Here is a 60,948-nt window from a genome sequence, read left to right as displayed (position 1 = left end):
AGTGCAGGCTCGTAACACCAAAGTCAAAGGTTCGGTTCCCTGTACTGGCCAGCTGCCAAAACAAAACAAAACAAAAATCCCAAACAAGCAAACAAATAAAAAACAGTGGCGAGGTTGTAAAACCCTGTGCCGACCTCTGACCTAGATCCTCTGGTTGTCTCTGTCTCAGTGAGCACACTGAGGCCCAGAGAGATTAAAGGTCACACAACCCGGAAGTAGTGATGAAATCATCTTTTCCCTGAAGTTTTTCTCAGGAAAATGTTCAGATATATAGGAAGGATGGTTGGGGGAAGGCCCGTATACCTGTCATTCATATTCACTAATTTGTGTGTGTGTGTGTGTGTGTGTGTGTGTGTGTGTGTGTGTGTGTGTGTGTGTGTGTGTGTGTATTTTAATAAAACTTTGCAAAGTGAGCTGCAGATCACACAAGCTGTCACCCCTATATTACCTCAGCAGGGATCACCACATTCTCATGACCCATGGATCCAATTGCCCCCAAGAACATCTCTCTCTGTAAAATACAGTAACATTTCCTTTTGGGGAGAGGTGGACAGTTTAACGAATTTTAACACGTACATATTCATGCACCATCAGAAGACAGAGATGTTCCATCACCCCCAGAACTCCCTGGTGCTGTCCTTGTGTCGTCAGCCCCTCCCTGTAGCCCCAACAAAGCACTGATCTACTCTCCCACTCTGCAGTTTTGTTTTTGTGAGAATGTCATAGAAATGGAATCATACAATATGTAGCCTTTGGAGTCTGGTCTCTTTCATGAAGAATAATGCACTTGAAATTCACCCAAGTTGTTGCCTATATCAATGGTCTGTTCCTTTTTGTTGATGAAGAATATTCCATTGCATGAATAGACCCTGGTTTGTTTTACGTTCACCCACTGAAGAACCATTGGGCTATTTCAAGCCCTTGATGATTATGAATGAAATTGCTATAATCATTCATGTATGGGTTTTTATGTGAACATAAATTTTCATTTCTGTTACAAAAATACGCAGAAGTAGGATTGCTGGGTTGTAGGACAGTTGCATGGTTAGTGTTTTAAGAACCACCAAACTGTTTTTCAGAGAGGCTGTACTATTTTGCACTCCCAGGAGCATAAGAGTGGTTCAGTTTCTCTACAACCTCATCAGCACTTGGCATTGTCATATTTTTTGTTTAGCCACCTCATAGATGTGAAGCAAAAGGCTTTTAAAGCTGGCGTCATGGGGCAAGGTGCAGAATTCAAACCCAGGTGTCTAGATGTCTGTCCTCTACATAGAGCCGCCCTCTCTTCTTTGCAGAGCTGTTTTCTAACAATAAAGGAAGAAGTTGGGCTGAGAAAACTTGGTCCATCTAAAAGAAGGAGTTTTGTCAAAGTCATTACTGCCTGCTCCAAAAGGTTGTGCTAAGAAGGGAACAGGGTTTCAGGACAGGGCTAGCTCTGGGTTCAAATCTTAAGTCCATCATTTGTCAGCTGGGTCACCTGAGCCTTATTTTTCCATTGGGTGAATGCTCCTTGCAAGCCCCATCTCAGGCGAGGTGTGTGGACAATCTGGTGACACTATGCTGGTAAAGGGGCCACCAAAGGGTGGAGGTCATTAAGGAGGGGGCTGGCCGGTTAGCTCAGGTGGTTAGAATGCAGTGCTGTAATACCAAGGTCAAGTGTTTGGATCCCCAAACTAGCCAGCTGCCAAAAAATAAACAAATAAACAAGAGGGTGAGGGACAGCAATGGTGAACAAGGTGCAGCCACCCTCTCTGCCTTGGCCCCTAAGCCCTGGCCAGTCAGTGAGAAAGTTCCCGCAGAACTCAGCTCCCCACAGTCAACTCACACTGGAGCTTCAGTGGAGGAAGAGGTGGCACAGGGAACCTCGAGCAGAGAAGGATTCATGGTGAGTCCAGTCCTGGGGGTGCCAGTCAGTCCTGAGGGCTTGCACAGCCTCAGTTTCCCCAACCACCAAAAGGAAACAAAATGAGCCCATATTGCAGCTGAAGCGATGATTTATACGATGCAAAAGTCTCCCTCCCTGGAATGCAATTTAGCAATAAAAAGAAATAAGTTGTCAAGCCGTGAAAAGACATGGAGGGACCTTAAATGAACATTGCTATGTGAGAGAAGCCAGTCTGAAAAGGCTACATACTGTATGATTCCAACCATATGACATTCTGGAAAAGGCAGAACTATGGAGAAAGTAAAAATTTCAGTGGTTATCAGGGGTTGGGGGAGGGGAGGGATGAATAGGCGGAGCACAGGAGATGTTCGGGGCGGTGAATCTAACCTGTGTGATGCTATAGCAGTGGATACAAAAATATGCATTTGTCAAAACCCGTAGAATGTACAATACAAAGAGTGAACCCCAATGCAAACTATGTTGATAATAATGCATCAGGATCGGCTCATCAATTGTAACAAATGTTCCACACCAAGGCAAGATGTTAATAATAAGGTAAACTGCAGGGCAGGGCAGGGGAGTATATGGGGACTCTCTGTACCATGAGCTCAATTTTCTGTAAAATTATGCTACTCTAAACAATAAAGTCTATTTGTTAAAAAAAAGAAAGAAAGAAAGAAAAGCTCCCCTCTTGCTAGTATCCCCAGCTCCACCAGTTTCTTGGAAGTCTTTGAAAGGAGTACCTGCAAAATTTAGTAAGTATGGGTATATACATTTTTTGCAAATATTTTACACAAAAGGTGGCCTCCAACATACTCTGTTAGTCCATTCCATGCGGTGCATAGATGTAGTTCTCATTGTTTCTTTTGTTGAAATATAATTCTTGTTCTTTTCCACAGCTGCAAAGTATTTTCCTGTGCAGACAGGGATGCCCGCCCCGAGGGATAGTAATTTCTAATCTTGGCTGTTTGTTCAATGCTACTATGAACACCCTCACAGATGTATCATTTTCTACGCAAAGAATAGATTTCTAGAAGTGGACATTCTGAGTCCAGGGGCTCATAGGGTGGTAATCTTGAAACGTCAAGCCGATTTGTCTCCATTTGACAACGTCTTTTTTTTTTTTTTTTTTTTTTTGGTGGCTGGCTGGTATGGAGACCCAGATGCTTGACCTCGGTGTTATAACACCACACTCTAACCAACTGAGCTAACCGGCCAGCCCTGACACTGGCCTTAACGATACCCCGGCTGGTGATGGACATGAGAATCAGATCTTCCAGAAATAAACCAGATGATGTCTCTGCCCTGCTCTGCACCCCTCCATGGCTCCCTACTTCCCAGAGGGCTAAGCCCAGCCTCCCACTGTGAGATTCTGCAGGATCTGGCCCCACTGACCCATTTGTCCTAGAATCTCACCCTCCTTTCCCTGCCATCCATGCCGCAGCCACGCCCCTGACTTCTACTTCTCTTGGTCTTTGCCTGTGCTGTTCCCTCTGCCTGGAACTCCCTCTCTTCCTGATTCTGCCTGGCCAACACCCATTGGAACTTCAGGTCCCAGCACTACTGACGTCACCTCCTTCCAGCAGGCAATGAATGAATGAATGAGGTGGAAAAGGGAGATGGTGGACTTATAGGGGCAGGTGAGGGGGTCTGTAGGCAACTGGGAGGAGTGGGGCTCCCTCCTGGGGTAATGGGGAGCCACAGCAAGCTTTTAAGCAGGAGAAAGGCATGTTGAGAAATTATGCTTTTCTGCAGGGGGACCTCACCTTTTTGTGAAACTGGGCCCTTACCAGTGGAAGTTACAAATGTATAGAATAAAACACGCAGGGTGGCAAAATAAATCGATCACATCGGGATACAGTTGTCAAAATATGCTTTCATTGTGATGGGATTAGTGCTTCTTTATGAACACGTTAGGTAGCCAGGCCCAGTGGCCAGTCTAATGACTGCCATTATTTAGAAGCAGGGGTGAGGGTTTGCAATGTTTCAAGGAATCTGCAACCTCCAGATGCGACATGAAGATGTCTCAGTTTCTGTTGCTGGCAGTCGTGGGATCTGCCCACATTCCTAATGGAAGGAAAAATTCAGTTTCAGAGGTTGGTGAAAATAAAGATGGGAGTTTTCCTCCTCCTAGGTCATAGACTCCCCCTGAGATCTATTTGCAGACTCCTTGGGTGCGGGGGGACCCTGGGCATTGCGAGGTGATAAAAACACCTGGACAAGGAGCGAACTCAATGGCAGTGAGGGCCGGCCAGTTAGCTCAGTAGGTTAGAGCGTGATGTTATAACACCAAGGTCAAGGGTTCGGATGCCTGTACTGGCCAGCAGCCAAAAAAAAAAAATCAATGGAGGTGTCACTGAGAGGAATAAGGAGTAAGTTCCAGAGATGAAACACAAGTATCCAGCCAGAAAAGCATCCAGAACCTGGGCCATCTGTTCAAAGAAAAACAGGAAGCCTGTGGCCTGCCCCTCCAGCCTCTCCAGACCCAGCCTTTGTCTTTGTGGCAAACTCTCAAAGGCAGGCCTGGACACCCTGAGCCGGCTTCCAGCTTCCTTCCTTGGCTCCGGAAGCAGCAGGAAAAACAATCTGACCAGGCAGTATCTCCTTGGGTTTTATGCTCTCCTGATAACACCTCGCTAGCCCCCATCATAGCCCTGTCGGATCAGCACTGAGGCTACTGTGCCCACTTCACAGATGAGAAAACTGACCCTCAGAGAGGCCCCAGGTCACGCACTCTAGCTGTGGCCAAGCTGGGACTCAAATCCAGGTCTCTCTAGGCTCTGATTCCTGCCCATTACTGTTCCTACTCTGAGTTCACCCCCAACTACAAGACACCCATTCATTCATTCATTCATTCGTCCGTTCATCAAGTGATTCACTAAGTTGTCAAAATGCATCTGAAGAACCAGGGAAAGGTTTCCCTGAAGACGACAGAGTTAGGTTCAAGTCCTACGACTCAAACCTTGTGTGATTTGAGGCTGGTGGCTGCGTCTCTCTCAGCCTCAGTTTCCCGCACATTTAGAATGATGGCCTGGGATGATGAAACCACCTCCCGGGATCAGTCAGAGCCTGCAGATGGCAGGTGCAGGAGGCTTGTTGAATGGATGTCCCTGGCATGCTGCTCCCCACTCAGCCTTGCCCGCTCACCTCCCCTTGTGGCAGCAGGACTCCCTGCCTGTGGGCAAGTGTCCTGGGCCCGCCGTCCCCACCATTCTCGCTGCAGGCACCAGGGGGCAGTGGGCACCCACATTCAGCTTCTCTCTACCCACCCCCAGCACCCTCCAGTTTGGGAGGCCTAGGGAACCTCCCTCTCCATGAGCAATTGATCCCCTTCCGTGGGGCTGGTGTCTCCTGCCACACTGATGGCAGTAACAGTAGGCACCAGAGGACAGGAAAGCATCAGGTGTCCTGATCACTTCTGTCATTGGGCCCCTGTACCATTGTGCCTCATTCATTCTCATCTTGAGCACCTACAGTATGCACAGCCCTGTGCTGGGCACTGGGGACATTGCAGTGAAGAAGTCAGAGAAATATCCCTGCCCTCATGAGCCTGACATTAGAGTAGGGGACAGACACCATGGAACCAAGGGATTATTACTGAGAGTGATCAGGGCTGTGACAGGGAAAACCCAGGGGCTGAAGGGGCCCACAGGAGTCCCTGACCCAGCTTCGGCAGGGGAGGGAGATGGCCAAGGAAGGCTTCCAAGAGCAAGAGGCAAGAGACCTGAAGAATGAATAGAAGTTCGTCCAGGTAAAGAGTGGGGGAAGGGCTCCCACTTAGCTCAGTTGGTTAGAGCCTGGTGCTGATACCACCAAGGTCAGTCCCTGTACCAGCCGGCCACCCCTCCCCCACCCCAAAATTGCCACAATGATTCAAATAGCGAGGTCCTGAGCAAGCACTGAGCAGCACTGAGCAGCAGACCAGGAAAACTGAAGAGAGCCCAGAAAACGATACAATGCAGCACAGGGCACCTACTATGTGCCAGGTCCTGGGAGCCCCACGGAAACAGGTAACCCAGCCACTGGGCCACAGCATGACTGGGGCTTTAATAGGGGATGCACAGGTAGCTGTGGGAGGCAGGGATGTCCAAGCTGAGGTTTCGGGGATGAAGAAGGGGTCAGGCAGATGTGGAGTGCGTGGAACAGCGCTCCAGGTGGAACAGCATGAGCGGCGGCATGGAGGAAGGAGCACGGTCTTCAACTCCATTCCATCTTTCACATGGATGTTCACCTTGCCAGAGCCCAACCACCTCCCACCATCCCCTCAGTCCCACCCCTGTCCAGCCCAGTCACTTCCCCCCTGGACCAGTGCGGTCACCTCCTTCCTGATCCAGCAGCTCCTGCCTCAGTGTATTCTCCCCACAGCAAGCAGAGAAGGCCAAAGTCCTCGCCAGGCTTAGCCTCTGTTTGAACAGCTGCCAGAGTCACCCCAGCCCCGCCCGGCTGAGTCAGGCCTGGCTGTGCCCTAGAGAGAAACAGCCTAGCCAGTCAGGTCTGGCAGGCACCGGGGTGGGCACTGGGCTCCAGGCAGCTGGGGTAGGGCCTTGGCTTGGAAGGATCTTTGAAGCAGTGTTTCCACCAAGGCAGGGCTTGAGGTTGCTGGGCTGAAAGGCCCCACTGGCTTCTGCAGGGCATCAGCCCCCACAAGGGACTGGAGCTCAGTGTTCCAGGGCCCCAGCCAGCTCCCGACATCTATGCCTCATGCCGTGACTGATCACAAGCCTTCATGGGGCAGATGAAGAGACTGAGGTTCAGAGAGGTTGAGAAGTTTACCCTAGGTCACACAGCCGGGTCCAGACTGGGATCCAGCTGGTGTTTAGAGACAATCGCTTTAAAGTTAGACTCCCTGGATCCCAAACTTGGATCTGACACTGATTCACCAGGCAGGGCAAGTCCTCTCTCTGGGTTTTCCTCAGTTTCCTCATCTGTAAAAGGGGGATAACGGCAGCACCCACACACAGGAAAGGGAACAGCACATGCGAAGGCCTGGAGGTGGAGCTGTGAGCTGGTATTTAGAGGAATATTGAAGAGACCAGGCAGCTGGAGTGCAGTGATTGAGAGGGAGAGTGGGAGGAGGCAAAGGCAGGGAGGTGACAGGGGCAGGTTGTGCAGGAACTTGGGGGCTGTGGGGAGGACTTTGGCTCTTACCCCGAGGGATGTGGGAGCCATGGAGGGTTCTTGAGCAGAGGAGGGATGTGATGAGACTCAGGTGTTCCTAGGCTCCTTCTGGCAACTGAGGGGGGAACAGCCTATGGCAGAGGGAGGGGGGAGATCAGAATTAGTGGTGGCTGGCCTGGAACTAGGCAGAGGGGAGGTGAGAAAGCCGCAAATCCTTGGTCATCTCCATGTCTCCTGCCCAGCCTGGTTCCCAGCAGCCTGAGAGCAGAGGCAGGGACTCTAGCCTGGGAGACTGTAAGGTGACACGGGGTGGGGCACAGCAGGGAGTGCTAGGCGGAGTTCCACCTGGAATCTCCCAGGCCAAAGTGGCTGGACCACTCACGACAGGCACGTGGGCTGCTGACACACCTGTGCACATGTCGCATGCCAGGCTGAGAGTCCTGCTGTGGCCTCACTAGCCCAGATGCTATCCTGGGCCTAAGTGGCAAGGTTTAGGGGTTCTCCCACAATCCAGGCCTCCTTCCTGTGGGCTCGGGACCTGACACTGATTCACTGGGCAACTGGGGCAAGTCGCTCTGTTTCTGTGGGCCTCAGTTTCCTCATCTTTAAATGGGGGGCAATGCCAGCACCCATACAAGGGAAAGAGAACAGCATGTGCAAAGGCCCTGAGGCAGAGCAATGTCCTAGTATTATTAAGCCTCAGATTCTCCCTAGGACATTTTCTGACCAGGGCTGGAGGGTCCAGGAGGAGGGACCAGCCTGTACAAAGTCATGGAGGAGGGCAAGAGGTTGACACATCCAGAGACGAGTTGGGGCTGAAGAACTCTTCAAAAATGCTGCAGTGGGACTGGGAGAGGAGCACTCGGGAGAGACTGGAGGCCACAAATTAACCAGACATCCCACATCTTCCTTCCTGTGGTCCCGGACTGGCTCACTCAAGTCCCACCTCCAGGTCCTGAGTCACAGCTCCTGACACCCCTGACCCAAGATGGACCCCTCTGCCTCCTCCACCCCAGACTGGGACACACCCCGTGGAGACCGCTGCGAGCACTCTGAGCAAGTGCCCGACCACCTCTGGGCCTCAGTTTACCCACCTGTCAATTGGGGAGAAATAATAGTTCCTTCCGTGTATGTGAACCTCAGGGCCATGCTCAGCACACGTTAGCAGGTATGCCATTATGATTATCACATGTGTGAACGTTGTTATTGTTTTCCAGCCAGGAGTCAGAGGGCGACAAAGAGAGCCCCCCGGGGGGTCCGGGACTCACCCGGCCTCGGTCCCCGCGCCTCTCCTCCCAGCCCTCCCCAAAACACCCCCCCCGCCTCAGTTTCCCCACCTGGGCCTGTAGGCTCAGAGTCGGCCCCTCCGGCCGGCAGGGGCAGCACCGAGCGGCCGGGGACACCCGGAAGGGCCCCGCCCCCGGCGCGGCCCCGCCCAGCCCGGGCTGCCGAGAACCGGGAGGCTGCGGCGGCGGGGACGGCGGGGACGGCGGGGCCCGAGCGCGCGGTGGCAGCGGCAGGACGCGCCATGGCGGCCGCCGAGCGCCGCGCCTTCGCGCACAAGATCAACAGGTAGCGCGACCGGGGTCCCCTCCGCGGCGCCCCCCACGTGGCCCCGCCCCGCCCGGCGCCCGCCCCTCCCCCGCCCGGGCTCCCCCCATTCAGCCCCCTTCGGCCTCTGCCTGGTCCCGCCCGCTTCCCCGCGCCGGGGCTGGGGACTGGGAGGGCGGCGGGGGCAGGGGCGCGATGGCGGCTGAGGTTCTCCCGCGGAGCCGGTCGGGAGGCGTGGGGGCGTGTCCGGAGGGCTTCCCGGAGGCGGCGGCGCGGGGACGGCGGGTGCCGGGCGCCCTCCGTGGTCCCTCCCCGTCTCCGGGCCTCTCGCCGTCCCCGCGCCCGAGGGGACTGAAGTGGGAGGACTTTCCGTTCCCTCCTCTGTGCCTGGAGCTCCGGGCGGCCTTTGAAACCCCTCGGGAAGTGTCCCGTGCCCTTCCCCCCAGCCAGGGTCCAGTGCCCAGCCTTCTGGAGGGGCAAGGGACAGCTGTGCACGCTCCCCCACCTCCCGCTTCGGGCTCTCCCAGCACGGGCTGGACGCGCTGGGGATGGATGCGTGATTGAATGGAGAGAGTGGGGGCTGGGAAGAGAACCAGCTGGTGGGCAGATGGGGGAGGGGACAGGCGCCAGGCGCTGGGGGATCCATTTCCGTGGCCACTGGGGATTGTGAGAGACTCAGCCTGGGAGGGGGGATGTCAGACTCTCTGGGATTGTAAAAGCCTTGCCCTCAATTGGGGTCTTTGCTTGTGACTAAGATGGCTTCAGAATCTGCCCAGGTCACCTCTCCCCAGGGACCTGTCCAGACTACCCTGAGGTGAAAGAGCCGCCCTGTAGGTCTGTCCCTGGTCTGATGGAGGCACAAGAAAAAGATCCCACTCTTGGGGGTAGATATAATGGGGGAGACAGAAGAGGGACAGGAGAAAGCAGATTTTATGTGAGTGGTATGTGCTATGGGGACATGTGAAACAGGAAGGGGGACGGGGATGGTAGGGACTATTTTAGATATGGGAGGTGGGTCAGGAAAGTCTGGATGAGCAAAGACTTGAAGGAGGGGAGGGACGGAGCCATGTCCACTTGTGGAGGAAGAGAGGTCCAAACACAAGGAAGGGCAAAGGCCCTGAGGCTGGAACAGAGTGAGTGAAGGGGACAGAAGCAGTAGATTGACCAGGGCCTTGTGCGCTGTAAAAGGACTTTGACCTTGACCCCAAGTGAGGTGGGAGCCATGGAGACTTCTAAGCAGAGGAGGGACGTGACCTGGTGTTGGGGCACAATGGTCAGGCAATTTTTATGATCTATCTTTATCTCTGTCTCTCTAAATCGTCTCTGTCTTGGACCTTTGGAGTCTCTGAGCCTGGGGACATTATTGCTGTCTGTTTCTTTGTCTCTCAATCCCTATGTCCTTGGGTTCTGGCTTGTAGAAGAACAAGGGGTCTTGGGTCCTACCCTGGGGAAAAGATGCTGCAGAGCCCAGGGTGGGAAGAGATGAAGATCCTGGGGTCCCAGTGAACTGTGAGCAAGTGGTCCAGGGCTTCCAGAACAGCCTATTGGGCACCCAGGTATCAACATGCTCAGACCTGGGCCTATATTCATCTATTCATTCAGTCAGTCGTTCATCCTACAAATGCCAGATTAATCTGAATATTAGATAGTGTCCCAGTTTCCTGATGAACAGATCCTTTTTTTAAAAAAAAAAGAGGTTTTGGGGCCGAGCCCGTGGCGCACTCGGGAGAGTGCGGCACTGGGAGCACAGCGACGCTCCTGCTGCGGGTTCGGATCCTATATAGGAATGGCTGGTGCACTCACTGGCTGAGTACCGGTCACGAAAAAGCCAAAAAAAAAAAAAAAAAAGAGGTTTTGGTGGGGGGATGGCTTAAAAATTCAAAATTTTATGAATGTAGATAACATGCACAAATGTTGCCATATGTCATATAATTTGTTCTTTTTTTTAACTTGTAATATTTTCAGTCAAATACGATATAGAATGATGATAACGATCAGCACTTATTATGCACCTATTGTGTGCTGGTCCCCATCTGGGATGTCACTTGTTTAATCATCTCCACAGCCTGTTGACGCAGGTGTCACTGTTGAGGCTCAAAGTGGTTAGAAGTCACTCCAGTGGAGAAGTGAGCTGAGCCCAGAACAATCTTGGAACCGTGCCTCTTCCCGCCTTCATGTGTCCTAAAGCACATTTATGCGATTTCTTCCTGGGTGTCTCTGACAGTAGCATCTTCATTCTGAGCCTCAGTTGTCCAACGTGGGACCGTTTACGTTTCTCATTTAAAGAAGTGATGATTTGTTGCAGAAGTGGGAGGGAAATGAGTCATACATTGATAAGTTTCAAAATCCCCATGGTACCTTTCATATTTCAGGAAAACAAATCTCTCTAGCCCTTTTCCTGAATATATCTGCACACACAGGCACGCATGTATGTTTTGATTTTTTGCCTTTTTAAAAACTGTGACAATATCCAGACAGAAAAGTACAAAGTTTAAAGAATAATTATAAATGGGATGGCAGGGAAAGGCCACTTGGGTCCAGATGGGGAGCATCTCCAACTTCCCAGGTCCCCATGCCCTTCCCCCACCCCTACTCAGCAGTCCCCTGGTCTGCACCTAGTTCTAGTTCTAGTTCCCCACAGGGAACCGCTATGCCAGTAGCTACCATCACTTACGTGTTCTCCATCCGAGTTGGCTCCCTGTCTGCCCTGGTTTAGTTTTGCCTGTTTTAGAACATCATATAAATGGAATCAAGGGATGTGGAGTCCATGTGTCCAGTTCTGTTCACTCAGCATGATGTCAGGAAGGCTCATCGATGTTGCTGCCTGTAGTCCTTTTTCATTGCTGCATAGTATTCCCCACCTCTGTTTCCTCATCTTTGACCAGTGAACATGAGAATTGTCTTGTTTTGGGGCTTCCACAATCAGGGCTGCTGTGAACATTCTTGGCCATGTGTTTCCTCCTGAGCATCTACACCGTGGAGTGGAATTGCTGGACTGGCCTGTCTACAGCCTTGCTTGATAATTACAGATGGTTTTTAATAATTACAGATGATTATTACAGATGCATTGTTGTAACCAGCGGTATGTTGCAGTGGATGAGAGTTTTAGTTGCTTCGTGTTCTCGCTGGTGCTTGTAGTATTTGTCTTTAAAAATTTCTATCAATTGAATGTTTATATGATTTTATATGGATTTGTTTTCTTTCTTTCTTTCTTTTTTTGGAGGCTGGCTGGTACGGGGATCCAAACCCAAGACCTTAGTGTTATCAGCATCACGCTTTATCACTTTACTGATGGATTCGTTTTCTTCTCTTGCTTTTTGCACAAGTGGGAATACACAATGCCTGAGCCTCTGTCATTCTTATTTCTGGCTTTATCATCCTCCTTCTCTGGGAAGATAGACCTCAGTTAATCTGGCCAGTTCTGGAGTGAGGTCCACAGTCTCATCTGAATTCCTCATGCTGCCACCACTTGAGCTCCTGGTCTCTTTAGCATCCCGTGGGGTTGTTAGATTTTCTTCATAAAAGGATTTATCTCAAACAATAGCTGCAGCCAACCAACTGATCATTATGGTTTCTCCCTTTGCAGTTGTGAGATATCTCCTGGGAGAAATCACTAAATTCAGCTTGTTATTTTGCTTCCATTATTGAAAACTGCTCCATTGGGAGCATCTGAAACAGACGTGATGGTTGGGGGAAGAAAAAGAGAGGCATGGGGACGACTGTCAGGTGTGGATCCTGAGCACCCGAGGGGGCAGAGCTGCCTTTAGTGAGATGGGGAAGACTGTGGGAAGGGCGCATTGTGGTCATGCTGCATGCAAGTCCCCCATGTGGTCACGCAAAGGAGGCCGGTGTCATGTGGGACAGACCCGAGGATTCACCAGTGTTTAGATGGTGTTGAAGTCCCAAGACTTGATGGCATCTTGGTGTGGGGAGAGGAGGAGTGTGGAGAGAGAAGAGGCAGGCTCTGAAGCCCCCTGCCCCCCTGCTCCCCATGTTGTGGGCAACACGAAACATCCCACCCCAAAAAGCACAGACTTTGACCTCAGGCCGACCAGGGTTCAGTTCTGGGCCCTGCTGGATTTAGCTATGTAGCCCTGAATGGGTCAGTAGCCCTTTCAAAACCTCAATCTCCTTTGGGGTAAAAACAGGGCCAGAGGACCAGCCCATGGCTCACTTGGGAGAGTTGGCACTGACAACACCAAGTCAAGGGTTAAGATCCCCTTACCGGTCATTTAAAAAAAAAAAAAAAAAAACAGGGCCAGAAATCCCAGCTTCCGAGGATCGTCTTTGAGGACAATATGGTGACAGTGAGTTGGTTTTTTTTTTTTTTGGCGGCTGGCCGGTATGGGAAACTGAACCCTTGACCTTGGTGTTACAAGGCTGCGCTCTAACAGTGACAGTGAGCCTTAATTGAGCACTTACTGTGTGCCAGGCCCTACGCTCAGAATGGCTCCATAAGGTGGGCTCTGGCCTGAGCCCAGAGGACAGGAGAGCACAACCAGCTCCAAGTGCAGAATGCCACTTAAACACAGTCAGCTGGCTCCCTGCGGACACGGTGGTCCCCACTCCAGAGGCCTTTCTTCTCTAAGGCCAATGGCAAAACGAAGCCCGAAATGAAACTGGAAGCCCAGCCATCCCTCCTCCCTTCCCCCTCCTCTGGGGCAGCAGCTGCAGAACAGCTGGGACTAGGGCACAGCCTCGTCCCCTGTCCCAGCATCTTTTGTAAATCATCCCCAGGCCCTGTGTACCCAGGGTTCCAGAGGAGGCGGCCCCATCTTTGGGAATTTAAGGACAAAGCTCTAGTTTTAACACTTTGCATTTTCTACAAGCTCCTCTCTTACCCGCCAGCCCATAGAAGCAAGACTCTTGGACTATTGATGGAAAGAACTGGGACAGAGAGGGAAGCCGGGGTCTCAAACCGGAGGCCCCATGTCAGATTTGAAATCAGAGGCCCCAGGCAGGACTGGGGCCCCAGTTGGCCCCAATCTCCCCACCTCCACCCTGCCCTTAGTGTCCTGCCTGGAGCTCACTGAACACATTGGCTCATTGATGGCTGCAGGCCATTGAGTTTACAATCGTCGGCATCACACTTTTTGGGGCACAGCTTTTTATTAGGAAAACTTCCAAGCCCACAGAAAAGTAGGAAGCAGAAGTGAGTGAGTCCCAAACACCAGGCAATTGGCGTCTCGATTTTTAAGGGGGACTGAGGCCCAGAGAGGGTGTCCTACCTGTCCAAAGCCACACAGCTGAAAGATCTGGGGCTTTTCCCAACTCAGTGGATTTGGGCAAGTTGGACCAGGAAGGAGACTGGGAAGGATTCACTCATTTCATCCAAAAAACACATTTATTGAGCACCTATTATGTTCAGGGCCTAGTGCTGGGACCTGTGTGGGGATGACACAGCCCTAGCTCCTGCCTTCACAGAGACATGGGGAGCTCCTTGCTCAGAGCACAGAGTCCAGCCTCGGGGCCTGGCACCTGCATGGCCCTTTCTCCCTCCCATGTTTCCAAGTTCAGCTGAAGGAATTAAGGGTACGGGCGATCCCTGCCCCAAATTCCTGCGCTGACCTTCTCCCCTGTGTGTCTTGCCCCTCATCCTCCCTGACTTTGAACCTAGTTCTGATGCAGGCAGCCCAGGAAGGCCATGGCACTGACCTTGGATGATGAGTGTGCTTCAGAGGCCTCCCCGTCTCTGGGCTCTGTGGGCCCTGCTGGCCTCTTACACACAGCAGCCTGGTCCCAGGCTCCCTGAGAACGTGCGTGTATGGAGTGCCCTGGCCCCATGAGGTCAGGGCAGCTGCAGATGGGTAAACTGAGGCTCAGAAGTGGGAGTGACTTGCCCAAGGCCCAGTAGCAAGGGTGGGAAGGGAAGCACGTTCTGGATAGGGTCCAGGGGGCAGGGGTGGGTGTGTTTGGGCAACCCCAGGGTGGGCAGAGACAAGGAAGCAGAGGCAAGAGACCAGTGGGCCTCCCTCCAGGCCTGGAAGGTGGGGCAGGACTCAGACCCCTGACAGAGCCAGTGAGGAGAGGAAGGTGGATTTGTGACTCTCCCCAAACCCTGCCCGGTGCTTGATGGGGGTAGGGTTTGGCCCAACTTTGGGGGGTGCTGAGTTGTGCACCCTGAGGCCTGCAGCCTGAGGTCTGTGGCTCTCAAAGCCTTGGTTCTTTTAGTTCACAGTGTTTTTTTCCCTTTCTGTAGCCTGGATTCTCCTCTCGTAGAATGAATCTTTTGGCCCCAAAGCTTGGGTTTTCCTGCCCCCAATGGTCCCCTTCCTGTCCTCACAGGACTGTGGCTGCCGAGGTGCGGAAACAGGTGTCCCGGGAACGCAGTGGCTCCCCCCACTCCAGCAGGCGCTGCAGCAGCTCCCTGGGGGTAAGTGGGGGCCCCCCCAGGCCCCTGCCCTCTGGTAGGAAGAGGTGGGGCTTCCCCTCGACCTGCTAGGCTAGGTCCCACTCCTTTTTTTTTTTTTTTTTTTTAAAGATGACCGTTAAGGGGATCTTAAGACTTGACTTGGTGTTGTCAGCACCACGCTCTCCAATGTGAGCCAACCGGCCATCCCTATATAGGCATCCAAACCCATGGCCTTGGTGTCTCTAGCACCACACTCTCCCAAGTGAGCCACGGGCTGGCCCTTCGGTCCCACTCCTTTGCATGTGTCCTGTCCTGTGCAGAAACAGAGAAGGACCCAAAAGTGGCAGGGGAGGGGATCACAGCCCTGACCCTAGGGCTGTCCCCCATTCCTGTGAGTAGGGGAGAGTGTCTGCCCTCCCTGCATCTGCTCTGGGTGAGGAGAGCTCTGTGGGTGGTCCTGCTGTCTGGACCACCCACATGGGGATGGGGCGGACTTGGGGGATGGGAGTGACTTCCCCCTGCTGCAAGGAGGGCCATCTTGCTGTCTTGCCTGGAGGCCTTAGCAATTGTCTGTGGCCTTGCTGCAGTCAACATGCCTTTCCTTCCACCATTAGTCCCCATCCCTCCAGGCACCAGGGTGTGATTTCCTTCCTGGAGCCCTGGGAGGGAGGGGTGGAACTCTGCAAAGCTGGAAGAGGGGCAGAGAGTCTGAGGTCACTGTCCTCCATGGCTCCTCTGCCACTCCAACACCCTCCATGTCTCCCACTGCCCTCTTATTTGAGTCCAAAGCCAGCACGAGCCCACCCCCACCTCACATCCCCCACTCCCAGCCTCTGGGGCAGCAGAGTCACAGCCACTTTGCCCCAACCCAGGTCCCGCTGACTGAGGTCATTGAGCCCCTGGACTTCGAGGATGTGCTCCTGAGCCGGCCACCAGACGCCGAGCCTGGGCCCCTCAGGGACCTGGTAGAATTTCCAGCAGATGACTTGGAGCTGCTGCTGCAGCCCCGGGAATGCCGGACCACAGAGCCTGGGATCCCCGAGGATGGGTGGGTGCAGCCCCTTACCCACCCTGCCCATAACTCCACTCTGCCTCTGCGACTCCTGTTGACACCCCCTTTCCCAGCAGGCTCCAGAATCCAACATCCCTGAGTTCAACTCCTGGCTCGGCTGTGTGACCTTGGACAAGGCATCCTCCCTCTCTGAGCCTCCATCTCCCCATCTCTGAAATGGGCAGATGACTGTCCCAACCTCCCTGGCCATTAGAACATGGGGCGCTGCCTCTGTTTACCCTGATTTTATTTTGCTGCAGAAAACTGGATGCCCAGGTGCGGGCTGCAGTGGAGATGTACACTGAGGACTGGGTCATTGTCCACAGAAGGTGGGTCTGACTCTGGGCACAGAGGGTCAAGAGGCTGAGTTTGAGCCCAGAAGAGCTGAGCTGTTGTCTGCGGCCAGTCCTCCTGTTATCTGTCCATTGCCTGTCCCTGCAAGAGCAGCCAGACTTCTCTGGCCTTGCAGGCATGATGTGGGCCTTGGTAGGGGGAGCTCTGGGGAGCCCTCAGCCCCACTCCCTGCCCAGCCCCGCCTCTTGCTAGGTACCAGCATCTGAGTGCAGCGTACAGCCCCATCACCTCAGAAACACAACGAGAGCGACAGAAGGGCCTCACCCACCAGATCTTTGAACAGGACACTTCTGGGGATGAGAGGTCCGGCCCTGAGGACTCGGTGAGAGAACCCCTGGCCAGGGTTACCGCAGGGGTATGTGTGTAGGCTCCAGCCCCAGCTTTCGGTCACATATAACAGGAAATGACCCAAACAGCCTTGAGCCCAAAAGGAAATACATCAGCCCCATGAGTGAAAAGTTAAGATAATTATAAACATTTATTGTGTACTAAATGTTTTATACATGTCCTCTCCTTTCGTCCTATGAATCAGGGCAACCCTTGTACCCATTTTGCAGGTAAAGAAACTGAGGCACAGCAAGGTTATTAGAGGGCCTTGAGCCTATATTTTGTCAGTCAACATTTACTAAGTGCCTAATTTATACCAACAGTAATTAACCCAAGAATTATTATTATTGTTTCCATTGTTATTACTTTAAGGTGCAGATGGGGAAACCAAGGTCCTAAGAGTTAGGGCCAGAGACCTAGGTTCACAGAGCCAAGCCAAGATTTGAACCAGGGCAATCTGGCTCTGACCGCAGCTGAGTCTGGGCAGTCAGGCAGGGTCCTAGGCCAGTGACAGCCCGAGTGGGAAGAACTCTCCACTTCCCTGGCAACAGTGAGCAAAATCCCAGGGAAGGCTCTCATTGGCCCAGCCCAGCCATTTCTTTCCCTTGGATCCAGTCCCTGGGGTTGGCAGATGGGTTCTGATTGGCCAGACAAGGTCAGGTGGAGCCTGGAATGTGAGATAGGAATAGCCTCCCCCAAGAAGGGCAAAAGAAGGAGGGCTTCCCAGAGAGGTTTCTGGACAGCAAAATCCCCCAAGTGACCCTTGTAGTGGTGACTCCACCCTCTGGCCCTCAGCTTCCCCATCCATAGAATAGGTATGAGGACAGTCTCACCAGAGTGGGATGAGGGTGCATCCAGCTGGCACTCAGCACTTGCATATTCTCCACTGGCAGGATGACACCCAGCGCTGCTCAGGCTCCCTGGACGACACCCCTCGAAGCAGCGGCGCCTCTGGTATCTTTGACCTGAGGAACTTGGCTGCAGACACGTTGCTGCCCTCACTGCTGGAGCGGGCAGCCCCCGAGGACGTGGACCGGCGCAATGAAGCCCTTCGGCGGCAGCAGCGGTCCCCTGCCCTGCTCACCCTCTACCCTGCGCCCGACGAGGTGGGTGCCATGGACTCACGCCACCCTGAGGACAGCGCTCATCCACTGCATGCTTACTGGGTGCCTACTGCGTACCCCATGTCTATTCAATAGTTCTTACTGGATGCCTACTATATCCCCCTTATATTTATCCAGCCTGCATTTATTGAGCACCAACTGTATACCCCATATATTTATTCAACCAATACTTATATGCCTACTATATAGTTCTCGATTTAATTAATCAGTATTTCCTCAGCACCTACCATATATGCCTATATTTAGCCAACCAACATTTATTTGGCACCTAGTGTATAATTGTGTTTTTATTTAGCCATTTATTGAGTGCTTACTGTATATTCTATATTTTATTCAATTGGTACTTATTGGGTGCCTAGTATATATCCCTCTATATGTCCTATCAGCATTTATTGAATGTATTTTGGTTTTGGTGGCTGGCCAGTATGGGGATCTGAACCCTTCACCTTGGTGTTATCAGCACTGTGCTCTAACCAAGTGAGCTAATTGGTCAGCCCTTATTGAATGTATTTTGTATACACCTATGTTTATCCAAGCAACTTAGTAGGTACCTACTGTATATGTCTCTTTTTTTGGCAGCTGGCCAGTAGAGGGATCTGAACCCTTGACCTTGGTGTTACCAATACCATCCTCTAACAAAATGAGCTAACTGACCAACCTAGCTACTGTATATGTTTGTATTTATTCAACTAACGTGTTTGGGTGTCCACTGTATGGCAGACACTGGGGATACAGCCATGAATAAGATAGACCCAGTCCCTGCCCTCAGTGTTCACAGTCTAGTGAGGAGAGACACCCCCACTAGGAACTTGCAACTAAGACAGAATATGGGGTGCTGGTTGTCATCTCTCACATGGCCCTCAGAGTGCCAGCCACGTGGCCCATTGCAATAGGGTACTATGAGCACCTGGAAGAGGTGTCTGCCTAGGCCAGAAGAATCAGGGAAGACTTCCTGGAGGAAGTGCCAGCTAAGCTGGGGCCTGAACGATGAGCAGACATTGGCCAGACAGGGAGGACGGGAGAAGAGGGGCGTTCCAGGCAGGGGAAACAGCATGTGCAGAGGCTCAGAGGCAAGTGACTGAAAGTTTAGTCAGGCTGAAGGTAGAGCTGTTCCTGGGCCAGGCATTCTAGACCCTTCCTGGAGGTTATGTCCCAGCTGCCCCCCTGGCTTTTGGCAGGATGAGACTGTGGAGCGCTGCAGCCGCCCAGAGCCACCTCGTGAACACTTTGGACAGAGGATCCTGGTCAAGTGTCTGTCACTCAAGTGAGTATGCCAACTGCCCCTCCTCTCAGACACGTGAGGGGACCACGTGGGTTCCGGTGTGGGTACTCACTACGTGAACAATGCCATTACCATCTGCAGGCCTGCAACCTGAGGCCACCTGTGGGCTTTTATGGGGGAAATAAGACTTCCTTTCTTGTCATTCTAAGCTGCCAGTCCTTAAGCACCAGTTATGTGCCAGGCTCTGTTCTCAGCCCTTCACATATATTAATTCATCCCATCTTCACCACAACCTTGTGAAGTGGGTGCAGGTAGGGAAACTGAGGCACAGAGTGGTGAAGTCATTGTGTCCAAGATCACACCCAACATCAGATGCTGGAGTCTGGCGCTTGCCTGTCCTGCTGCTGGGATCCAGGGAGGTGGGGCCTGGCTCCCAGCCGCCCAAGGCCCCCTCCACGTCGGCCCCCTGGGAGCAGCCAGAAGTGCGTGGGAAAGGAGCTGAACAGGATGTGGACTTGGACGAGAGCCTGGCCCTGCCCCTCCCCTCCCGGAGTTCCTGCCTGGATGGAGGCAGGAAAGGGAGGCCCCGGGTGGGCCTTATTCCCCAAGCACAAGCATTAGGAATCGGCTCTGTGGGCTCATCCAGTCATTCAACAAACACTCATTGAGCGCCCGCTGTATACAGGGCACATAACCATGCGATGACCACACAGAGATGCTCAGGGTGCCTCGGGGCCCAGAGGAGGCTCCTCACCCAGCTGGAGGGGTGGGGGGAGCTCCAGGACAGCTTCCCCAGGGAAGAGATGTCTAAGCTAAGACCCGACAATGAAGAGGAGTTGGCTGAATGGAGAGGAGGGATGTGGGGGGTACAGAACATGCACCGGTGGGAAGACATAATTGTTCAGGCATGGGTGCCTGGAGTCGAGCATTTCAAGATGGGGGGACTGTTGTGCCAAAAGCTGCCTCCTTGCCAGCTGGATACAAGCCATGGTTACAGGGAGTAGGGGCTGTGTGTGATTACTTACTGAGGGAGTTGTGGACAGGGGATACTCAGTGCCTCAGTTTCCCCTTTTGCAAAATGGGACACACCTTTCCTTCAAGCCCTTAAATGGCAGCTCCATGTGGACTGAGGGGAGTCAGATACCCCCCTCCACAACACCCTCCCTCTTGGGCCTCAAGAGGCAGAAGGGTGTGTGGACGGTGGGGGTGTCAGGGAGAAACCCCCCATTTACCCGCAGGTTCGAGATTGAAATTGAACCCATCTTTGGGATCTTGGCTCTGTATGACGTGCGGGAGAAAAAGAAGGTAGGAACTCCCTTTCTTCTTCTTTCTCCACCTCTCCCTTCTCGTTGGGGGGCTGTGGGCTTCCTAGAGGTGGTGGCTCAACTGCCTCTCGTGTCCCCAGATCTCAGAGAACTTCTACTTCGACTTGAACTCAGACACCATGAAGGGGCTGCTTCGGGCCCACGGCACCCACCCGGCCATCTCTACCCTGGCCCGCTCTGCCATCTTCTCCGTGACCTACCCCTCACCCGACATCTTCCTGGTCATCAAGGTACCCACTGGGACTGGGCAAGGGGGTGGTAATAGTGAATGCCACAGGTTTGGTCCCTGCCTTCACAGAATGGGAGAGACATGTCACCAAGAAAGGTGATCAGGGCTGTCATGGGGGAGGTACGGGCAGCTGGAGGAATCTGGAGGAAGCCCCTGATCCAACCTGGGTTGGGAGAAGTCCCCAAGGGCTTCCATGGAGAGGTGACACCTGAGCCAAGACCCGTGGGTGGGCAGCCTGGGGAGAAAGGACATCCTGGTCACATGCCACAGCCCTGGGGTCCTGGGAGGCAAGCAAGATGCTATAGGGAGGTTCGTAGACTGATGTTTAAAATGTTTTTTAATTATAGCGCGGTGTTATAACACCAAGATCAAGGGTTTGGATCCTTGTACTGACTAGATGCCAAAAAAAAAAAAAAAAAAAAAAAGTTTTCTAAGCTGAGAATTGTTCAGTTAATTTAATTAGGGGAGGAAAGACCTAGTTGGTGCACTTATTGGGATTTTGTTTCCGGGAGTGAGGTCAAGTCTCCATTTCTAAAACGTTCAATTAGGCTACAATAAGGAAACAAATTGTGCACCCACAGGCAGTCCCTGCTCACAGTCAGGCTTTACAGGGTTTCCCTTTGTTCCCCACGGCAGTACCTGAGGTGAGGATTGCCATGGCTGCTCCCATTTTATGGATGGGTAAACTGAGGCACGGAGCTGGTAAGGGGCCTGCTTAGCATCCCACAGCCCCTGAATGGTCAAGATTGGAGTTCAGGCCTTGTGGCCCAAAGCAGCCTCTATTTACAGTAACAAAAAGAAATGTCAATGTAGGGAAACTGTCATGAGCTAAAGGTGGGCTTGCGCTTAGGGTTTGGGGTGGGTCTGAAGGGTGGGGAGAGGGTAGCCACTTTGCAGGCCGAGCACTAGCACTTGATCCCAGGGACAGTGGGAGCCATGGGAGGTGTTGGGCCAAGAGTTCCAGGGTCATGGAGTGTCTGGGTGCCCATGACGGGCTCTGGAGGCTGGGGGCGGGGGCAGCACCTCACTGGGCCTGCCTGCCCCGCAGCTGGAGAAGGTGCTGCAGCAAGGGGACATCAGCGAGTGCTGCGAGCCCTATATGGTGATGAAGGAGGTGGACACGGCCAAGGTAAGCGTGTGGAGGCTGGACCGCACCCGACAGGGCAGGTGCTGGACTCTGCAGGCCTGGGTCGCTGAGCTGGGGGTGGTGGGGTGACTCCCTGCAGAACAAAGAGAAGCTGGAGAAGCTGCGCCTGGCGGCCGAGCAGTTCTGCACCCGCCTGGGCCGCTACCGCATGCCCTTCGCCTGGACGGCGGTGCACTTGGCCAACATCGTGAACAGCGCGGGGCAACCGGACCGAGACTCGGACTCCGAGGGCGGTGAGCAGGCGGGGCTGGCGGGAGGGTGGCGGGCGCCCTCTGCTGGCCCAACTCGGTATCACATCCGATCTCCGCGTCTGTCTCTCATCTCTGGCCATCGCTGTCACTCTCATTGTCCCCCTAGAGCGCCGACCCACCTGGACTGACCGCCGCCGTCGGGGGCCCCAGGACCGGGCAAGTAGCGGGGACGACGTGTGCAGCTTCTCTGGCTTCCGCCCAGCCACGTTAACTGTCACCAACTTCTTTAAGCAGGTGTTGTTGCTACAGGGCAAGGGGCTGGGAGAGAGGGTGCCAAGGACTCTCTGCACCTCTTGTGGCCACATCGGCCCTGGGGACGCCCAGCCCTTTGGCCCTGGGTCATAGGGGCTGGTCCCATGCAGGAAGCCGAACGTCTCAGCGACGAGGACCTTTTCAAGTTCCTGGCTGATATGCGGCGCCCGTCATCCCTGTTGCGGCGCCTGCGGCCTGTGACTGGTGCGTGGCACACCCCATCAGCATGACATGCCCTTCTCATGCAGTCACTCAACAAACCTACACTGAGCACCTCCTGTGCTAGGCACTGGGGACCCAGCAATGACCATGATAAACGAACCCCTGACCTCAGGGGCTGGACCTTCTCATTGGGTCCACAGACAAGAAACAGAGTAAATAAGACAGATAGTGGGTCAAATGGGGGACATGGTGGCAGGTGGGGCAGGGGTCCTGAGGGCAGAGCTGATCAAATGTGGGGGCCAGAGATGGGAGTTGAGGGTGACTTCTGAACTTTGCACGTGGAGGATAAAGCCACCAGAGGACATCGTGGGGTGTCAGATCTCAGACCCCACAGCCCAGAGAGGGTGGGCTCAGCCAGGTGGCTCCCTGCAGGTGCAAACCTGCTTCTCCTTCCCCAGCCCAGCTCAAGATTGACATTTCCCCGGCCCCCGAGAATCCCCACTTCTGCCTCTCTCCTGAGCTGCTTCATGTTAAGCCCTACCCAGATCCCCGGGGCCGGCCCACCAAGGAGATCCTGGAGTTCCCTGCCCGCGAAGTCTACGCCCCCCACACCAGCTACAGGTACAACCTCAGGGTGCAGCTGGGCACTTGAAAGGGGAGTGATCAGGCATCATGCAAGCGGAGGTCCCCCTTCCTCACAGACACATACAGACACACAGGGTGAAATGCCACAGCTGTGTTTTAATGGGGGGTAAACAGGCATGAAGGCGCACACGTCCTTCCTCCACCCCTCCCCAATGGGCCATGTCCTCTGCGTTCGTCCCCGCCTGCTTCCGTCTCTGCTCTGTGTCTGGAAACAAGGCCTGGTGCCCTGGCTGACCGCAGAGAGCAGCAGTCTCCTCCCTATGCAGGGGCTGCATGGGGCATGGAAGTGTCCCTCGCTGCGTGACTGGTCCTCAATTCTGCCCAGGCAGGCTCAGGCTGGGAGAGCCGCTGTGTGGAGCCTGGGGAGTGATATGTGGCTCAGCTAAGGTAGCAAGGGGGCCCCTACCCGCTGCCCTGTGAGCCCCCCATCCAGCTGCCCTACACACCAACCCCCACGCCAGGCTCACCTCGCCTGGATCTGTCGTAGCTGGTGCTTCTGTGCTGCTATCAACTGCCTCTGTCGCTGCACGTGGCCTGTGAGGGCCCACACTATGTGGCTCTGTTTGTCAGCGTGAGCCTGTGGGGTCAGATTGCAAACCTCAGCTGGGGGTCACCTCACCTCACATCCTCTGACCGTGCCTAGGCCCCTCTATTGCATCTTTGAGACCCAACAAGTCACCAACACTCTCTGGCCTCAACTTCCCCATCTGTAAAATGGGGATAAAGTAGGACTCACTTGATGGGGTTATGAACATGATATGGATTATTAAAGGCCCTAGAACAGTGCTGGGTACTTAGTGGGTGCTCAGGAAGTGTCACCAGTTACTCTAGTAATAAGCATTTATTGAGCACCTACTGTGTGCCCATGCTGAATACTTTATCTGCATTAAGTGCCTGGCTCTGCTCTGAGATATCAGTTATTGCCCTTATTTGCTGATGGGGAAACTGAGGCACAAAAAGGAATGTGGGGTTTGCCCAGGGTCATACAGGATATATGCTGTACAGCCGGGAGGTCTTTGGGACTCAAGATTCAGAAGCGGGTTCCAACCAGGAATTAGGGTCTCAACTCCCCAGAGCTGGGAGCCTCTTACCTTTAAGGCCTCAAATTTGTGGCGGGCATGGCCCAGCCGGACACCCTTCAGCTGGACTTCTAGCCACCGCACGCTGTCCCACAGCTCCTGCTGTGCCTGGGCCGCCTCCCCCAGCGCCTGGGCTGTGGCCTCTGCCTGTAGCTGCAGAGCATTCTCCTCCGTCTGCTCAATAGGTAGTGGGTCATTACTGGGCTGACCAACTCGTCCCTGTGTTCCCGGGACTTACCTGATTTTATCACTGAAAGTCTTGCATCCCGGGAGCCCCCTCAATCCTGGGCAAACCAGGATGGTTGATCACCCAAGACATTAACTCCTCTTCAGACTCCTACCCACCCCGCAACACTCCAGCTGCAGTGCCCACCTGCATCTCCAACAGTCTTGCTTGAAGTTCCTGGGCTGCATCCCGTCCCTGGCTGACCTCCTGCCCTAGAAGTCCCAGTGCATGGCCATAGAGGCCCAGGCTGTGCCCGGCCTCCATCAGCCGTGCCTCTGTAGTCCTGTACACGCCATTGAGGGCCTGGCCCAGCTGGAGGGTCCCGTGGAAGAGCACGGTCAGCTCTTCATGCTGTGCTGGCTTCGGGCTGCTCACTGGGGCTGCTGAGACAAGCTGGGCCACCATTGCCAGGGCCCACAGCAAACACAGAGTGATCACGGGCATGGCTAAGGGTCTGGGTATGCAGCCACGGTGCCAATGCTGCCGCCTTTTATGCCCTAACACCCCCACGAACCCTCGGTCAATCGTTAACTGGCCAGCTGGGTGCTCCGTGTTGCACAAGGGCCTGGCAGTGGTGCGACAGTTGCATCAGGCAAGTGTCTGGCCGGACCACACCAGGATCACGCTGGCTGTGGCTCAGGGCCAGGAGTGGGCAGGGGCCATTGGGAGAGGATGCACCCAGGCCCCCTCTGGGGGACTCTGAGGCTCACAGTGTTGAGCCTTGGTTTTCCCACCTGTGGACAGGTACAACAACAGTAACAGTAACAATAATGAGGCTTTTATGAGCATCAGTCATTCACTAAAGCTCTTCCAACTGCCATTTTGGTATCTGCTACCCTTATCCCCTTCCCACCAGCCTGCAATGCAGGGGCCTTTGTTGACCTGTTTGGTAGCCTGGGCAGGTGCAGGTAGCAGAGACTCTCCTGAGGTGGCCACAGAGCTTAACTCCAAGACCACACATCCCCTGGATCAACAGTTAAGTGCCAATTTACTCTTTGGATGACTGTGGGCAAGTGCCTCAGTTTCCCTGCCTGTAAATTGGGGGTGATGTAAGTCCTGCCTTACAGGCTGCTTTTTAGAGGTAAATGAGTTGTTTCATGTTGAGTGCTTAGAACAGAGCCCAACACACAGCAGGTGTCACATACAAGGGTACTCCAAAAACTTTGTGGAAAATAGAATTAAAAGATAATACAGGGGGCTGGCTAGCTCAGGTGGTTGGGACAAAGTGTTATAACACCAAAGTCAAGGGTTCTGATCCCTGCACTAGCCAGCTGTCCAAAAAAAAAAAAAAAAGATAATAAACTTTTAATAAAAAAGATATAATAATAAATCTTTAATAAAAAAGATAATAAATCTTCTAATAAAAAATCTTTCCATGAAGTTTCCATGAAGTACCTCATATAAGTGTTTGGTGCAATTATTGTCATTGTTGTTATATATCGTCGTGGTTATGGTTACAGAGGCTCAGCAGGAAGGTCCAATGCCTCCATTTTACAGATAGGGACACTGAGGCCCAGAAGGAGGTTGGGGCTTGCACAGAGGTGCCCCTGTGAGAGGCAGGCAGGATTCTGATCCCAACCCCTACCTCTGAGTCTGGCCTCGGTTTCCCCACCTGAGGTATAGGCTACATAACTGTAGGGACCTCTGCTGAGAGGACAGTCATGCCCTTGGGGCTGGGTGAGAGGCAAGTCAGCCTGGGCAGAGCTTGGGCCTGACCACTGTCCATGGGCCTGACTGCTGGCCACATGGGCCACCTTTTTGGAACTCTGGCCAGAGTGCCCATATGTTCCTTGCCCTCCACCTCAGCATGCTCTATTAGTGCCCCTGAAGTCCTTCTGTGTTCCCTCCCTCTGCCACACTGACCCCCGATCTGTGCTTTGAGGGTGCTCATCTGACCCCCACCCTCTGCCAGTCCTATCTCCTGCCTGGTGCCCGTATTCCCTTTTACCTGGCACTCCATGTCCAGCATCATGACCCAGTTTCCCTCTGACTGTCCGTTGTCCCTGGTCCTTGTTCTGATGGCTGGGCCTCTTATGTGCGCCAGTGAGGCCCCTGTCCCTCTAACCCTCCATCTCGCCCCCCACAGGAACCTGCTGTACGTTTACCCGCACAGCCTCAACTTCAGCAGCCGTCAGGGCTCTGTGCGCAACCTCACCGTGCGCGTGCAGTACATGGCAGGCGAGGACCCCAGCCAGGCCCTTCCGGTCAGTGGCTGTGCCCCAGGGGAGGAAGGTGGGACATCCCCAGCGGGCCCTTCATGTCCCCACACCCTCAGGTCATCTTCGGCAAGTCCAGCTGCAGCGAATTCACCCGCGAGGCCTTCACACCAGTGGTCTATCACAACAAGTAGGTGGGGGCGCTAATGGCGAGAGGGGGACGTTTAAGGGGGGACTTAAGGGTGCGGGGAGATATATGTGCATGTGACAGGAAAAGGGGGTGGAGGTGCCAGGAGCACTAATGGGGAAACTGGAGGCAGACGGCAGGGACAGTGGGGCCCAGCAGCCCTGGGGGACAGGCCATGGCGTTCCTAGCCCGCAGCAGATGCCCCAGCCCGATCCTTCAGGTCCCCAGAGTTCTATGAGGAGTTCAAGCTGCGTCTCCCGGCCTGCGTGACCGAGAACCATCACCTGCTTTTCACCTTCTACCATGTCAGCTGCCAGCCCCGGCCAGGCACAGCCCTGGAGACACCTGTGGGCTTTACCGTGAGCCCCCCCGCCCACTGCCCCATTGTCCCCTTGGCCCTCCTGATTGCCCCCAACCTGGCCCCCAGACCTGACTCCAGCCTCTGCTCTAGTGGATCCCACTGCTGCAGCACGGCCGCCTGAGGACCGGCCCCTTCTGCCTCCCTGTGTCTGTGGACCAGCCCCCACCCAGCTATTCCGTGCTCACACCAGATGTACGTGGCCTGGACCCCTGCCTCCCAACGCCCTGTCCACCCATTAGCTCCCACTAATGCATCAGCTGCCTTCCAGCGACACCCTGAGGCCTCGCTGACCCCCATAGCGCTCCATTTCTTCCTGTCAATGCCCTGGGCCCCTTCCTACCTCCTTACCCCACCCCCCCAGTAATGCCTCTGTGTGTCTGACTGCCCCTACGTGCATCCCTCCTGTCCCCCAACTCACACATGGGTTTACAGCCTGCCCAGGGGAACCCCTGAGTCCTCTGGGACTAGGCTGGGGGCAGGGTGCCCAGCTGTTCCTCCAAGCTGGGCCACGCTCAGGCCACAGTGTTGCAATGGCTGGGGCCACCGGGTGGCCTGATCAATGGGGGAGGGACAGCCACTGTATACTCGGTGCCTCCTGCAGGTGGCGCTGCCGGGCATGCGCTGGGTGGATGGCCACAAGGGCGTGTTCAGCGTGGAGCTCACAGCCATGTCATCTGTGCACCCGCAGGTACGGGGTGGGTTGTGGACCCGGGAGTCCTGCCCTGCTCCCCTCCTGCCTGCCCTGGGATTGAGCAAGAGTTGCCAGTGGCTAGGGAGGACTAGCCTGGGGCCATGGACGTGACTTCCATAAGCTGGGCTGGCTGCCAACTCAGGCGGGGGTGGCTTCAGTCCTCCGCAGCCTTCTCGGACCTGGTGCCCTGGCCCTGGCCCTCCTCCTGCCTCCGCCACTTACCCCACGTCCCCACTCAGGACCCCCACGTGGACAAGTTCTTTACCCTGGTGCATGTCCTGGAGGAGGGGACCTTCCCGTTCCGTCTCAAGGACGCCGTGCTGAGCGAAGGCACCATGGAGCAGGAGCTGCGGGCCAGCCTCGCGGCACTGCGCCTGGCCAGCCCCGAGCCTCTTGTGGCCTTCTCGCACCATGTGCTGGACAAGCTCGTGCGTCTGGTTGTGCGGCCCCCGATCATCGGCGGCCAGATTGGTGAGCAAGTGTGGCCTCAGGCCTCAGTTTCCCCATCCAGAAAGTAGCCTCTCAGGCCTCTGGTCCTAGGTGACCTCCTATAGCCCGTTTATCTCTGGCCTCAGTTTTCCCACCTAAAAAATGGGCCATAGTCTGCTGGGCCCAGAGCAGGTTTTCTCTGATCTCTCAATGATCTCTTGATGGTCACATGAATCTTTGGACTCTAATGTCTTTTCCTCTGGAAGGTGGGTGGGGAGGTGAGAGGAGAGGCCCTGACCCTGGAACTTGACCTCTGCTCTGCCCGGCAGTGAACCTGGGCCGTGGGGCCTTTGAAGCAATGGCTCATGTGGTCAGCCTTGTCCACCGGAGCCTGGAGGGTGCCCAGGATGCCCGTGGTCACTGCCCGCTGCTGGCTGCCTATGTCTACTATGCCTTTCGCCTGCCTGGCACCGAGCCCAGCCTCCCAGGTGGTGAGTGTTAGTAAAATACTCTGGGAGACAGGAAATACCTGGGAGAGGAGCATCCCAGGCAGAGAGAACAGCATGTGCAAAGGCTCTGAGGCCACGCTGGCCTTGGCTGGTTTGGGCAACTTACAAGAGAGATGATTTCCTTTTGCCCTTTTTTCCCCATCCCAAGGGGTGTGGCCTCTGGACACTTGACTGGCAGATGATTCAGCTAGTCAGCGAGCATCATTAGCTTTGAGCGGGGACTCAAGCTGGGCTGCCTACAAGCTCTCTGACCCTGGGAAAGTGACTTCACCTCTCTAAGCCTGTTTTTCCTTTTTGTAAAGTAGGGATAATGCTAATACCCACCTCATGGGGGCACGGGTAATAGTAAATGACGTAGAAACCCATGCAAAATGCTTAGCACACATTGAGCAGTCTATAAAGGTGGATTTTTTTTTTCCATTTGCTAAATAATTAATAATAGGCACTAACCCCTATGTGCCAAGCATTATTCTCAGTGGTTTTCAGTCCCCACAAAATTGCTCTGAGGCAGCAGCTATTATACCCATTTTACAGATGAAGAAACCGGAGGCTTAGTAAAGGAAAGTGACATTACCAGGAGCGCTGCCTGGGAAGGGGCTGTGGACATCAGGGCAGGTGGGTGGGTGGATGACCCTTTTCCCTCCATCCTCAGGAGCCCCGCCAGTGACAGTGCAGGCTGCCACTCTGTCCCGTGGCTCTGGCCGCCCCACAAGCCTCTACCTGGCCCGTTCTAAGAGCATCAGCAGCAGCAACCCTGACCTGGCCGTGGGCCCTGGCTCTGTGGACGATGAGGTTTCCCGCATCCTGGCCAGCAAGGTAGGGCCAGGGGGGCCCTGGAATCTCCAGCCCCTAGTGGCCGTGGCTGCCGAGTGGGAGGGTGAAGAAGCTCACTGTTGATGGAGCACAGGAAACAACTGAGACGACAACGTGGACGGAGGCTCGACTCTGGGCACCAGGGCTGGGCTGTGGCTGTCACAGGTTGGGGGCTGAGAGTCAGACTGCACTGGGCTCTCCACTACACAAGGATGAGTAGCAGGAGCTTGGTCCGGTTGAACAAAGAGCAGCGTGTGCACAGTGCAGCAGGTACATACATGCAAGCACCCTATGCACCTGCGTACAGGGGTGCATGTACAAGTGCACCTACGTGCACAGGTACATACATGGAAGCTCTCCATACACCTATGTGCACAAGTACATACACACAAGCTCTCCATGCACCTATGTGCACAGGTACATATCCGCATGCACCTACATCCACATACACATTTTCCAGGCTTGCGTGTGGGTGCACGCGTGGGCACACATATGGTCCAGGGTAGTGTCCACACTCGGTGTTTGTGCTGCCTTCCCTGCCCCCACTTGGGATGCTGCCACCTATCTGTGTATCTCCAGGGCATTGATCGCTCACACTCCTGGGTGAATTCTGCTTATGCTCCAGGAGGCAGCAAGGCTGTGCTGCGGCGGGTGCCCCCTTATTGTGGGGCCGACCCCAGACAGGTGCCCTCCCTCCCTGCCCCTGCACGTGTATGACACCACCTCAGCATGAGCTCCTCCCACCTTCCTGGCTGCATCCGACTAACCTCAGTGCCCTGCCTGAAGGCGGCAGTGGACCCCTCCTGCCTTTGTTTGGGGCTGTGGTGCCTGAGTGATAGGCACTACTGGGTCATCTTACCAGCCTTTTGTGGCCACATGGGCCACAGCCTCAGGCTAAGACAGAAGGCACAGGGGTGTTATGCAAATAGCACACAAATGATATGCAAATCCAGTCACCCATAACCTCACTGCCCTGCACGTACTATTCCCCTTTAATCGACCTCTGTTCAGGTGACTGTCAACTGACCCCTTGGCATAGCCAACCTGAATGGTGCCAAGGGGGCAGAACTGAAGCTCTGGGCCGCCCCTATCCCATTTCAGACAAAGCTCCCCCTACCGTTCCTCTTCCCGGGCACCTGGTGTGGGGAGGGGCTTTGCCTCCAGACAGCCCTGGGTTCAAATCCTAGCTCTGCTCCGGGCACACTCTGTGCCGCAGGCAGTTGGCTGCATCTCTCTGAGCCTCAGTTTCCCCATTTGTAAAATGAAGATATCACTCTGAATTTTCAGATGTGGTAAAGACTCCGAGTACAGTGCTCTGCACAGTGGTCCCGAGCCTGAACTTGAGTTAGGGCTGAGGGCATCGCAGGCAGGATTTCATGAGGGTGATAGATTTCCGGTCTAGCCTTGCCCCCGAGCTTCTGGCTAGTCTGGAAAAGAGATGCAGATCAAATGAATGCAGAAGTGTGGAACTGCCCAAATGGACATGAGCAGAAATGGGGGACACCAGCTTCCCTCTGGATGGCCTGGGGGGCTCTCTGAGGTGGTGATATTTTGCTGGGACCTGAAGGGTAAAAGGTAGCCATCCAGGGAAGGGTTCATGGATTCCAGGCAAAGGGAAAGGCACATGCCAAGGTTGGGTCCAAGCCCCAAGGACCCTAGACACCACGAGGAGGCCATAGGAGTTTGCTTCCCAGCACACCTGGCCCCAGGGCTTGTTCAGCTCTGTGCCCATCACAAAGGCACCCTGCACCCTGTGCTGGGCCCGGGGGACTGTTAGCAGCACAGGCAGCTGACCTTTGTGTAGTCTTCTCCTTGGATTGCTGGGAATCTGGAAGTCTGGGTTTATGGGTCCCGCCCACCCCTCCCCCCAGCATCCTTAACAGGGCTCCTCTCAATATCCTTAGTTCCCCAAGGGTTTATCTGGGCCTTGGAGAGCAGGTAGGTGACGAGGTGGTGGGAAGGTGGCATCCCCAGCAGGAAGTGGCACAGAGGCTGGCTTTTGCAGTCGGTGCCCCACCTGGTGCGTGCCAAGGAGCCAGGACATAGCTGGGACCACGGGAGCTAGAGGACCCCAATGCCAGGGCAGGTCCCAGGGGCCGAGCCAGTCCATCCTTGGAGCTCCCCTCCCTGCCATTAGCCTCACCTTCTGACGAGCAAAGGAGAAGGAGAGAGTGCTGCTTCAGCCTCCCATACCCATTTCACAGATGGGGACACTGAGGCCCCAAAGCAAGGCTGGAGCAGGGCCAGGCCCAGAATCCAAGATGCTCTCGGCTGCTGCTGCTGCTTCTCATCACCATTTCACCTCCTCTGTCCATGTCTTCCTTCCTTTTTCTCCTTCTCTGTCCTCCCTTCAACTCCTCTGTCTACGCTGTCCCTCTTCCATCCCCTCCTTGGAACTCACCAACTCACTCACACTCTGTGCCTGTGTCCGCACACACCCTTGTGTGTGCACTGATTTCATCTCCCCCGACTCCTCCACTCACAAACCTCTGTCCGCGCTCAGTGGTCTTGCTCCAGCCACGCATACGTCTGCACCCCTTGCTGGTGACAGGTCCCCGTCCACATGCTTGCCTGTCCTGGTCACACTGCTTCTTGGTCACCTCCTCACCATGTCTTCATTGTTACTCTCGTGTCCATCACATCCATTCACCTTTATCTTTTTTTGCACATGTTTCTCCAGCTAATCTGTCATCTGTCCCCGCCTCCACTACCCTGTCCCTCCCACACCACGTTGGCCACACCGGTGGCTCTCTCCTCCCCATCCACACCCCCAACGCCCATCCCTGCTGACCCATCTGCCTTCCCTCTCCGTGTGGACACGTCTTTCCTCCATCCACGCCAGTCATCTCTCTTCCATTCCTGTCCCCACCACCACACCCACACTAACTGTCCCCTCGCCATCCATCCTCTCCGTCCATCCCATCATAGGCCATCGACCGCAACTCTGGCCGAGCCTCCTCCTACCTTGAGGGCTCCTCCTCAGCCCCGCCGGCCACCCAGCCAAGACCCACTGTGCAGAAGGTAGTGGGGGGAGGGCGTGGGTGACTCCAGTTTTGCCCGGCCCCCAGCAAAGGGGTCCAGAGCTCCTCCCCCACCCAGAGCCCGGCAGGGACTGGAGAGCCCAGGGAAAGGGCACCTTGAATTCTTCTCCCCCCTCTCCTCCCGCATGGCCTCCTGCTGCTCTAACCCCCAGTCCTCTGCTGCATCCGAGGGGAGTGTGGGAGGGGTGGCGTGACGCTCCTGGTGACCTCGGTCCCTGCCCCCAGCTGCTGCACGAGGAGCTCGCTCTGCAGTGGGTGGTGAGCAGCAGTGCCGTGCGCGAGGCCATCCTGCAGCATGCCTGGTTCTTCTTCCAGCTCATGGTGAGACCCCAGGGTCAAGCCACAGGGTTCAAGCCCCACTCAGGATCCCTTACACCCATCTCCAGCCCACCTCCCTTGCTGTGAAAGCCCCGCCCTTTCCGGCAAGTCCCCTCCACCTGCAGTCCCTCAAGCCCCACCCCCGGCCCTCTCGCCCCGCCCCCAGGTGAAGAGCATGGCACTGCACCTGCTTCTGGGCCAGCGGCTGGACACGCCCCGCAAGCTGCGCTTCCCTGGACGCTTCCTGGACGACATCGCAGCCCTGGTGGGCTCTGTGGGCCTGGAGGTCCTCACCCGGGTCCACAAGGTAAGGAATTCAGGGCCTCAATGTGGGGGGAGTGGCCTGAGGGAGGACATAGAGACTGCCCAGCGGAGGCGCCAGTCTGCCCCAGGAATCCAGTTTGCTGGATGGGTCTGTTCATTCATGTCTATTTCTTGAGCACCTGTGGTGTTCACAGCCCTGTGCTGCGTGTAGAGACAGCAGTGGACAAAAGAGACCAAAACCCTGGCCCTCATGGAGCAGAATTTTAGGGGGAGATTTGAAAGTGGTGATATTGCCATGTCTGGGAAAAGAGCGTTCAAGGCAGGGGGAACGGCAGGTGCAAAGGCCCTGAGGCAGGACCATGCCTGGTCTGTTAGACTAGCATTGCACAGGCGAGTATGGCTGGAGTGGAGTGAACGAGGGGGAAATGGGAGTTGGTGAGAGCAGGGAGGGGACAGGACAGAAGCATTAACTTAGCACAGTATTCAGTAAGTGCTTAATAAATGGACGTTGATGTTCTGAGACCCTGACAATTGGCCAGGCCCTGGATCATCAATTCCAATGCCCATGGGGGCTCAGCAGGCAACAAAAATAATAATAATAACAGTATTGAGCATTTGTTGAGTGCTTACTGTGTACCTAAGCCCTTTAGATGGATCATATTAAATTTTCCCAATCACCTGTGAAGTTATTATTGCTATCTCCATTTTCTGGATGGAGAAACTGAGGCAGAGAATGACTGAGAAGCTTAACCTTAACCACACAACTGTGAAGTGGTGGAAAGAGGATTTGAATCCGTGCCACCCGCTCCACACAGAGCCCACGCCCTCAATACCAGTTTCAGTTAGGAGAGGAGGGATCATGGTGGATGAGAAGGCATGTGCCCCGTCTAACCGGAGCAACCATTGCTGAGCCCCAGTTGACCAAAACCCTGCAGGAATGTGGCTCTCTTGTGGCCAGATTGTCTGATTTTCAACGAGAAATGGGACTTCTGGATTTAATGGGAACTTTCCAGATTTTTGAAAGGCCATTCTGGCCCAAACTGGCCCTTTCACAATCCCACGTGACCTCTAGGCTCATCTCAAAGGACTTGACGTTGGAGCCTTCCCAAGGGTTGACATTCCCAGTGGCTGACCCAGATCGTGGGGAAGCCACCCCAGAAAGGGCTCCCGGGAAGATCGCCCCTGAGAACAACATCGTTGAAGCCACTCGTGGGACAACAGTGACGGGCCAGTACGGGGTCATTCATTCACTTGATATCTATCAAGCACTGACTGTATGAGGCTTCATGCACAGGACAGACCCAGTCCCTGCCTGCTGTGGGCTCAGAGCTCAGGCGGGTTTTATATTTTGTCTCTTGGGGTTGCAGGGAACTGAGAGCCACTGAGGCTAATTTGTGGGGCCACAGAGTGGCTCACGAGAGCATGAGGGAAGACCAAATGCTGGCAGGGACTCTGCCACACCAGCCTCCTCACTGTCCCTCCCGCTTACCAGGCATATCCTGCCTCAGGGCCTTTGCACAGACTGCCCCCTCTTCTTGGAATGTCTTTCTCCCCTTGGTACCATCTCATCTTTCAGGCTTCTCTCAAAACATCACCCCATTCTGTTGTCTTCGAAGCACATAGAATTATCTGGAATTCTTGTGTATTGACTGTCTCCCCCCACATGAGACTGTGAGTTGGACGAGCAGCAGGGACCATGTCCAACTCATTTACAGGGCATGGCACATAGTTGATGCTCAGTTAATGCTTGTTAAATGATTGCTAAAGGTGTATCACTTAGGGCAGAGGTTAATTTGCTTTTGCACAATCACAAGTGGTTTAAACGCCATCGAAGTTCAGTTCTGAGCATAAGCAGGCTGCAGAGGGCTCTACAGTGTGGGCCCGGCAGCCTTGTAGGTGGTGGGAAGGAGAGGACTCGCCGCTGCCGTTTAATTGGCTGCCTGCATCCCCTCAAATCCCATTGACCAGAATGTGGTCACACGGTTCCACTCAACTGCAAGGGAGGCTGGGAAATGTAGTCTCTACCTAGCTCTGAAGTCTGGACAGAGAGGGAGAGAGGATTGTGGGGGGACTCGACAGCTAGTGTCTGCTGTGGGTGTGTTACGCAAATCTGGGCAAAAAGATGGAAGAGCTGCCTGAACGGAGCATGGGGAAGGGAGGGGTAGTCAGAGGGAGGAAAACAGCCTAGAAGGCCCAGGGTCACCGGAGCTCAGAGACCCAGGGCTTTGGTGCAGTTAGGTAGCTTTCCTGAAGGTCGTGGTGGCCCTGTGCTGGGGGTGGGGGACTAGGGACTGAGGCTTGCCCATGCGGTGTGGGCTAACAGGTCCCTGTGCCCCTCAGGACATGGAGTTGGCCGAGCGCCTCAACGCCAGCCTGGCCTTCTTCCTCAGTGACCTCTTGTCCCTGGCTGATCGGGGATTCGTCTTCAGCCTGGTCCGGGCCCACTATAAGCAGGTAGTGACGGGCATGGCAGATGTGGTGGATGACGTGGTGGGGCCGTGGCCACTGTGGGCAGAACAGTGTTGGCATCTCCATGGACCGTCCCTCTCTTGCAGGTGGCCACACGGCTCCAGTCAGCCCCCAACCCGGCGACACTTCTGACCCTGCGCATGGAGTTCACCCGTATCCTGTGCAGCCATGAACACTACGTGACCCTCAACCTCCCCTGCTGCCCCCTGTCACCCCCGGCCTCGCCCTCCCCCTCCATATCCTCCACCACCTCCCAGGTGCGCTGGCCGCCCTTCTCCTCTCCTTGCCTCTGACCTCTCACCTTCAACCCACCTTCTATAGTTCCCCATCTCTGTTCCCTTCATGAGGGGCCACTGCCCAGGTGAACTGACTCCTTATGTCTGACATTTCACCTCTGACCCATCATTCTCAGCATTTTCCCAGGAGTACCAGCTTCTGGTCTCTTGGCCCTGTATCCTAACTCCCACACCCATTCCATCTGCTGTTTCTCAGTCCTCTGACTTTTGACCCCCGTACCCTGTCACCTCACAGATGAGTTAACTCCAGCCCCTCATCTGTGGCCTTTAACCCCATACCTACTGTCACCTGCAGATGAGTGAATGTCAACCTCTCATCTCTTGCTCTAGACACCATGACTTATGTTGCCTTCCAGATGGCTTTAATGGTGACCTCTCACCTCTGACCCTTGACTACTGGCATCTTCCCATCCCTGATTTCTCCCCCTACCCTCTGCAGAGCTCCACCTTCTCCAGCCAGGCCCCAGACCCCAAGGTGACCAGCATGTTTGAGCTGAGCGGGCCATTCCGGCAGCAGCACTTCCTTGCTGGGCTCCTGCTGTCGGAGCTGGCACTGGCCCTTGAACCTGAAACTGAAGGGTAAGTACGGGTCCTATCTGGCCCCCGGGTAGGTGACAGTCCAAAAGCCACATCTACTCCATCCTGAGCACCCCCACTACCCCACAGGGCATCCCTGCTGCACAAGAAGGCCATCAGTGCAGTGCACAGCCTGCTCTGTGGCCACGACACTGACCCCCGCTATGCTGAGGCCACCGTGAAGGCCCGTGTGGCCGAGCTGTACCTGCCGCTGCTGTCACTCGCACGGGACACACTGCCACGACTGCATGACTTTGCTGGTCAGCGGGCCAGGGGAGGATGGGAGGTCACATGATCCAGGGGCTTGATCACACAGGCACAGGATGGAAAAGGTGGGAAGTCACAGGGGTCAGAGCATGGGCATTGGGATGAGCAGAGAAGGTTCAAGTCCTGCCACGGGGCCAGAGTCAAGCCATAATCTCTCCGAGCCTCGGGCTTCTCGCCTGTAAAATGGGGACAGTAGCAACACCAACTCCTTCATAGGGTTGTGTGAAAATTTGGGGAGCTGTCGTACTGACACATTGTCAGCCCATAATAAATGGGAGATGTTATTATAACATTCATTATCTTCTAAGAAGAAAGAATGTGAGGAGGGGAACGTGGGAGACATCTGGGTGAGAAGATGGTTGGAGCCCTACGTTCATTCATTCACTCATTCACTTGACAAACATCAGCATTGTTGAGGGACAGTATAGGACAGTGGTTAGAAGCATAGACTTGAGATTTGTGGGTTGATTCCTTTCATCACCTTTGGGAAATTCTCAGCTGTTATCTCTTGAATTTTTTTCTGCTTCGTTTTCTTTCTTCTCTACTGGGACTCCAATTACACGTATGTTAGACCTTTTGATCACATCATACATTTGTTATGCTCTGTCCTGTTGTTTCCATTCTTTTTGTTCTCTGAGCTTCAGTTAGGAAATATTTTGTCCACCTGTCTTTGAGTTCACTAACTCTGTTGTCTGCTGTATCCAGTCTTCTGTTGACCAAATCCACTGTGTTCTTAATTTCATATATTTTGCAGTTGTAAATTATTCATTTGATTTTTTTTTTTTTTTTTTTTTTTTTTTTTTTTTTTTGTATATCTCAATTCTCTTTTGAAATTCTCCATCTTTTGGTCCATTTTTGCCCATCTTTTCCTCTCATTTTTATTTTAAAATCCTTGTTTTCTGACTTCAGCATTTGGTCATCTATGTGTCTGTGTCCATTTTTCTCTTTTTCTTTCTTATCCATCACATTTTCCTGCCTCATCACATGTCTTGTAATTTTTTATTGTATTTTGGACATTGTATGTAAAAGAATCACAGGGTTAAAGCAGTGTCATCTCTGCCTAGTGAGTTCCCCTTTCCCTTTCTCAGACAGATTGAATAAAGAGATGATCACCTCAGTCCAATCAAGAATTGAGCTAGGCTAGTCTGGGCTGGGCTGGAGCTTTAGTTAGACTCATTCTACCTTTTGTTTTAAGAGTGTCTAGAGTAAGATCTGTTATATATCTGTTGCCATCTCCTCCCTCTGGTGAGACTTGGAGGGGGGACAGCATGGGGATTATTTTTTTGAGATCATAGATGTGGAACCAGACTGCCAAGGTTAAAATCCTAGCTCTACCATCTACCAGCTGTGTGAACCTAGGCAAGTAACTTAACCTCTCTGTACCTCAGTTTCCTCATCCATAAAGTGAGAATAAGCCGAGTACTTACCTCATAGGGTTGTTTTGATGATTTGGAATTAATTTTTTTTAATTTAATTTTCTAATTTTTGACATCTGGCCATGGAGTTAATATTTTTAAAGTATTTAGAACAGCATCTGGCACATAGGAGATGCTACACAAGTGCTAATTGATGCTATAATAGTAGCAGCAGTATTATTATTGTTGTCATTGTCATTGTCACCATCTATACTATTACTACTCTTGTGGACCAGGTCGTGAACCGTGCTGAGCATACAACAGTGGCCAGAGCAGATATAGCCCAGGCCTTTGTGGAGCTTATAAACAGTTGTACAATTAATGTATCTAATATAAAATAAGTAAGTTCTGGGAATAGATAACCAGAGACCCCAACCTGGTCTGGGGGGGGTGTCAGGGATGACTTCTGAAATTTGAGACAGAGGGACGGCACTTACCAAGGCTCCCTTCTTCTTTCCCCCTGCCCCTACCCGCAGAGGGCCCAGGTCAGAGGTCAAGACTGGCCTCACTGCTCGACTCAGACACAGAAAGCGAGGGGGACATTGGAGGTACCATCAACCCCTCAGTGGCCATGGCCATCGCTGGTGGCCCCCTGGCCCCTGGTTCCCGGGCCAGCATCTCCCAGGGGCCACCAACAGTGAGTACAAGGCTTGTCCCCATAGACACTATCCAACTTGGGGCAAAAAATTGTGTCATGAGATACAAATTTGCCAGTATTCATCTTGGGTGAAAGACATGAAAATTGACCCTATCCCCTCTGTGGCCCCAGGCTGCTCGCTCAGGTTCTCTGCTCTCTGCTGAGTCAAGCCGGACCTTGCTGGCATGTGTGCTGTGGGTACTGAAAAATGCAGAGCCAGCCCTTCTGCAGCGCTGGGCTACTGACCTATCCCTCCCACAGCTGGGACGGCTCTTGGACTTGCTGTACCTCTGCCTGGCTGCCTTTGAATATAAGGTTCGAGAGGGTGGGCAGGGGGCTGTGGTGGAGGATGCAGGCCCTGGAGTACTATGGGTGGGTGTAAAGGGCTGGACTGTCTGTGTACAGGATGCTGTGGGGCTGGGGATAAAGGGGTGGACTGTCTTTGTGCTAAGCCCAGGAGTAAAGTGAGAAATATCTGCATGAATAGAATTTGTAAGATGCTAAGAGTTTGGAGGAAAAGGGTGAACTGTGTCTTCCAGCACAGAGTCCTAGGGGTGAGAAAGGGCCTGAAAAAGAGAGACCGGGCTAGCCCAGGTCCCACAACAAAGAGCAGAGTCCACCTTGAACCCCAGTTCTCTGCCCTCCCAGGGGAAAAAGGCCTTTGAGCGCATCAACAGTCTCACATTCAAGAAGTCACTGGATATGAAGGCACGGTTAGAGGAAGCCATCTTGGGCACCATCGGCGCTCGCCAAGACATGGTGCGACGGAGTCGTGGTGAGAGGGCAAGGCACCCCTGTCCTGTGTCCAAGGGACCCAATGTGTCATCACTGTACATGGGCGTCTGTGTTCCCTGGCTGTCCTTACCTGTCATTCGGGTCTAGCTGTGTGTCCGCTCTGCAAGCTTCTGCTTCACCACATGTCCTTGTGTTTTTACACATCTATGAACACGTGTCTGCACATCTCAGAGAGGAGCCCATTTGGGAACCCAGAGAATGTACGCTGGCGGAAGAGCATCACACACTGGAAACCCACCTCAGACCGCATGGACAAGTGGGTGTGGGCAGGAAGGAGTGGGCTGGGTGCAGACCGGGTTCCTGAGAGCCGCGCCCCATGGGCCACTAAGGGAGGGAGAGAACTCAGCCATGGTGTGGGATCTTGGCCCAAATGGTCCCCGAGACCACCCCTTCCCTCCAGGACCAAGGACGAAATGGAACATGAAGCCTTGGTGGATGGGAACCTGGCAACCGAGGCGAGCCTGGTGGTTCTGGACACTCTGGAGATCATTGTGCAGGTAGGGCTTGATCCAGTATCTGCCCTGACCTCTGAGCCCACCACAGTGCCCTGGTGATCCCTGACCCTAAAATCCCTCTCCTTCCTGGCCCCCATAGCCACCCAAGCCTCTGACACTTGAATTTCTGGCCCCCTCCCCACAGACGGTGATGCTGTCAGAGGCCCGGGAGAGCGTCCTGGGCGCGGTGCTGAAGGTGGTGCTGTACAGTCTGGGCAGTGCCCAGAGTGCCCTTTTCTTACAGCACGGCCTGGCCACCCAGCGGGCCCTGGTGTCCAAGGTGAGCACTCCTTGACAAGCATGGTCTGTAGAGTAGTGATAGCAGTCCACTCACTGAGCACCACCTGTGTGCTCAGCAACTCCGTGAAGCAGAGACTCTGCAATTTACAGAAGAGGGAACTGAGGATCAGAGTGGCCAAGTCACTGGCCCAGGGACACAGAGCACAGGCTTAGACCCAGGTGTGACTCCAGAGTCTGCTGTCATTGACCAAACAAGGCAGCACAGAGGTCTCTGGCCAAGGCCCCGTCTAGGACCTTCTGAGCCAGAACGGGGAGGGGCTGAATGGTGTCTGTCTTGGCCTGGGGAGCAGTTCCCGGAGCTGCTGTTTGAGGAGGACACGGAGCTGTGTGCCGACCTCTGCCTGAGGCTCCTGCGACACTGCGGCAGCCGCGTCAGCACCATCCGCGTGCACGCCAGCGCCTCGCTCTACCTTCTCATGCGCCAGAACTTCGAGATTGGCCACGTAAGTGTGGCTCAGTCACGGCGGCCGGCTGGGGGTCACGGTGCAGTGGAGGGAGGGAGGGAGGGATGGTCCCTGAATGTCACAGGCAGGAAGAGGGGTCAGAGGCAATGGCCAAAGAGGTGGCAGGTGGAGCAGACCCTGGTGTGAGGGCCTGGGGTCTGAGGCTCCTGATCCACTGTCCCTCTTCTGGCCCCACAGAACTTTGCCCGCGTGAAGATGCAAGTGACCATGTCGCTTTCGTCCCTGGTGGGTACGACGCAGAACTTTAGTGAAGAACACCTGCGACGGTCCCTTAAGACCATCCTCACCTATGCCGAGGAGGACGTGGGGCTGCGGGACAGCACCTTCGCTGAGCAGGTGACCCTGAGGGCTCCCTCCCCACCCTCGGCAACCTGGGTCTTTGTCATCCCCTTTTTGACCCCTGACCCCCCCACCTCAGTCCTTCATGTCCTGACGCCCTCATTGGCCCCTGGGCATCCCCTGGCTCCAGGTCCAAGACCTTATGTTCAACCTGCACATGATCCTGACCGACACGGTAAAGATGAAGGAGCACCAGGAGGACCCTGAGATGCTCATCGACCTTATGTACAGGTGAGGAGGGCCAGGTGGGACCCTCAGCCACGCCTGCTCAGTGACAGGTGAGTGAAGAGTAGGGGGCAAGTAGGACAGAGGAGCGGGGGAGGGACAGGTGAGCAGATACATGAAGCTGTCCAGGTAAGCAGATAGGTGAGGGGGACAAGTAGGCAGACGGGTGAGGGGGACAAGTGGGCAGGCGGGTGAGGGGGACAGGTGAACAGACAGGTGAGGGGAACAGGTGGGCAGATATGAGAGGGCACAAGTAAGGTGAGGACAGGTGAAGGAACAGAAACAGGGTGCCATGTGAACATATAGATGAGGGTGACAGATGAGAACAAGGACCAGGGAGGGGCACAGGTGAGGTGCTAATGGATGAGGGGACAGATCAGGGAAACAGCAATTTGGAGGAGAGGAGAGGGATGCTCGGTAAGAAATCGGGGCGTGGGAGATGGGTCACAGGTGACAAAGAGGGAGGGAGGGGTTTAGGGGAGGGAGAGGTGGGGAGACAGATGGGATGGTGCATGAGGAAGGGGAACGATGCGTTCAGGTGATTGAAGGTTCTGCAGAGAGAGTAAACTTATGAGCAGAGGAACAAGTGACAGAATGACAGGGGGAGTGTGTAACAAAAGGACAGACAGGCAACAGTCATTGAATAGAGGAAGAGGGGATGATGGACAGGTAAGTCGGCAGACAGGGAAGCGGTTGGACAGGCAGGGTAGTAGGTGAGGGGGCGCACAGGTGAGGAGACAGGTGCATGGGGTCCAGGTGAGGGGATGGACTGGTCAGTGGGGCAGAGGTGGGGTAACAGGCAGGGGATGGACAAGCGAGAGGCAGGTAGGGAGGGCCAGGTGTGTCCCCATTGTCACGTCCCCCTCACCTGGATGCCAGGATTGCCCGGGGCTACCAGGGCTCCCCCGACCTGCGGCTGACATGGCTGCAGAACATGGCAGGGAAGCACGCGGAACTGGGCAACCACGCTGAGGCCGCCCAGTGCATGGTGCACGCGGCTGCACTGGTGGCCGAGTATCTTGCCCTCCTTGAGGACAGCCGCCACTTACCCGTGGGATGCGTGTCCTTCCAGGTGAGTGACCGGGGAAGGTTGGCAGGCAGGAGGTAGCACATGGGGGACAGGGATCAGGCTCTGACGCCACCTTCCCCCACCCAGAACATCTCGTCCAATGTTCTGGAAGAGTCTGCCATCTCCGATGACATCCTGTCACCCGATGAGGAGGGCTTCTGTTCCGGGAAGCATTTCACGGAGCTGGGGCTGGTGGGGCTGCTGGAACAGGCGGCCGCCTACTTCACCATGGTGAGGCCCGGGGGACCGGCATCAGGACGTGGGACTCGGGTCGGGGAGGCACCATAGGATTCTGGGCCAGGGGTTTAGAAAGAAGGAGAATTGGGACCCTCAGAGGTCCTGTCACCTGCCTGTCTCCCCCTAAAACCCTTGACTCAGGCCTGGATATAGTAACCCCTCCATGTGATTTAAAATTTTTTTTTGTTATAGAAAACTTCAGGGCTGGCCACGTAGCTTAGTGGGTTAGAGCACAGTATTGTAACACCAAGGTCAAGGGTTCAGATTCCTGTACTGGACAGCCACTGAAAGAAACAAAAAACAAAAAACTTCAAGTACACATAAAAGAAGAAAGAAAGAAAGTTGTATCACGTTCCCCATACCCACCCATCAAATACCTTTATTTTTTAAATTTTTTTGGCACTAGCCAGTACGAGGATCCAAAAGGATCCAAACCCTTGACCTTGGTGTTATCAGCACCACACTCCCGAGTGAGCTAACCAGCCAGCCCTCGTCCATCAAATTCTGCAAAGCACCCTTGTTGTACCAGCCTGTTTCATCTCTTCTTTGTCCCTAATGTTTCTGCTTTTTCTTTTTTCTGGAGTATTTTATTTTTATTTTTTGACATATAAAATGATAGAGATCATAACTGTCACATTGATGAAAGCGAACATGACCATGCGGCTGGAGTTTTTTAAACCCTCCCTGCTCAGCGAAGTTCAGCAGTATCTGGCATCGAACAAACCTGGGGCTTAGAAATGCAAGTCCCAGCTCTCCGCCAAGCCCTGCACTTTAGCAAGATCTCGGTAATTCCCGTGCATTTTTCAGATGGAGAAGTTTCAGCTTAAAACAAATCCCAGCTTCCTCCCGTCGCCCCCACAGATACCTCCCTCTGCAACCCTCACTGATAAAGACCCTCTTACAAAACTCTTCACCCACATGACCAAGTTAACAGTAATCCTTTAATATCATTTCATGCCAGTCCGTGTTTAGGTGTCCCAGATTATCTCATAAATACCTTTTTTGTGGTTGTTCGGTTGGTTTTTGAGTCAGGATTCTTAAAGGGACTGGCTGTGGTTGATGTGTGTGTTAAGTCTCTCTCTCTCTCGGTTTGTTTTTTTTTATTTTATTTTTTTTCTTCTTTCTTTCTTTTCTCTTTTAAGTATTTTTTGATTAATGGACTTTATTTATTTATTTAAAGATGACCGGTAAGGGGATCTTAACCCTTGACTTAGTGTTGTCAGCACCATGCTCTCCCAAGTGAGGTAACCGGCCATCCCTATATAGGATCCGAACCTGTGGCCTTGGTGTTACCAGCACCACACTCCCCCGAGTGAGCCATGGGCTGGCCCTGACTTTATTTTTTAGAGTAGTTTTCGGTTCACAGCAAAATTGAGGGGAAAGTACAGAAAGGTCCCCTATTCCCCTGTCCCCACACATACACAGCCTCCCCCACTAGCATCTCCCACTAACTAGAGTGGCACATGTGTTACAATCCATGAAGTGACATGGACACATCATTGTCACCCAAAGTCCATATTCTACATGAGGGTTCACTCTGGGTGTTGTACATTCTAAGGGTTTGGACAAACGTATAGCGACTTGTGTCCACTGTGGTAGTATCATACAAACTGGTTTGACTCCCCTAAATCATACATATTTTTTTATCTAAGACAAAGAACCCGAAAAACAAAAAGTGGGATTCAGTTTCCAGTTCCTCCCTTTTTGAAATAAGAGGTTTGTACATTTCTTAACAGGTCGATAGGAGACCTAGGGCCTTTGCTCCAAGGCGTCTTCTGGGCTGCATGGGGCTGGTTGTGTCCCTTCGGTGTCACTTTAAACTGTTTTCCAGTTCCTCACATATTGGGGAACTCGTAGTGAGATCTGGAGACTCAGTCACGTTCGAGGTCAGATTCAAAGTCTGGTTTTCCAGAGAGATTTTTTTCCTGTGGTGCCAGCCCTTCCAGTGATGTGGTTTTCGTTATTTTCACTTTTCTGGAGTCTCAGACACAAAGGTCTCAGGGGAAGAAGCCAGGAGTGGACACAGACCTTCTGACAGTCAGTCAGTGAGCATCACAGGGTGCCTGCTGCGGGCCAGGCTGGATGCTGGCACCGTCTGGGATTGAGGAGCATCCGTAGGTACCCGTTACCACATGCCAGGAGGCTGCTCCGCGTGGAGGTCACAGGCACTGGGTCAGATGGGTTGGCGTTTGGGTCCTGGCCCTGAGGAGCCCCTCCATGTCTCTGAGACTCCGTTTCTCCTCTGAGAAATGGATTTAAAAAAAAAAAAAAACCAAAGAACTTCTCCCACAAATTAGGGCACGTAGGTAAAGATGTCCACAGCACCTAGTCCATAGTAGATGCTCATTAAAAGTGGTGGAGGGGTTGGCTGATTAGCTCACTTGGAAGAGCATGGTGCTGATAACACCAAGGTTAAGGGTTCGAATCCCTGTGCTGGCCAGCTACCAAAAAAAAAAAAAAAGTAGTGGAGACCATGGAGGCAGGGTATGCAATCTGGGGTGGGTGTGGTCCGGGTGGGCTTTTTAAAGGAGGTGATGGATGGAAGGTGGGTAGGAACATGGGTGGGGGAGGGTTTGGGGAATCCTGACCCCACCTCCGCCCTCACCCCCATCCCCAGGGTGGGCTCTATGAGGCAGTGAACGAGGTCTACAAGACCCTCATCCCCATCCTGGAAGCCCACCGTGACTACAAGAAGCTGGCCGCTGTGCACGGCAAACTCCAGGAGGCCTTCACCAAGATCATGCACCAGGTGGGCCCAGGATGCCCTCCCCGGACCCCACCCTTGGCCCCGGCCCCCCCTAGCCCCGATCTGGGCTCTGCTGACCTGGACCCTTCTCTTCCCCACAGAGCTCTGGCTGGGAGGTGAGTCAGCCTCAGGGGCCACCTGCCTCTGGGACCCCCGTGATGACTGGTCAGCAGTGGTCAGGGACCACCAGGGGGCGCCAGAGGAACACGGCCACTGCAGCAAGGGCTGGGGCTCAGTGGGCAATGACGTACCCCCAGATGTTCCTGCCTCGGATCTCGAGGGCAGCTTGTGACTCACCCAGCTGGGCGCTCTCCAGAGACACCCCTCCCTTGGGCAGGGCCAGCTTGGTCACCTCCGGCGAGGGGGGCTCAGATTCCCTCCCTCTGTCTCTGTGTCTGTGTCTCTCTTGGTCCCTATCTCTCCTGGCCTCCCCAATTCCCAGCTTCCCCCAGGATCTCCCCTCCTCATCTCTGGTTAATGCTCCCCGCCATACCCCAATCCCGCCTCTTCCCTACTTGGGTCTATTTTTAGGCATCTCCTAGTTTGGGGAGAGTTTTCTGGCCAAAGATGGCAGGAACCCAGAGCCCCAGCGGGCGGGCTGGGTGGGAGCTGGGTGGGGGCCGGGTGGGGCGGGCGGGCAGCTCCCCTCCCTCCCTGGATCCCTGATCTCTCTGCCCAAGGAATGTTCTCATGGGGCAGCATAATCACGACCCTGGGGGTGGGGGGCTCTGACCTCTGACCTCTCCCATGACTTTTTCTCTCTTCCCCCCGCTTCCCCACTTCTGGCCCCACTGGGTCTGCTCCACCCTGCCCGGATCTGCCTTGGTGAGTGAATATGGGGCCGCCACCCACTTCCGTTCCAGTGGGGGTGTGTTCTTGGGGCAGAAGGGTTCCTCCTTCCAAACTTGGGGGGGGCATGGAGAGGGGAATGCCCTGGATCAAGGGAGTCAGAGCCTCTTTCTCAAAGAGAGCAACAGCCATACCTTCCTTCAGCCATTCAAGCATTTATTGAGCACCTGCTGTATAGCCAGTCCCATGGGCATTGGGGACACTGCTGTTACCAATACAGCCCCAGTCCTAATTCCATAGTGGGATGCGGGAGAAAAACTAGGGATTTTGTGATCTATGGGATGCAGATTTGGGGAGGTGGAAGACAGAGGCTGGGAAGAAAAAGCAAGGGTTCGGGCAGCTGGCTGTGGTCTGGTCCACGCCCTGATGTTCTCAGGGTCCCCTGCCCATGCATGTGACCCCATGTTCTTGGGGTCATTACGGCCCAATCCTGATATTCTTGGGGGTCCCCCTTGCCCGTGCCCACTCCTTCCCCATCCCCTCTCGCTTCCCTCTGCATCCTGTCCTGTGGGGCCTGAGGACACCCGTCTCTGGGGAGGGGAGACCTAGAGGGGCCTCCCGGGAAACCGCACATCTTCCCACAGCCCCAGCGCGTATTTGGGACGTATTTTCGGGTGGGATTCTACGGCGCCCGCTTCGGTGACCTTGACGAGCAGGAGTTTGTGTACAAGGAGCCGTCGATCACGAAGCTGGCGGAGATCTCCCACCGGCTGGAGGCATGTCCCACGATGTGGGGGTGGGACAGGGCACGGGGGTGCCTTGGGGCTGGAGCTGGGGCTGCTTCTGTGTGGTCTCAAGTCAGCCCCATGTCCCCAGGAGTTCTACACAGAGAGGTTTGGGGAGGACGTTGTCGAGATTATCAAAGACTCAAACCCCGTGGACAAGACCAAGCTTGATCCACAAAAGGTGGGTCTCCCGGCATCCCCCCAAAATCCTGTATTCAAGGAGACTACAAGTACTATTTCCTGGGGACCTCAAATCCTACCTCTCTGGGGATCCCCAAACATCCAGACATAAGAAGACCTGGGAATCCCAGATTCAAAGCCCCCAGCTGCAGGGAAGCCAGCTCCCCTTTTACCAGGGACAGACCCCAGCTGTTTTGTGTTGGGGCTGTGGGACCCTCACACTGGACCACATGCACGCCCCAGGCCTATATCCAGATCACATACGTGGAACCACACTTTGACACATATGAGCTCAAAGACCGGGTGACCTACTTTGACCGCAACTATGGGCTGCGCACCTTCCTGTTCTGCACGCCATTCACGCCAGATGGGCGTGCGCACGGGGAGCTGCCGGAGCAGCACAAGCGAAAGACGCTGCTCAGTACCGACCATGCCTTCCCCTACATCAAGACGCGCATCCGCGTGTGCCACCGGGAGGAGGTGGGCAGGGACCCCGGGCCCAGGGAAGGGGTGGGGGACATCAGACCCAGAGAAGGGTGGTGGGGGGACATCCGGCCCAGGAGGCCTGGAGAGGGGAGGCATGGGGACACCATTCCCTAGGAAGGGAGGCGTGGGACCCCAGACCCAGAAAGGCCCAGGAGACGAGGCGTGAGTACCCCACATCTAGGGAAGCCCAGAAAGGAGAGGGCAGGGACCCCAAATCTAAGACTGCCCAGGGATCCCAGACCCAGAACGGGGAGGCCCGGGGACCCCAGATCTAGGAAGGCCCAGGGAGGAGAGGTCCAGAGATCCCAGACTCAGAAACACACCCAGGGACCCCAGAACCAGGTTGGGGGAGGGGTGAGGATCCCAAACTCCAACCTCCAGACTCAAAACCCTACCTCCAGATCCAGGGAGGCCTGGAGACGCCAGAATCAAGAGCACCAGACCCAGAAGATCCAGGCTAGACCCCAACCAAACCAGAGCCCCTAAAGTTAGACAAAGGCTGCTCAGCCAAGACCCCCACCCTGTCACACCCTGGCAGGCAGACCCTCCAGACCCTGTTCATTTCCCAGCCTCTTGGACCCCTCTTTTGCCCCCAGCGGGGTCCAAGCTGCCCTGGGCTGGCTTGGGTCCCAGTGAGTGCATGCCCCCTCCCTCACCCCGCAGACAGTGCTGACACCAGTGGAGGTGGCCATCGAGGACATGCAGAAGAAGACACGGGAGCTGGCCTTTGCCACTGAGCAGGACCCACCAGACTCCAAGATGCTGCAGATGGTGCTGCAGGGCTCTGTGGGGCCCACCGTGAACCAGGCACGGAGGGTGTGGGAGGCATGCAGGCCACCCGGGGCACTCCAGGCACCATGCAGGCACCCTCATGAGTCCCTCTCCCCCCATAGGGTCCCCTGGAGGTGGCCCAGGTGTTTTTGGCAGAGATACCGGAAGACCCCAAGCTCTTCCGGCATCATAATAAACTGCGGCTCTGCTTCAAGGATTTTTGCAAAAAGTAGGCCCAACACTCCCACGTTATAGCTCCTCCAACCTCTGCCTACTTATCCTCCATCACAGCGTCTCTAGCAACCTGACCCCTGTTATAGTTCTCTGTCTACCTGATCTCCATCATGGGTGCCCTCTACTTGTCTGAGCCCCCCATTGTGGGTCTCTGCATGGCTGGCCCCACCTATGGGCTCCCCCATATCTACTCTCGCTTTCTCTCCTGAGCACCAGCCCCTGAGCCCCTCCTGCCATCTGGCCCTCAGGTGTGAGGATGCTCTGCGGAAGAATAAGGCCCTGATCGGGCCAGACCAAAAGGAGTACCACCGAGAACTGGAGCGCCACTACTGCCGCCTGCGAGAGGCTCTGCAGCCACTGCTCACCCAGCGCCTGCCGCATCTGCTGGCACCAACCCCAGCCAGCCTCAGGTGCCTGATCCAGGCCCCCACCCTAGAGAGGACAGCAGTCCCAGACAGATGCAGGATGGGGGCTGTCATACACATGTTGACACGTATAGCTTTGCACAAGCAAATTGTGTTATCTGAATACATAAGCATGTGTACAAGTCCAGGGTGGGCTCTGGGCAGCCATTTCTCAAACATGTGACCTCATCTTTCCAAACCTCAGTTTCCACATCTGTAGAATGGGGATGATTTGTACCTCCCATGGTGGATCCCAAGAGAGAATCTGCCAGTCCCACAGCCAGATCAGGGTGGATGTGAAAGAGCCAGGAGACACTCTAGAAGGATCCTTGGGGTGGGGGTGGGGGGCGGGAGCACTATGGAGTTGGTGGCCCTGTGCTTGATCCACGCATTCCTCCCCCAGGAACTCCTTGAACAGAGCAAGTTTCCGGAAGACAGACCTCTGAGCATAAAAAGGCCTGAAGCCACACCCAGAGGAACCAGCACCCAGGCCTCAGCTGTCTGTGCCTTACTGAGAGTCTCCCCCACTGCCCACTTGGCCTGGGGGTCAGGTGTGGGGGGGGTGACCACCTGGCACATGGGGCTGGGCCCTCTGTTCCCCTGTTTGTCTGTTCCCATCTGTGTGCACTGATGCTTCTTACCTTTTTTAATTTAAAATTGTTTTTATAAGCAACTGTGTGGTGTGGTCACTGGTGGGGGGTGGGGAGGTTACATGCTCACCGTCCATCCCACAGCATTCACGTGCTGTGCCTTGTTGATTGAGACACAGAACTGGGTGCCAGGGACACAGCACTGACAACAGGCAAATTCCTGCCCTGGTGAAGCTGACATTCTAGTGGGAGAGGCGACATACAAGTAAAACACATATCCACTGGGAATAACAGTCACATTAAGTAAGCCCTCACTGACTGCCAGGCCTGGCACTAAATGGCTCCCACAAAGATCTCCGCAAAAGTAGGCCACCCCATTCATAGGCCTTTTTACATGAGGGATCTCCATTAGGTCCCTGCCCAGTGGTTAGAGAATCTTGGTAACATCTCTATCAGGCGACGTGATTAGCCCCATATTACAGATGGGGAAACCGAGGCACAGCGCAGAAAAAGCCTGGTGGGCGAACGATTGGAGTCCAGGTCTGGCTGGCTCCGGATCCCGGGCCTTCAGCCTCGTGCTGAAGTGGCCCCCCTCCCCGCCCCGCAGCGGTCACGCCACCGTGTGCCAGGCCTGCGCTGGGCCACTGCCAGCCCTGGGTCGCCTGGGGGAGGGGTGACCTCCCGCCGCCGCGCCCGCCCTCCGCGCCCTCCCCGAGCTGGGCCCCGGCCAGCCCCGCCCGCTCCCGCCACCGAGCGGTTCCGCCCCCCGCAGCCGCCCAGCTGCAGCGGGCGGGACAGGCCAGCGGTGGGGGGATCCTGCCCCGAGGACGTGGGGTTGCGGGGAGTAAGGGGAGGCCGGACACCCTGGCGCGCACACACACCTGCAGCCCAGGTGAGATCGCGGCCCCCGCCTCCCTGCACCACCGAGCCCAGTCCCCAGGGGTTGGGGGCTCCCCGGCTGTTCGAGGGGGCGGGGCCGGCCGAGGGGGCGGGGCCGGCCGAGGGGGCGGGGCGGGGCTACCTCCGAGGTCCTGTGGCCGGGCGGCGGCGCGCGGAGGACGCCCGGGCGGCGGGACGCAGGGACGGCGGCGGCCGGAGCGCGCCAGGCGAGTAGGACCCGGGGCTGGGTCGGGGTTCGAGGCCGGCCCGGGGTTCGAGTGTGATCGTCCCCTACCCCACCTCCAACTCCGGGACACGACCTCAGGGTCTCTGTGCAGCCGCTGCCTGCAGCTCCGCCATCTGTGCCTAAACTTTCCGGACCTGGGTGTCTCGGTCCCCGCGTCAGTGCCCCCTCCCCATCTCTGACCCCGTCCCTTCTTCCCCCATCCACCTCCATGTGTTCCTCGTCCACTGCCCCCTCCCCTATCTCTGTCCCCCGTCTCTGCGTCTGTGTCCCCTCCCCGCTCTGTCCTCCCTCGCCCTACTCCACGGCCCGGCCGGGCTGGAGCCAGGCCCCAGGCGGCGGGAAGGCGGCCGAGCGTCCGGCCGGGTTGGGCCTCGGCCTGGTGGCTGGGCCGGCTGGGGGAGCCGCAGCTGTTTGCCATTAGCCCGGTCCCCGCAGGCCCCGCCCCCTGCTGCACAGGGCGGGCTCCTCCTCCCCCTCAACTTTGGGGCGGGGAGAGGGCCAGGAAGACCCCGGAGAGGTCTAGGCCAGTCTGGGGAGGGGGCTTTGGAGAGACCCCCACCTGTCCCCATCTCTCCATCTCTCTGCCCTATCCCGTCTGCCCTTCTCCACCCCACCCCAGGGGTCCCATATTGAGAGGAGCCTCAGCCACAGACACCCCACTACCACCACCCACTCTCATGTCGTTTCTCATGGAGGGAGGTCAGGTGACTGGGGGATCCTCAGACCTCAGTCTCCACGTCTGGGAAATAGGTAGAGGGTGTGGATTCTGGAGGAGGTGGCTTTGCAGATGGTGGAAGGATCTGCCAGCTTAGGTTCAAGTTCAGGCCCAGCCACTTCCACCCCCAGCCCCCACCCTCCCTTGACCCTGGGCAAATCACTGTACCTTTCTGGGCCCCTGGATTCCCCATCTGTGAAACAGGTCCCATAACTACCCACCTCGTGGGGTGGTCATGACAAAAGAGTTGCTGTTATTATTACTACAGTTATTAATATTTTTTGCCCCCCCCACCTCCAGCCGGGCCCGCCTCCCAAAAGCTGTTCCAATCCTGCCCCTTTCTCAAGGTCTCTCTTAGGTCCCCAGAAAATATTTTTGATCAACGTCCTGTTGCTCAGGGAGTGAGCCTCCAGGCAGATGGAAAACAAATTTCCTACAATCGGTGACCATGTGTTCCAGGTGTTGAAAGTCAAAGAAGTGGGGACAGAGACGTGGAGAGACAGAGAGAGAGAAGTGGAGTGCGACGCAGAGAGACAGAGACGTGGAGAGACGCAGAGAGACGTGGAGAGAGACTAAGCAAGACACTGAGCAGGACAGGACGTGAGAACAAAGACAAGCCACCCCTGGAGCCCCGGCTCTGCCTTCATGCCCGGCAGGTGCCACACCTGGCCCGTCCTCCCAGGTATCTGCTGCCCTGGTGCCCGCAGGCCAAAACAGGTCCACTCTGGTGGTGGGATGGGCCAGGGTCTCTGCAGCAGGGTGGCTGGAGATCAGACAGCAGAAAGGACTGGCCAAATTCAGGCAGGGTGCGGGGGACAAAAGGGCCCTGGCCAGCCTCCAGGGCTGAGGGGGGTTAGTGAGAGGCCCTGATTGTCCCTCCCTTTGCAGCCTCCGGGCACCCCTCTTACTTCCTCCCTGTACACCCATGACTTGCCGGGCCTCACCCAGCCTCTATCCCTGCTGCACCCCCAGCCCGGACACATCCTGGGGGGGCAGGAAGTTCTGTGTAGCCCGGCAGCGAAACTGTTTATTTTTAGAGAAAATTGTTTCCATAAAGGGGAAAGGCTTCGCTCCTCACTGCCTCCCCCACTTTTCCTACCCACCCCCCCAGGCCTGGCCTGACTGAGCTCTCTGCTTTGGGGTTGCTTGGGGTCCCCTACTCTCTGCCCTGTCTTTCTTAGTCTCCCTAGATCCATGCAGGAAGACTGTCCCCCCTCCATTAGCACCCCAGCTCCCATCTTTCCCTGTGGCCAGCTCTGGGCCTGGGCTGAGGGGAGGGGGTGCAGGAAGGGTGGGGCCTATTGGGCTTAGGGTCCCCCAGCCTGGGGCCCGGGTGGAGGCAGAGCTGTGGGAACAGCTGGAGCCTGTCCAGGGGCTGGACAGATGTGCGAGAAGCAGTGAGGTTTGGTTTCTTTGTTCCAGGCCTTCCCCCCCCCCCCCCCCACTTTCTGCAGCCAGGCAGACTGTGCCCCTATGAGGGCCCAGACCTAGGTGGGAGGCTGGATGGGGCAGCTGTGGAGGGGACGGCCACCTCGCCTCCCCTCCTCCTGACTCCCTCCTCCAACGCCCCCCTCCCCAGGTGAGCCTCAGCCAGTGCTGCAGGCAGTCTGACTTACAGTCCCCCAAGTGACTCCTGAGGAGCGTCCACAGACAGGACGATGGCCCAAGTCCTGCACGTGCCAGCCCCCTTCCCAGGTCAGGAGTCTCAGGTGGAAGAGGGCTCTGCCCTGGGGGGCTTGAGAGGGGACACAGCCCTGCCCTGGGAGGTCTGAGAAGGGAAGACATGGCTCTGCCTTGGAGGGTCTGAGGGAGGAGGCAGAGTCTTGCCAGGAAAGGGGTTTAGTCTAAGGGAGCAGATAGGGCCCTGTCCTGTGGGATCTGAGGGAGGATACGGCCCAGCACTGGGGGCTTCAGGGGGGAGTCACAGCCCTGCTCTGGGGGTTTGGGGCTTGGGTGGCACAGCACCTCCCTGAGGGTCTGAGACTGAAGACAGGCACAGTTGAGCACCCAGTGGGCTCCAATCCTTTGGGCAGATAAACCCTGACTCTCCCAGGACATCAGTCTTTGCCCCGAGAAGGGACAGCAGTATTCAGAGGCACCGGTGTTTCCCCCCACCCCAGGGACCCCCGGCCCAGCCTCCCCGCCCGCCTTCCCAGCCAAGGAGCCCGACCCGCCCTACTCCGTGGAGACTCCCTACGGCTACCGCCTCGACCTGGACTTCCTCAAGTACGTGGATGACATCGAGAAGGGCCACACGCTGCGACGTGTGGCCGTGCAGCGCCGCCCACGTCTGGGCTCGCTGCCCCGCGGCCCTGGCTCCTGGTGGACATCCACCGAGTCGCTGTGCTCCAACGCCAGCGGGGACAGCCGCCACTCAGCCTACTCCTACTGTGGCCGTGGCTTCTACCCGCAGTACGGCGCCCTGGAGGCCCGCGGGGGCTTCAACCCGCGCGTCGAACGCACGTTGCTCGATGCCCGGCGCCGCCTCGAGGACCAGGCAGCCGCGCCCACTGGCCTGGGCTCCCTGACTCCCAGTGCGGCCGGCTCCACCAGCTCCTTGGTGGGTGTGGGGCTGCCACCGCCAACTCCACGCAGCTCGGGACTGTCCACGCCAGTGCCACCCAGCGCCGGGCACCTGGCCCATGTGCGGGAGCAGATGGCAGGTGCCCTGCGCAAGCTGAGGCAGCTGGAAGAGCAGGTAAAGCTGATCCCCGTGCTCCAGGTAAAGCTGTCAGTGCTGCAGGAGGAAAAGCGACAGCTCACTGTGCAGCTCAAAAGCCAGAAGTTCCTGGGCCACCCTGCAGGGGCCCGGGGCCGCAGCGAGCTCTGTCTGGACCTCCCTGACCCCCCTGAGGACCCAGTGGCACTGGAGACCCGAAGCGTGGGCACCTGGGTCCGAGAGCGGGACTTGGGCATGCCTGATGGGGAAGCAGCCCTTGCCGCCAAGGTCGCTGTGCTGGAGACCCAGCTCAAAAAAGCACTACAGGAGCTGCAGGCAGCTCAGGCCCGGCAGGTTGACCCCCAGCCACAGGCCTGGCCACCGCCAGACAGCCCAGTCCGCGTGGACACTGTCCGGGTAGTGGAGGGGCCACGGGAGGTGGAGGTGGCGGCCAGCACAGCCGCTGGGGCCCCAGCACAGCGTGCCCAGAGTCTGGAGCCCTATGGAGCGGGTCTGAGGGCCCTGGCAACATCCGGCAGGGCAGAGAGCCCCGCTGTGTTCCGCAGCCATGAGGTGGTGGAGACAATGTGCCCTGTGCCCACGGCGACCACCGGTAACATCCACGTGGTGAAGAAGATCAGCATCACAGACCGAAGCTGCGATGTGCTGGCAGCAGGTAAGTGATCACGGGCAGGGGAGAACGGTTGGGCACCCCTCTTTCTTCCCATGGTTCAGCCTGGACCCTGCCTGGGTCCAGCCCCAGCGCTAGCCCCCACCTTCTACCAGACAGATTGCTCCGCTCTCGGAGCCTCTGTCTCTTCATCTGCAAAAGGGGGGAATTGTGCCACCGACCTCAGGGCTGTAGGGACTGTGCAGAGAAACTGGGTGTCTGGCACATTGTAAGTATCCAGAAAACAGGAGGTATTTTGGGGAGGTTCTTGGTTTGCTATTGGTTTGCTGGGCAAAAAACTTCCCTGTTTATTAAGTAAGTGATAGGAATGAATCTCAGACCAGTTTTGTTTGTTTTTTTTTAAAGATGAGTGGTAAGGGGATCTTAACCCTTGACTTGGTATTGTCAGCACCACGCTCACCCAGTGAGCCATGTGCCGGCCCCTTCAGACAAGTTTAAGCAATGAAAAGGAAATGTGTTGTTCAGGCAACCTAGGGACAGCTTCAGGCATGGCTGGATCCAGGTGCTCAGATGTCAGCAGGAATCTCTAACTTGCTCTTTTTCTCTTCTTCTATCTACGCTGGCAGCTTCTGTCTCAGTCAGGCAAAGGAAGGTGGCTCCATTGCTCCAGGCATCTGTCCTTCTAGCTCAGTGGAAAGGCAGCCCCTTAATCCAAATAGCACCAGTAAAAATCCCAGGGGTGCCAATTCCTATGTCCCTCATTGCCCAGCCTGGATGCTGGGGGTACAGGAGCCCTACCCAAGCCCTGTGCCCTTTGAGGGAGGAAAAGAGTGCTCCCCAGAGGAAATGCTGAGTCCTCATGCCAGGAAAGGGAATGCTGGTTATGTGGAATGCCAGCTGCCCTGCCGCCCTGAGGCTCCTGGGAGAAGCTGCTGTAACGATTCATAATAATGACAGCTATTCTTTAGCAAGTACCAGCTGGGGGGTTCCAGATGCTATGCTAAATGTTTCACGCAAGGAGGGTTAAAGAGGCTGCACCATGTAGCCAGGTGATCTGAGTTCAAATTCCACTTTTTTCTATGTGACCCTGGGTGAGCAATGTCACTTCTCTGGGCCTCAGCTTCTTTTTCTGTGAAGAGACATAATAATGGTCCCCACATCTAAGAACTTTTGCAAATTAATGCACACAGTAAGTACTCATTGCTGCTTCTGCTGGTAACTTTTAGGTCAACCCTGTTTATAGCTGGGGAAACTGAGGCTGAGGGAGAGGATTCACTTGACCTGTGTCACACAGCCAGGAAGTGGCTGAGCCAGGATCTGAACCCAGCTCAGCTTGACCCTGTGGCAGGGCTTGGAGGTGGGGTCCAAGTTATCATTGCAGTCTCAAGTGTCAGGTGGCCAGAGCCCTACTGAGGGACCAGAGGGCACAGGCTGGAGAGCAGGGACCCAGCTGTGTTTTTTTTGCTTGCCTGTGTTGTTTCTGGCCAGCTCCGGACACCACCCTTCTGTTCCATATCCATCGCAAACACCCGGCCCTGTGGCTCTGGCCCCCAGCCAGGGGGCCTGCCCAGCTCAGCCCCAGAATCTCTGAGCGGCCATCGCTATTCCACATGCGCCTGCCAGAGCAGCCGTGGGGCTTCCTGCCTGCAGGACATACAGACATAGCAATGTCCACCCACTGTGAAAGCTCCCACCTCTGGAAGTTCTTCCTTGTGTCTCACTTAACCCCCACTTGCTGCAGCCAGCTCCAGTCTCTGCCTTCCTTGGGCAGAACTGGAATGTATTCATTCATTTCAATATCTTCTCATTCAAAAAATGTTTACCAAGTGCCTACAGTGCGCCTGACTTTTCTAGGCACTGAGGCCACAGCGGTGAACAAGACAGATGCTAAAGTCCCTGCAATAAATAAATAACGGGGAGGGAGCTAAAGAAAGAAATTAATTGGGCTGGCCGGTTAGCTCAGTTGGTTAGAGCATGGTGCTGATAACACAAAGGTCACGGGTTCGATCCCTGTGCCGGCCAGCTGCCAAAAAATTAATAATAAATAAGACTGCAATAAATAAGCGAAGAAATATCATTTCAGAGAATACGTGTTTGAAGCAAATAAAACGGGGGAAGGGGTTGGTAGTGATTGAATGGGGTGGTGGCCTGGGTGTAAATTCTGGTTTACCTGTTCTCTGGCTTGGTTTCCTTAAGTATGCTATTTAGCCTCTCCATGCCTCAGTTCTCTGATTTGCAAATCAATTGTCCTGACAGTGCGATGTCACCAGATTAATGTGAGGCTTCAATACATCAATTCATGTCAAGGGTTCAGCATGGCACCAGGTGCATAAAAGGGCCTCGAGGTCCACCCTCAGCTCTGTAGCCTCTCCCAGAGGCATCCATGAGCCGAGATGTGAACAGGAAGAAGCAGCCAGGTGGTTAAAGGGGTGGAAAAGAGTGTTCCAGGCGGGGACACAACAGGAACAGAGACCCTGAGGTGAGGAGGGGCTCAGGCTTGTCGAGGTGTCAAACCAGCTAGAATGTGATGAGGCCAGAGAAACGAGGGACGGGGGAGTCTGAGCACCAGGGAACTGGGTTCCACAGGGCCCCTGTGCTGTGGCGAGGAGTAATGTGGGAAATGAAATGAGATGGTACAAGGACTTGACAAGTGCTCGGGAGATGTGGTCGTGTTGTGTTTGCTTGGGTTGGGCAGCTTGGTGAGTAGATGAGGGAGGGCTTCCTGGAGGAGGAGACAGAGAGGGGCCCAACCTGTTTACCGTCTAGCAAGGCCACTGGTTTTTTAGCAGAGCAGGAATTCACTCTCTGCAGCCAGAGGGCAGGGAGGGTGGGAGGCAGGCTTCCCCTCAGGCTGCCAAAGGTGGGGAGGCAGGGGACTGGAGACCCCACAAAATTCTATCCTTCCCCCCAACCCCCACACCTGGCAAAGTCACCTCAGATGGGTCAGCAGGAAAAGGGGCAACCAGGGACGTGTACCGGTGGGATCTCTCCAAAGCTTTGAAATTCCCTGTGCTCTTGTTCAAAACATTCCCATGAAAGTGATTCATATGCTTTGTGGAATGTTCAGAAAGGACAGAAAAATCTAGAAGAACAAAAACCCATAAACCCACCACCACCCAGGTGTAGCTGCTGTCAGTGCTTCTGCCGCTTTGCTTCCTAATTTTTTAATGCATAAAATGTGTGTTTTTCAAGTCTGGCAGCACAGAGCTGATGGAAATTGTTGTTTTGGTTTGTTTTGAATTTTGAAAGCACTCATGACAGTGTGCCAGGGCCCTTTTTTGTATTTTAATTCATTTAAATCCCCAGTGACATTATGAGGTGGGTAATGTTTTTATCCCCATTTTACAGATGAGGAAACGGAGGCCCAGGGAGGTTAAGGGATTTGCCCACAGTCCTCAAAGCTGGGATTTAAACTCCATCTTTGATTTCACATTATTTCAGAAGCATTTCTTGGGTTAGTAAAAATTCTTTGGATATGCTGTTCATTTTTTAACAGTCGCACCATTTTCTGAGTGGGGAGACTGAGATTTACAGGACTGGCCCTTATGCCTGACCACTGAGTTGCGTCCAGTTTTTCTTTGTCAACAGAGCCATGAGGTTGTCCTTTCTTGGAAGGCCCTCACATCCTCTGATCTGTTTTCTCAGGTTTCTGGAAGGGCATTTTTGAGGACCTTGATGACTGTTGCCCCATGCCCTCGCACCCTCCCTGCATGGGATGGCTGAGTGATAAAAATTTTTATTATTTCTTTGAACTTAAGGAGCCCGAAATTGAGTTCATTTAATTCTTCGGCTCATGGCAGGCATCTCCATTGGTCTATGCACACCACCTGTCTTGTTTTACTTATTTTTATTTTTTTTAATTTTACTTATTTGGGCCGGCCCGCGGCTCACTCGGTAGAGTGCGGTGCTGATAACACCAAGGCCACAGGTTCGTATCCTATATAGGGATGGCCAGTTTGCTCACTGGCTGAGCATGGTGCTGACAACACCAAGCCAAGGGTTGAGATCCCCTTACCAGTCATCTTTTAAAAAAAAAAAAAAAAAAAAAAAAATTTTACTTATTTATTGGTGGCTGGCCAGCCTGGGGATCCAAATCCTTGACCTTGGTGACATCAACAATGCACTCTAACCAACCGAGTGAACAGGCCAACCCCTTGCTCATTATTTTTATCCCTTCATCTTCTATCCTCAGTGCCAAGGGTCGGTAAGTATTTTCAGCTTTGCAGACCATACAGTCTCTGTCGCATCAACTCAGCTCTGCCTCTTTTTTTTTCCCCTGCTTTATTGAGGTACACTTAATGTGCAAAAAATCACACATATCGTATGTATACATTTCGATGAGTTTGGTGCCTCAGTTACGCCGTTTTCAAACGCAAAAGCACCATAGCCAATGTGTCAGGGAACAAGCATTAGAGTATCCCAATAAAACTTTATTTGTGGACACTGAAATTTCAATTTCTTTTTTTTTTTTTGGCGGAGGGGGGTGGCTGGGATCTGAACCCTTGACCTTGGTGTTGTCAACCCCGTGCTCTGATCAACTGAGCTAACCAGCCAGCCCAAAATTTCAATTTCATGTACTTTTCACATGTCCCAAATAGTATTCTTCTTTTGACTTTTTTCCAGCCGTTAAAAAATGTAAAAACTGGGTTTGGATCCCCATGCTGGCCAGCTGTCACACACACAAAAAAACTGTGCCCACAGTCTGCAGCTTGCCAACCTCTGCTCTAGGCCATTCACATACCCCCACCATTAATCCCCCTCACCCCATTTAATATCCTACCTTGTAATCCATCATCCAGAAGCTTATTTAAATATTTGAGGCTGGCCAGTTAGCTCAGTTGGTTAGAGCACAGTGTTACAACACCAAGGTCAAGGGTTCGGATCCCCATGTTGCCCAGCCACTAAAAAACAACAACAACAAAGATATTTGGGTCTCCTTGAAAAATATGCCCTGTGTATGTCTAGTTTCCTTAAATGGTATTGTGCTTCAGAAAAACAAAATCTCTGTTTCTTATTTTTTCCTCTCCATACACTATTTTTGAACTCTCCACAGTGATGTTTGTTAATCTGGTTTGTCGCTTTTAATGGCTGCATAGATTTCTGCTCTAGGTGTATACAGCACTACATTTTTCTTATCTCACCCTATCTTGGTGGGTACCTGGGTTCCTTCCAACTTCCTGCCACCAGGAACGATGCTGGGGCCACCCACCCGCATCCCCTCCCGTGGGGTTGCTTGGTCACACGGGAGGGAAAATATAACTTCCAGTCCTGTCTGATCCTCTCCAAAAAAGCTCTCTCTGGTCCACATTCTGAGGTGCCCGTTTCCCCACATTCTCACCAACATACCTTTTCATCCATCTTTCTAATTTTTTTGCCCATCTGCTGCTGGCGTAAAGTGGTATTTCCTTATTGTTTTAATTTGCATTTCTCTGATGCTGGGTGAGGTTGGGCATCTCCTCTATGTTTAATAAGATTCCTCTGTGAGTCCCTTATATGTAACCTTTGTCCATTTTTCTATGAGCAATTTTCAGAAGTTCCTGGCATATTCCAAAATAAGGATGAGCAAACTATATCCTACGGGCCAAATCCAGCCTGCCACCTGCTTTTTTATGTATGGCCCACAGCTAAGAATGGCTTTTACGTTCTTAAATGATTAAACAATTTGAAATTTTTTTTTTTTTTTTTTTTTTTTTTTTTGCAGTTGGCCTCTATGGGGATCTGAACCCTTGACCTGGGTGTTACAACACCACTACCTGGCCAGCCCAAGAATAATATTTTGTGACATGAGCAAAATTATATGAAATTCAAATTTATTGGGACGTAGCCACGCCTATTCATTTACATACCGTCTGTGACTGCTTTTGCATTACAGCAACGTCAGAATCAAATAGTCGTGACTGACACCGTATGGCCCGCACAGCCAAAAATATTTACTTATCTGGCTCTTTGCAGAAAAAGTCTGTTGATCTCTGATCTAGAAGATAATCCTTTGCACGTTTTTGGCTGTGCAAATATCTCCCCTTGCCTGCCATCTCTCTCTTCTATTGATTAACTTTGCTTATGAGGTTTTTTTTTTTTTTTTAAGTCAAATAGAAATCTGCATTTTGGATGTAATTAAGCCCATTGTATTTTTCATATGTGGTCTAAGCTTTGAGGAATTTTTTTTTTCTTTTTGGGGGG

The 60,948-nt window shown here is 54.5% G+C and overlaps 3 protein-coding genes and 1 non-coding gene across 4 annotated transcripts in view; 3 read left to right on the top strand and 1 right to left on the bottom strand.

The window, feature by feature from the left end:
• The first annotated feature begins 8,490 nt into the window (after positions 1–8,490).
• DOCK6 (dedicator of cytokinesis 6) lies at positions 8,491–49,674 on the top strand. Its single transcript, XM_063112838.1, has 49 exons — positions 8,491–8,575; positions 14,840–14,927; positions 15,779–15,954; positions 16,218–16,286; positions 16,504–16,633; positions 17,532–17,744; positions 18,941–19,026; positions 20,223–20,289; positions 20,390–20,539; positions 21,587–21,667; positions 21,765–21,918; positions 22,043–22,170; positions 22,299–22,392; positions 22,809–22,971; positions 26,387–26,504; positions 26,576–26,646; positions 26,864–27,002; positions 27,095–27,196; positions 27,606–27,692; positions 27,935–28,166; positions 28,454–28,615; positions 29,286–29,449; positions 30,026–30,130; positions 32,713–32,808; positions 32,972–33,112; positions 35,410–35,523; positions 35,625–35,795; positions 36,274–36,413; positions 36,501–36,670; positions 38,569–38,729; positions 38,862–39,044; positions 39,378–39,504; positions 39,696–39,780; positions 39,925–40,021; positions 40,164–40,298; positions 40,609–40,761; positions 40,960–41,118; positions 41,252–41,352; positions 42,226–42,418; positions 42,503–42,646; positions 45,270–45,401; positions 45,500–45,514; positions 46,838–46,963; positions 47,064–47,153; positions 47,396–47,632; positions 48,302–48,445; positions 48,532–48,638; positions 48,892–49,053; positions 49,451–49,674. The coding sequence occupies exons 1-49, from the start codon at positions 8,532–8,534 to the stop codon at positions 49,491–49,493; spliced, it is 6,249 nt and encodes a 2,082-aa protein (XP_062968908.1). The 5' UTR covers positions 8,491–8,531; the 3' UTR covers positions 49,494–49,674.
• ANGPTL8 (angiopoietin like 8) lies at positions 23,327–26,518 on the bottom strand. The gene is made up of 6 exons (XM_063112837.1): positions 26,412–26,518; positions 25,913–25,924; positions 24,448–24,754; positions 24,087–24,248; positions 23,463–23,572; positions 23,327–23,354 (listed from the first exon to the last, which is right to left on the bottom strand). The coding sequence occupies exons 3-6, from the start codon at positions 24,742–24,744 to the stop codon at positions 23,327–23,329; spliced, it is 597 nt and encodes a 198-aa protein (XP_062968907.1). The 5' UTR covers positions 24,745–24,754; positions 25,913–25,924; positions 26,412–26,518.
• Positions 49,675–51,939: 2,265 nt separating the features above from the next.
• Positions 51,940–60,948, top strand: part of KANK2 (KN motif and ankyrin repeat domains 2) — a 20,403-nt gene continuing 11,394 nt past the window's right edge. The window contains exons 1-3 of the mRNA XM_063112159.1: positions 51,940–52,160; positions 53,058–53,173; positions 53,599–54,813. Of these exons, the coding sequence (XP_062968229.1) occupies positions 53,137–53,173; positions 53,599–54,813 (1,252 nt within the window). The 5' untranslated portion in view covers positions 51,940–52,160; positions 53,058–53,136. The remainder of the gene's footprint in view (positions 52,161–53,057; positions 53,174–53,598; positions 54,814–60,948) is intronic.
• On the top strand, positions 56,717–56,790 carry TRNAI-GAU (transfer RNA isoleucine (anticodon GAU)). The gene has a single exon. It is a non-coding gene; the product is annotated as a tRNA-Ile (tRNA).

The sequence above is a fragment of the Cynocephalus volans genome, chromosome 10, assembly GCF_027409185.1.
Source record: "Cynocephalus volans isolate mCynVol1 chromosome 10, mCynVol1.pri, whole genome shotgun sequence".
Lineage (NCBI taxonomy): Eukaryota > Metazoa > Chordata > Mammalia > Dermoptera > Cynocephalidae > Cynocephalus > Cynocephalus volans.
Note: the sequence above shows the minus strand (reverse complement) of the source record. Positions and strands in the feature narration are given on the sequence as shown.

Coding starts and splice junctions, on each gene's coding strand:
- DOCK6 (XM_063112838.1), top strand. CDS start 8,532: ATGGCGGCCGCCGAGCGCCGCGCCTTCGCGCACAAGATCAACAG. Junction 36,671..38,568: donor ACGACTGCATGACTTTGCTG/GTCAGCGGGCCA, acceptor CCCTACCCGCAG/AGGGCCCAGGTCAGAGGTCA. Junction 42,647..45,269: donor CGGCCGCCTACTTCACCATG/GTGAGGCCCGGG, acceptor CCCCATCCCCAG/GGTGGGCTCTATGAGGCAGT.
- ANGPTL8 (XM_063112837.1), bottom strand. CDS start 24,744: ATGCCCGTGATCACTCTGTGTTTGCTGTGGGCCCTGGCAATGGTGGCC. Junction 24,249..24,447: donor CAAGACTGTTGGAGATGCAG/GTGGGCACTGCA, acceptor CCTATTGAGCAG/ACGGAGGAGAATGCTCTGCA. Junction 23,573..24,086: donor ACAAATTTGAGGCCTTAAAG/GTAAGAGGCTCC, acceptor CTGACCCCACAG/GCTCACGCTGACAAACAGAG.